This window comes from Aythya marila, assembly GCF_965140915.1.
Source record: "Aythya marila genome assembly, chromosome: 1".
NCBI lineage: Eukaryota > Metazoa > Chordata > Aves > Anseriformes > Anatidae > Aythya > Aythya marila.
In genome coordinates this window covers 199982711-200054442 of record NC_139042.1, presented here as the reverse complement: position 1 = coordinate 200054442, position 71732 = coordinate 199982711, and the positions used below count along the sequence as shown (strand labels likewise).

At 45.8% G+C, this 71732-nt stretch overlaps 1 protein-coding gene across 3 annotated transcripts; it reads right to left on the bottom strand.

Moving 5' to 3' along the window:
- Positions 1-14197: 14197 nt before the first annotated feature.
- Positions 14198-68747, bottom strand: FAM107B (family with sequence similarity 107 member B). Of its 3 annotated transcripts, none has more exons than XM_082751538.1 (4): positions 68627-68747; positions 23662-23845; positions 19345-19498; positions 14198-17349 (listed from the first exon to the last, which is right to left on the bottom strand). In XM_082751538.1, exons 2-4 carry the CDS (start codon positions 23787-23789, stop codon positions 17233-17235), a joined length of 399 nt encoding a protein of 132 aa, XP_082607664.1. In that variant the 5' UTR covers positions 23790-23845; positions 68627-68747; the 3' UTR covers positions 14198-17232. The 3 variants fall into 3 exon arrangements, with proteins under 3 accessions (XP_082607664.1, XP_082607665.1, XP_082607666.1); XM_082751539.1 differs by lacking the exon at positions 68627-68747 and adding an exon at positions 50712-50731; XM_082751540.1 differs by lacking the exon at positions 68627-68747 and adding an exon at positions 45538-45557.
- Between the last annotated feature and the right edge of the window lie 2985 nt (positions 68748-71732).

Here is a 71732-nt window from a genome sequence, read left to right as displayed (position 1 = left end):
TGTGAAGCAGTAAGTGCGACACACCAGCAGAGGAGCACCGTTTCCTTCCCAGATATTTCCAGGGACGTGCAGCTTTCCCAGCAGTTCATCCCACATCCCACCACGCTGCTGGATTTAATGGCACCGAGAAGAGAAAGAACAATTCTTGGGAGACGAGAAAGGGGCTTCCCGGAACGGAGCAATTAACATTTCTGAAGAATAAACTCAGAGGAGACTGTGGCTGGGAACAGAGATGTGCTGATGTGTCTATTTAATCTTAGCAGAGAATTAAACATATCGACGGATCAAATTCTACTTAGACGCTGCGATTGAAATTGCACTGGACTCAGTTGAATCCTGATGAATTATTCCAATATTTTAAGAAAAAATACCTTATATGCAGGGACTGATGCCTCTCCAAATCTCAGGGGAGCAGGAAAAAATGAGAGAAAAAAGCTGAATATCACGGCCGAGATCCTCTGCTGATGCATGGCAATCTAGTTAAGCTAAAACCTTTGAAGCTATCTCACAGTAAACCAGCTGCTGCTCATGTTGACCACACTACCCAGCCACCAGAAACCCAAAGCAAGAGCCACAAAATCAGGTTTTAACCTGGACCTCTAAAGATATCACAAAACATCTCGAACAATAAGCTCAACCTTAAAGCTTCAGCTGGTGTCACACTGCCAATCCGTTCTTCACAAAGTGATGATAATTAGCTTAGACGTTTTGGCAACAAAATAGACTATATCAATGGAAAATCTAGCTCTGAATTTTCTTTGAGAGTAATTTAGGGCATGTTATTACCTGGATTTATATTATCGGGCCTGTAGATCATTTGCACCTTTTAAAATACATGTAATATTTTGATAATGTCTTTCATTTGTAGCCCCTCCCAAGAATTCTCATCTATTTTCTCTTTTCTTCCATCTCAGTTATTATAGAAAGTGGATAAACATCAGCAAGAGCAGACCCAGCTTGTGACATCTCTACATGCTCCAGAGCTAGGTGGGTCCCAGAGGAGGAAGGAGCCTCGAGGTCATTGCAAATTTCCAACAATGTAGAGGAGGGACAAACATCTGCCTCAGAGTCAGCTTCCCGTGTTTTATAAGTCTGTGATGCCTTTCTGAGAGCCCTCATAGACAACCAGCATAAACCTCCTTCGCTTCTCACCAGCTCCCTTGTTCTCACTTGTCCAAGTGCTGACCCTAATCAAATTCTGACCCCTAGGAACCAACTTCAGCCAGATGGGTGATATATGAAATACACAGAACATACATCTTTGGTAGAAATCAGGGATTCTCCTTTCTCCTTCATCCGTTGCCTACTGTTGCTGAATGCGATTCAATGTATGGTAGCTATAAAAACAGTAGAGGTTGATTCCCACCATCCCTCGATGTTTATCTTCTGTCCAGCTTGCCTGAAATCCAGTGGTCAGCCTCACTACGTCTTGACACCTGCTGGAGCAGGGGTTGGACCAGGAGGACTCCTCCCTCCCAACCTGGGCCATTCTGGGATTCTGTGACAGCTCCAACATCTCCGTGGCAAGAGAAGGGGCCGACTGGGAGAGGACTTTAAAAAAAATATATATATAATATATATATATATATTTAAATATATATATTTATGTATATATTTATTTATTTACTTTAAATGATTGTGTAAATAAAAAAAAAAAAAAGGGAAGAATCAAACCTTAAGATTATGTTGCATGGCTGCTTCCCTCAGAGCAGTCATTAATAATAACGAGCTCGAGGGGTGCTCTTTGGATGGTCACACCTACGTGGTGCACCCAGCCGTATCCTGTTCTACTTACTAATTGCAGCTCCTAATTCTCCTAATTGAAATCTTCCTCATGTTCAAAGGCCACGGGGAGGGAGCTTCACAGAAGGAAAACTCTCCTACTTGCTACTGATCCAAAATTCAGGGAAGCCACCTAACCCTTTTCTAGTCTTTCTGACTAGCTGTAGGGCAAAAGATAAAGAGCTCCTCCAACAAGTTCCCGAGAACCCGGACTCGTGGCAGTTAATGGATATTCTACAATTATTTGGGACAGAAGAAAAAGAAGCAAGAAAAACAAAAATAAAAGCAGTAGGAGGAAAGAGATTCTTGCTCTATTCCATAAGACTGTATTTATTTCCTTACAGAGATTTGAAATTCGAAGTAAAATATATTATTGAAATGAGAAATATATTCTTGAAATGAGAATAAATTTAAACCTGCCTTTCCAGATGTTGGGGCATTTAAAAAATAAATTTATAAAAGGAAAAGGAAGGTACTAAGTTCCTTAAATGAAGCCATGTGTAGCTGAGATCATTCTGTGTTGCAATAAACACAATGGCTTTCTTTCATATCTTCTCCTTTCAGCCTCAAGACCAGGAAAGAAAAAAATCCCCATTAGGTGATGAATGGTGAATCACAGCTGTTCTGGTGCTGGAGCCCAATGTGTTGTGTGAGATTTTAAGGTCATCTCACTACACAGAAAAAAAGAAATGATTACAGGAAATATTACGCTTCATGCTTCTGCAGCTGGATTAAGTGTTTTATTACTTACCACTGAGGACACTTCTGCTTGACACAAATATATTTGTTAGAGTATTTTATTAAATTACACCAAACATCTGAATTCAGAGTGGAGCTATTCAGAAGCTAAATGTAAAAAGAATTGACATTACAGTGTCTTAGCAGCAGTAAAGCCGTAATCAATTTTGACAGATATTGCTCATGTGCTTGAGGCTCAACGAGAAGTTGTTCAGATACCACCAAGGTGAGGCAGACAGGAATGAAATATCAGGAGCTCTGTGGAAATGCAGCACTGTGGAGAAAGACTCTCCAGAGTTGCTTCTCCCTACTTTTCACCAACAGAAAAAAAAAATAATAATAATAAGAGGGCTGTAGGTAAATAAGAGGTATACTAAATACTTTGGTATATCTAAATACTTTGGTATTTAGAAAGATTTGGCATATTTATCAATAATCCGGTCTCCTGACCTTTCATGGCTGCATGGAGAGCACATGTATCACTTTAAAACATAAACTTTTGGCCCCAAATCTGCAGAAAAATCGTAAGTGGAAAATAAAGTTTTCTCACTGGGTGTTTTTAAAGCTATACTTTTAAGACTTATTTCATAAGTTTCCTAATTCTCATTTGCTTTTTGAGTGTTTGGGATCAATAACTTTGGGTCCTTGATTTAAGCTCTCTCTGGGAGGAAAATTAGGAAGAGATGGCCTCTGGTGCCTGCTGTACCCCAAGAACACCTGCAATGACCTCCCAAGAGAAACCTCAGGTAAGGACAGCGGAAGGGCACTGGCCGGCTCTGCCTTTCTCCTTTTGACAAAAGATGCAGAAAGAGAAGTATAAAAAATCACTGGCATCTCCCCACCAACACTGGGGGATCAGATGTAAGTCATTTTTAATGCCAGGCAGGAAGGAAATTACATTCAGCAACAATTACAGCAGTCGTTCATAACGATGTGGGGTGCAATATGGTCCCATTTTATTACTAGCTCCCACACAAGAACTACTGTGCAGGGAATATTTTTCACAGCCGCAATCTGCATTTACTGGGGTTAAAATCTTCTTGCTTAGCACAAGACAATGAATTTCCCAGAGGAATGGCCTCGGGCTCAAGCTTTATCCCCCTCACTCTGCTTTATAATCCTGGGAGTCATTAGAGCACAGGTACATCCCGAGTCATTTTGATATACCAAAGGAGTTGCACAGCAGAGATTACTTCCTCCCTTTAGCATGCAAATCATCCTGAAGAGTTTTCCTATAAAATAATTCCATAGATTTTTTCCAGGGGTATGTGCTCCTTAATTTGTCCGGGATCAAAATGCTTACATGAAGATGCAGGAGGAGCTATTTAAACCTAAAGCACTTTGAGGTAGAAGCAGCTTTTTATTTTCTGCCCTTCTTTTTTTTTCTTCTTCTTCTTCTTTTTTTTTTTTTTTTTCATTCTTTTTGCCCATTTGTCAAACCTTCACTGTGCCAGAAGATGGGAAAAATCTTTAACTGGTTGTTCGATGTCTTATTGTGCTGAAAGAAGTTAGTTTTCTGCAAATTTCACCTAGGCTCCAGCTGATTGACTGTGACTTCTTGTTGTGGATGAGTTTTTCCTTCATCGGCACCTTGGACTTCTCCCTGCTCATAGCTTGCATGTAGCCTCTTGCAGTGAGCTCCATCCCACCCATACTCTGCAGGGCAGGATTATTCTGAAATGTATGCTACATTTCTGTTGAAGTTCCTCAACCTTTATCACATCCTTAAATTCTCCATCCAGAAATGCTGAGCAGGCATCAGACTTTGGAAACTGGATACTCCACATGAAAAATCCCCTTAAAATATCCAGGTTTTTTTATAATCAATAGAAAGAGGAAGATGTTTTCAAAGATTTTCAGGTATTAAACCCAACTGAGGAGATATACTTGATTGGATCTCTCTGAAGGCAAGTGATCTCACCCATGGTGGTCTCACCCATGGTTAGGTGTCCTTCTAGATGGTGATGTTAAATGTATACTCGCGTTTCAGTGATTTCAACAAGAATTTAAGGCCCATGCCATGGTCACAAAAAAATCGCACGCACCAGAACTGAGATTTACATAACGAAGCAAGAGCGTTGGTGTCCAAATGTACAACACATTTCCAATGTTCTAATTGCTTCTGAATTCCAGCAGCCTGTCAACTCTTTGCGTTGGGTCTCCCGGCCCGTGCCAAACGCGCAGGCTGTGCTCGCATGGAACGAGCTGTTCCATTGACTGACTCCATGGGGAGTCCTTCCTCCAGACTTTGTTTTGTTTCTTCACGAAAATAAAACCCTTACAGTTCAGCTTCTAGAAGCCTCCCTCCAACTAAAGCTGGCTGATGAATCTGTGCGTTGTTTCTCTTGGTTTCAGCCATCCCAGGCCAAAGACACTGGAAGTGACATCTGGTAGGTGAGCTCAGGGGCCTAACGCAACAAAGGACCTGTGTGTGCAGCTCTTTTTCCCCCTCACAGGAGCAAAGCCTTATTTTTTTTTCATTTTTCTCTCTGGAGAGACCTTTATTTAAAATTCTGTTTTTACATCTTTCTTTCTTCAGTGCCTCTGGGCCTTGAAAAATCTGAAAGCTTAAGGATTCAAACTTCAAGGAGGCTGTTTAGAAAAACTTCAGCATGCTACAGCCTTCCATAAGCCTCAGATGCAGGCTGGTGCCTTTGATTATTGATACACACCAATCGGATTGTGCCTCCACCAGACATTTTTATTTTTCATGTTATTGGGTGAAAAATTCCCCATCCTGCAATATGCCTTATGAAGCAGAAAATGGTAATGTTTGCGTCTATGGCAATCCACCTGCAGCAGGGACAGAGGCTCTGTGCAGGGAAATCTTCATGTTGTCAACCCCTCCTTTTCAGGTGGAGGATGCACCTATATCACTGTATAAGTGTATAATCACTGCAGGTTGGATTTAGCGGAGAATAAAGAGCTGAAATTTATGACTTGCCTGCCTGTGGTTGTACCCTGCAGCTCATTTGACTATTCATCATGCTGCACACCCTCACTCCTCCATACAGCTGAGGATGTCATCTATCAGAGGATAAACCCTCGGTCATGTCATAAATTTAACATTAAACATTACATGTATATATATTATTTTATTACTGACATAAGAAATTTTTATCTGCAGCGTATATTAAATCTCTAGAACACCTCGCAAAGAGATTTTGTCATGTCCTGCTCAGTTTGCAGCTCCAGGAATTACGTGATACTCCTGCCATAATGAACCATATTTTTAACTAATTAAAAAAGACAATGTCAATTGTCTCATAGCCAGTGCAAGGATGCTCAATCCTTGCTGGGCATGGGGAGACTGGAAAGCTGTGAGGCCACAGACATTTTGACCTGGCTGCAGACAGAGAAGATGCAATATCAGTTTGACTTCATGGCTGACCACAAGATTTTGTGTCCATGCTCTCCCATTGAGTGCCTTAAACATCTCTGAAGCCGTTTCCAGAACCTATTTCTCAAAGTCATGACCACAGATGACTTTGCCAAGCGTGGTGTTATCAGGGATGCTCTGTCACTGTCCTGAAACAGGACTGAATACCAATGTTTAGTCAATTTTAAATCCCCAGGTTCTTTACCTAAACAAGCCCAAAAGGGGAATACAGAAAACCAAAGAGAGATACCGAACAAAGACCAGGATGAGGCCCTGGAGCAGACTGCCCTGAGAGGCTGCAAAATCTCCTCCTTGGAGATATCCAAAACTCAACTGGATTAGGCCATGAGCAACCTGTCCTGAGGTAAAGAAAGGCCACAGCATCCACATCGCCAGGTAGGAACTGAAAACAAAACACCAGAAAGGGCAGAGGAGGTGGCCAGGAGCAAGGAGCAGTGACCAGCGACCAAAATGTAAATGTGAGAAGCTGAGCAGCCAAAAGCAAGTGGTTAAGATTGCCTGAGGCATCCCCAGCTGGGAAAAGTTGGGATGAGGCCTACAGGCCTACTGTGAGACTGCTCTGGCCCCACCAACACTTGGGAAGGGATTTATGTGCATCCCACCCACTGGCATGTTATGGGTTGATTTTACGGAGAGGAACCACAGCCGAAGAACAAGTGTATTTATGTGATTTTTTGTTAGCTAGGCATAGAAATAATTAATGTCACTTGAACTCTCCTTTCGCTTTCCAATTTTACATATTTTTCACAGAAGGCTACTGCAATTTAGAAATATTTCCAGGCAACCTTCCAAAAATCAGAAAGTAGAGACTATCAAATACCATTTTCCCTCTTCTGGACTACCTAATCAATTTAATCACTGGGGGATACATCTTCAAAGTGGCACTTAGAGGCAGACAAGCCATGTTAAAAAGCACCAGGATTTGCATCCCTACATCACCACGACCAATTTAAAACTGTGACTTGAAGGCAGCTCATTTTTCTGTCCAGGCAGAAGACAAAAAGCTCTGGCTGCAGGAACGAGTCTGAAGCTCTTGCCTAAGGAACCCACTTTCTTTGTACGTGTCTAGGAAAGATCCCAGAAGTGGCTGGAACCCGTGTCCCCAGTCCCACATCCTCTTCTGGGCCTGTTTTTGTCACCAGAGTCTCTTTGGCTTTTTAACTTCGGGTGAAGTAGTGCAGCAGGATTCTCCATAAATAAACAATACGTCAGCCAAAACAACATTTATGTTTTTCATTGCTGCAGATGAGACATCAGCTTCGCTGATGTTCTGGATGTGTGTTCTCATGCTGTGCTTTTGTTTTAATTACAAAATAACAACAAGAAACCCAGATACAAGTATATTCGTCTTCATTTCTCATTCTTATTCATGTTTTTTTGGTCCAGGTACGTGATATATATGACATCCTAACACCAGAACTCCTGGCACCAGAAGATGAAGGCCCAAAGATAGAAGCACTCAGACTCCGGGCGTCCCACTGACATGAGCAGTCTGCTGAGAGCCTACACAGGAGTCAGGAGCTGCAATGGCTGGCTGAATCGGAGCAGAAAGGAGGAGGCCAAGACCACACAACAAGCTAGAAAAAGTGCCAAGAACACAACCCAGGAGCTTTTCGGCTCTTTTTTCCCCATTCAGACGACAGAATCAGGCTTCCTCTCTCTGTTAATTTCATGTAAAAGTAAATGGGAAAGCAAGAGATGACAGCTGCAGGCTGCTCCCCAACTATTTGTGTGTTATCTGGAGGTGGTCAGAGCATCTCTGCATTCACACTGAATGATGCTGCAGGTAAGCTACAAAGAAAATATTCGAGGAGAGGGAGGTAACCAAATCTGAACACAGTTAATAGTGAGAAATAATGAAATGGAGCTGCACAAAGAACAGGGTTGAAAACTATGATCTAAAAATAAAGAAATACATAGGTCATGATATTATTTTGTACAGCAATATGTGATCAAAACAGTGGACTCCTGAGAGTGTGATATTTGTAGGATTTGCAGGAACATAAACAACTTTGTAAGAGGCTTAATTTCCTTCAATGCTACTGAAACCCCCTTCCAAAATAGATATTTTTAAATACTTGAAAAAGAACATCATATTTTGTACTGAAGGAACTGTTACAGTGGCCATTCACGATACGAAGACACTCACTGAAGCATTTTTATTTTTTGTTAACAGAAAGGAAAAGAAGAAACTACAAATGTAAAAAGAACCAAACATGCCTCTCCACTTTTGTTTTTCTTTAGGCGCTTTTCCCCTGGCACACACACAAAATCCAGCCTGAGCCGTGGTTGTACTGCAGTGGATTCAGGCCACATTTAAATACAATGGAAGGAGCTGGAGCTGCATGTGCTCATAGTGCTGGCCACAAACATCTCCAGCCCTGCTGCTGGCACCTTCTGAAAAACACAGACGTTTGTTCTGCTTGTCTTGAACAGGGGTATTGCTGACCTGGCTGCAGGGATCTCTCCATCAGCTAACCACTGCCTCACAAGAGATGAAACACCACGACCAGTCATGGCTGGAGGAAGAATCACGCATGTCATCTAGTCCCATTCTTGCTACGTTTGGGATAATCATGACATTTGCAAGAGAATGAGTGACTTTTGGAGCTTGCTTGGCTGAATCCTGGCCTTTATAAAGACAGCTTTCAAGGAGTGCTTCATTAAAAATGTCTTCACTGAAAATCATCACTTAACTATGTAGGCATACTCTTAGATGCTTTCCTCTTATTTGGAAGCTTAGACATCCCAAATATCCTCAGTTTTAAATTAGTCTAAGTACAGGGATGCCACCATTGGTACACTCAGCAGTAACAAAACCCAACTACAAATTCAGAATTCAGAATAAAATGCAGTAGATTGTTAAGATCCTAAAGAATTTGAATAACTTGATAAATAGCCTTCTCTTTTTGTGAACGCTTGATTGCATAGATTCATCTTCAGGTGAGAAAAAGCAGATTTGGGAGGTCTTCTTTGACACATCTTAGTTGATAAGGGCCTATAAGGCAGCTTTTCTGAAGCATTGCTCAGATCTGAAAGCTTGCAGTGAAAGGACTAAACAGGCACGTGAGCTACTGAGGCTTAACACCCTTTTATTTTCCTAGCACTGGCCCTACACATCATGGTGAGTAAAATGCTGTGAATGGAAGAAATACACAGCCTCACAGCTTAATGTAGCCTGGTTTTATTGGAAGTGTCCTTGTTTTGTGATTTAGGGTATTAAATAGCTGAAACTCATGTGGATAGTCTCTGGCTGGAGGCAGATTCTGGCTGATTCTTCCTGAAAAGCGAGGCAAATGTGGAGGTCCCTCCTAATGCCCAGACTGAAATAATGCACCATCCACTGCCGGTATGTTCAGCTTCGTCTGACTGGGGCTGGAATTAAAGCTTTGGAAGAAATCAGGGACTGACAGAGGAATAAATCACGGACAGACGGAACAATAGGTCGTGTGTTGGTAGAAGAGGAAGCCCAAGATTGCTGTAATCAAGAAGTGTAGCATGGGTATATGTGGGATTAAATCCTTACAGGAGACAGTGTATGGGAATAGAAACACTTCATCTACAGGAAGAAGTGACACTCAGACACTTTGTTCTGAGATCAGACAGGCACTCTTAAAGCTAGTGAGGAGCAAAGAGCCTCAGGTTATGGGGAAATAATGATGTTTTTAGGAAGTGTCATTTTCCTGCAAAGGCCCTTGAAATGACGTGGAAAGCCAGGAACTATCATACAAACCTATTTGGATGGGCTTAAAGAAGGAGTGATACTTTCTTCAGAGGAAATGTGTGATGCAGGATCACTGGTGCCAGGTGACCTGCTGCTGGGATTTCCTCCATTTCACTGGGTAAAGGAACTTGGGTTGAGGGCTATCTTCTTTGTGGCACACCGTATCTCTCATTGGTACTCTTGGGACTGAAATCCCAAACCCAAATCCAGGCTGGGTGAGGAGTGGATGGAGAGCAGCCCTGAGGAGAAGGACCTGGGGGTGCTGGTGGATGAGGAGCTCAACACAAGCCAGCAATGTGCGCCTGCAGCCCAGAAAGCCAACCGTGTGCTGGGCTGCACCAACACAGCGTGGGCAGCGGGGCAGGGAGGGGATTGTCCCCCTCTGCTCTGCTCTCCTCAGCCCCCAGCTGGAGCCTGCATTCAGCTCTGGGCCCAGCACAAGGACAGGGATGGATCAGAGTGAGTCCAGAGGAGGCCACGAGGATGCTCAGAGGATGGAGCCCCTCGGGGAAGACCTCCCAGTGGCCTGCCAGGGCCTGAAGGGGCTGCAGGAGAGCTGGGGAGGGACTGTGTGTCAGGGGGTGTGGTGGTAGGACAAGGGGGGATGGCTTTAAACTAAGAGAGGGGAGATCTCTGTCTGGCAAGAGAACCCACAGTGAGTGCTGGCTTCGTTAAAGACACCCTCACTTGTTCCTTTACAGATGACAAACTCAGCACACAGGGGCACCAACCCCGCTGTCACACGAAGAGCATACGCTGCCTCCCGATGTAGGAGTGGTAGCAGCATCTCAAATTTGTCTTGAGCCTTTTCCCAATTATCAAAACCAGGCTGTGTGAAAAGCCCATCTGTACACTCAGCCAAAAGCATCCTGCACCTAAAAGGTGCTTTAAAAAAATAAGTAAGATCAGTAGCTTTGGAGTAAGAGAGCTTTTGAATCCAGCAATCGAAGCTGAACTGAAAGAACCTTTTTTTTTTTTTGCTTTTCTTTTCTTTTTAATCCATAGTAACATATATATATATAAAAATAATGTTGTATTGAGGTCGACGGCACAAAAGCACCAAAAATACCAGTCGCCGATACTCGGTTCCAGCTGCAGGCAAGACTGTTCATTGCTACAAGCGACAGGAATTGCCCTAAGTATTCCAAGCTTGCTTTTTAATTATTTGGTTTTGAAGTGATTTCACGTCGGTTTAGTCAGTGAGCACCAGACAGAAATGCCAAGGGGCTGGAGAAGTTAAAAACGTTGCTTTGGAGGCTGATTTTTTTGGGTTTTGTTCCTGTTTTGGATTGTTTGGTGTTTGTTGTTTTTTTTTTTTTTTTTTTTTTTTTTTTTTTTTTTTTGCTTATGTTTTAGGCATGACCTTCTTTGAATGCCAGCTTTCAGACCAGGACACAGCTCAGGCCATACATTTTTTTTTTCACCATATTTCAGGCAATTCTCCCATTCATCGTGGATTTTATGGGCTTCCCTCGAGCATCACCAGACCTGAGCCCTGCACCCTGCTTGTCCAAACTGAGCATTTACCAGATCTGCAGTGTGTGTACTTGTAAATAGCTATGTACAGATCTGTAAATATATATATATATATATATATATATATTTGTAAAGCCAGCCCCTGGATTACCGAAATCTTGAAATGCATTCAAGGCCTTTTAGCGTGATGTCTTCTTAGTGAAAAGGGACTGCAACGGCATTGGCCTACCAAAATCGCTAAATAACCCCGCCTTTCCCCAGAAAAGCGCCAGTTTATGGTACAGCAAGCCCCCAGAGCTCGGCAGGGGGTGATTTTAGTAGGAAAACTTCGGAGGAAGGAGGGAAAGCCTCCCCTGTGCCCAGGAGATGGCAGCAGCGTGTGCGAGCTCTGCGGCCCCTGGGAAGGGCACATCTCTCACCTGGGCGCTGAAGGCATCATTTAGGGCGGTGTTTGGGTGCTTTCGACGGGATGTTTTGGCCTTGCCCTGAGATGGTGCCATATATTTGAGGCTTTTATCACGCGGTGTGCTTCATACAGCCACCTGCTCGCCTCTGTCGGGTTTTTACCATCACAGTGTTTGGGTTTTAGTGGGGCTCTGAGACCCAAAATGTAGTTACACGCATCCTGATTGCTCTGTCAGACATCAAATCTGAATTTTCTCCACCTTTCCCTCTTTTTTTTTTTAATCAGTTCTGTCTGCTCTGTGCCCCTGCCTACCCAACAGGTCCCATTTTCCCTCCCCACGCTCACACCTGCCCAGGGTTGGGGCTGGGTTCCCCTCGCTCCGATCCATCCGCTCCGGATCCAGCCCCCAAAAATTCCTCACTAATTAAACGCCTTTCGTTACAAACCTTGGGAAATTATCCAAGGGCAGGGAGGCCTGAATGGGCAGCAAGAGCTTGGGTGAAAGGGAACAATGGGGAGGGAATGAAAAGCACAGTGAGGCTGCAGGGGGAGGAGAAGGAAAAAAGAAAAAAAAAAAGAAAAAAAAACATATGGTACATTAGGTTTTGCACGGGGCTGTGTTCTGTCCTCAGCTTTTGAGACAGGCTTGGTGTCTAACCTTGGGTACAGGGTGAAAATCTTCATCACCTTGCCCGTGCCCGGTCCTGGGGCTGCTCTCCTGTGCCAGCAGGGGCCCTGGGGTGCTGCAGGTAGCTTGCGCTTCACCTCTAGACCGGGCAGGAGCCTGATTGCCTGGCATCAGCTGGGAGTTCGCGGTGGAAATCAGAAGGCAATCCCTTGGAACAAGAAAATTACCCGCAAAAAAAATTAATAATTGTGTTTTGAAGAGGTTTTGCTCCTTTGTATTTAGGGAGTTAATTCATCGCAGTCGCCGATTTCTCTGATGAAGCAGAGCTCTTGAAGCGCAGGTACTGCCCGGATGAGCACATTTCCAAAAGCCTCTTTTTTTCAGCAGAGCCTTAGCTCAGCTTTGTGAGTCCTAAAACGCACAGAGGACGATTCACCTGAAGCACGAGCCCAGAAATCAGCTGACTGTAGGCAAGTGCCGAAACTCTACATCAGGGGAAATTATTACGGTCCGCGGCTCCCGTGATGAAGGCTTGACAGCCGAAGTGCAAGGAGCCTTTCTCTTTCCCTGCTGATGAAAGCAAATTCCTCATCAGCCTTTCATCAGAGAATCCTTGAGGCTCCACCTGCCCGAGAGGAGCTCGAAGGCAGACGTCCTGCTGGATGGAACACCAAAAGCCCCCCCACGACCCCAGACAGAGCAATCCCCGTCTGCAGGGACAGTTTGGGGTGCACTGGGCTGCCGAGCTCCCAGTCCAGAGCGAGTGGGGCTCAGCTGAGCACCCTCTGCCCTTTCATACCTGTGGTCCCTGCTATGAACGAGCCCTCAGTGAGGGGTTTAGGCTTGCTGGCTGCCCTTTAATTTTCAGGCACGACGAAGCAGAGCTAGCGTTTTAATTCCATTATGGAAGCGGTCTCACAGCAGCTGAAGAGGGGGCAGGAAGGACGTTTCTTCCTCCCCCCTAATCAGACTGAAGCTTCCCGGTGCCAACCTCAATCTGTGTTCAATTGCTCGTGCCATCCAGCAGAGAGAGTGGAGTTGGGTACGTGGTAGAAGTTAATTCGGAACGTGATTACTCAGGTAATTAAGTGCTGGAGATGTAGTGAGGGAGCAAGCAGCAGCGTGATGGCTGAAGGCAGCCTTTAGCAGTATCTACAGTGTTGGCAGATGGTGGACCATGGAAGACAAGCAAGGAGTGGAAGTCAGAATCTCTGTGCTCTTACCACCATGAAATGCTTCCTCTGGTCATGGTTTCCACCACGGAGAGCCATCGCTGATGTCTACAGGGGCACCACAAACCTTTCTCTGCCAGATCAAAGTCAGTTTAAAGAGGTGGGGTGGGGCAAGAAGACGTCTTGTAGCTCCGCTCCTCCGGATCTCATTACCCGTGGGCGTTCTTCCCATCACTGTGCTGAGCATCCAGCTCCCCACACACACCCTGGAGATGTCAGTTCTGACCCTACAGATACGGCCCCACCGAAGCTGTCCCATCCCCAGCCACCTTGCTCGGTTCTTTATCACTGCTCTCCCAAGTGCCACCTGCCCTTCTGAGCTATGAGAGGCATCCGTGGCTCCTGCAACAGCAACCAAGACCCCCGGGCAGCAGGCCTGTGCTCACAAAGCCCCTTGACAAAACATTTTGGCTCCATGCGATCCGAAAAAGCACACAGAAGGAAGACCATCTTTTCCCCTGGATCTGCAGCTACAGCAGATCAAATGTCCTCTGCTCCGTTTTCTTTCTTTGAGCTGGGGTGAAATATCAAAGGATAATTCCAAACAGGTTTGGCTGTGCCTGAGCAGCCTCAGCAGAGCAGAGGGCAGTCTCTCCACCAAGCCCCAGAAACCCAGAGGCAAACCTCCTCTGCCACCTAATTTTAGCAACAATTTTGCATATACAAACACAGTTGTAAGGACCCAGAAGCCACCACGCTCTTGATACTCCTGCCTGTATGCCATGGTTTAACAAAGCTGGGTTATTTCAGGGTGGTCCCCGAGGTTTTGGGTCCAGCAGGACGTGACAGACAGCACCGCACTCTCCGAGCATGTAGTAGATTTTATTAAGCATAGCTTTGGTTCTAAGTGTTCCTCGTTTCTGTAATACTTTTAGTTAAAAACAATTATACAAGAGCAAATACAAAAAATATTAAATTATGAAAACAAATCCATTAAGGCTCCCTTTTTATATTTATATATATTTATATATGTACACTCAAACAAGTGCAGATATTAACAGAAGGTTAAAGCCACAAAAAGTTCTAAAAATTTACTACTGTACTATCAAAAGCGAGAATTTTTAAAAAGTTCTGCCTTATTAGAGGCAAAAGTGGTAAAAGTGAGCCATTTCCAAATCGCTGAAGTATTTGCAGGATTGCTACAAATCCCACAGAGCTAAAGGGCAGGCTGGGAATCACTTACTGGCAAGGGGTTTCTTGAGGAGCTGCACAGGACACTCGTGGTGTGACTGTTGGGTTGCCCCTTCTAGCCCGATCCTGACTTTAAAGACAAGCTTTTGCTTGTCAAAATGATGTGGGTGGCTTGATTCCTACACTACAAGGTCAGCAGGGTTCAGAGATGCCGTAACAGACACGCTGATGTTGTGGCTGTACGCAGAATTAACTCCAAGTGAAAACAAAAAACAAAAAATCTGCTTCACACTGGATGTACAAGGGAGTTCCCTGGCCTCCTGTGTTTCAGAAAGAGAAACTCCGCCTGAATCACGAGGTGATGAGGACAGAAAGCAGCAGACTTTCAGCCTCGAGCCCAGCACTCACCAGAGTTAAGGAGCAGCCGGTGTCCCCCCTGACTCTGGTGGCATGGGGATTGCACCCACCTTCTGCTGTGCCTGCACAGGAGGACAAGGGGCTGAGAAGAAATGGTTTTCTCAAGCCAGGGGAGGGTTTCCTCACCGATTTGAGACGCTTCCATGCTGAGCAGGAGGTTAACTGCAGAGTGGAAGCTGACAGACGTGAAGTGTTTTAGGCTGGGGATGGCTAAAGGTGAGCGTGGCATGGAAATCCATCACGTAGCACTGCCTCAGCCATCAGCAGTACGAAACGAACTCCATCAGTGCAAGTGTTTGAATAACGTGCTGCCCAGAAAGGAAGATCCTCTCCTAACAGAGGAAGGAAGGGAAGGAGGGAGGGAGGGAAGCATCTGCAGCGCTCCAGGTGTTCCTCTGTTGAGAAAAGACGTGGAAAAGTCTTAAATTTGGCCTTTGTCTGCTGCATGCCCCTGATCAGAACGGCCTGGGAGAGCATCTTCACGTTTAATCTCCCAGACGTGAGTCACGCTGCAAATCTGAATCAATGGCAATACACTTACTGCAATTCAATTTGCTCGTGATCTGATTATGCCCTCATAACAAATGCCTGGATCTTGACAAATTGAAGCCTGTAACTAGGAAACATTGCTAATTATGAGCATTTCGTCCCAAGTGCTGCACTGAAATTGTATTTTAAACATCCAATACTTACAGGAAAGGCAAAAGAAAGCAAAAAACAAACCAACAAACCCTCCCCCCCCACCTTTACAACACAAACACGCCACTGTTGATATCAGGGAAAAGTGTTCTCCGACAGTTATGCCCAATGTAATTACAGAGTAGAAATTATTTCGTTTAGCATCCTAAGGCAAAGCCCATGATTAGATCCCCAGCTGATAAGGATGAGCACAGCCTCAGCGAGAGCCAGGAATACGCCAGTCGAAGAAGAGGAGGGTTTTTCCCCAGACTCTCAAGATAGAATATCTACACCCAGCCACACCAGGTGAGAACCCAGCCCTATAACCCTACGTGAGTCACCTGTTCCCCCCTCCTCCCCCCAGGCTTCCCTGGGTGTCTAGTAGTCATAAGCATGAAGGATCAGATTCTGCCATTCCTCTGCAAGCTGAGGAGCATTTATTTAACAGCAAGTCACAGGGGCAACTCGCAGAAAGGCAGAAGGTGACAGAACTGGACCTGAAGACGCAGTGGTAACACATTTCCCCTCTTCTTTTAGGACGGGATAAAGTGAGGTTCACTTTATGCCTCGCTTTAGGGATTTTGTTTCCATTTTGGTAGATTGCAATGATCAGTTTGGTCTGGGTTCAACGCTGCTCTGTTGCAGCGATTGCAACGAGTTCCTGCAACAACTGAGCAGGGACTGAGGGCAGACCAGACTCCTCATTTCAGCTGAAGACGTCTCGGCGAGTAATGTGCTAACACCGCGTTCAGGCCAGCGTGTTCTTGGAGGAGAAAGGCCACGACAGCAAAGTAGGGAGGATTGCAAAACACAAGGACAGAAGACAGGTCGTTTTGCATTGAGAGATGAGAGAGGTAAATACACAGGTAGCACTGCACAGACCTTCACACAACATTTCAAGGAAGAAGTTTGAAGACACTGAGAAATCAGCTTCTGGATTCTCTCTGGTGAGAGGATCATCAGATTTCTGCTCTTTCATAGCCCAAATTCTGCACGTTCAACAGGGAGAACTGGGCTTTAAGGCTGCTCAACAGTTCACTGCTGGTGAATTTTAAGCATTCCCATCTGGCCTACACCTGCCTATCCCGGTGGGGATGGGCAGCAGCGATCGTCATACCTCATCTCCTCCAAAACTTGCTAAAAATTCCGACCGAACACAAATTATTGTGATACGCACGCAGGGTGTAGGTCTGGATGGAGGAAATTTACCTGCACAGAAAAGTTTCATTAAGATACCACAGGAGGACTTTTGTTTTGTTTTAAAGCAAAATATAATCTGTGTATCTCCACTAAACTAGGATCACAAGAGATAAAGCAGTGCAACGCTGAAGAAACTTCCCTAGTATCCCTGGTTAAAATCTCAGAGTGAGCACTTCAGAGCGGTCCGTGACACTGAACTGACAAGCAGACTCCTCATCCGCCAATCTCAGGACTGCATTTGGCAAGTCGATCCATTTCTGTTAAGTCTTTTTAATCCACGCTTCCCAAGAATTGAAAATCTCATCTTCAGTGTCAGCTGGATGCTTTTCTTCTCCCTCTTGACAAGGAAATCTGAGACAACTTGCAAAAGCCTCTCTGCAGCCACCACAGGAAAGCTGGAAGTCTTAGCAGGTGCTGGCTCTAGGAGTCTGGTGCTTCTGTTGCTTCCTGGACCGTCCTCCTCAAGTTGCCCTTGACTTTGACAAATTCAGGTGCATTTTCCTGCTCTTCCTGTATCTTCTGTTGCTCCAGTTCAAGCTGAAAAGGAATCCACATGTTAAAAAGCGTATAAAGTAGATCATTGACATAAAAGGCTAAAAGCTAACAGCTTCAATAACTGGCCATGCATAACAATTTAAACTGCTTCCTTTCTTTCTTTCATGGAAAAGGTAAAGTTGTATTTCTTTGGGAGTATCTGTTCTCATAAACCATCAGTCTTTTCAAATCCTTGTCTCCAGCTCATTCCAGCAGGCCTGCAAATGCCTTTGCCAGATGGACAAAAACTCTGCTCGTCCAGTAAGAGCATAAGATGAAGCATTTCTGAGGAAGTTCTTGGACATCTTCATTTAAAAAAAAAATAAAAAATTAATTCCCTTCTCTGGCTTTCAGAACAGGACGAAACCAAATGTGCCTTGTGGGAGAACACGTGTGAACAGCTACTACTGAGCATACTTGCTGAATTTATTTCTGAGTGCCTAGGTATGGATTTCTGTATCTAACTTGACCATCTTTTGGTAGATCTGCCTTCTCTATCACAGAGATCAATACAGCTCCTCCTTGGCCCTTAGCTTTTCATTTTTTGAAGTCCATTCACTGACATTTTTGACCCAGTTGAAGCTCGTGCTCTCAAAGTTACCCTGTGCGGTCAGACTCTCTGCACTGCAGGGCAAAGCTATGTAGTGCCAGTACAGAGCATTACCCACTGCACAGAGTAAGGATTGCTTGGCAATCCTCAGTGAAGGCAGACAGGTCAGGTCACCAGAAAGGAAGAAATAACCCTTCAGAAAACTAACAAAAGCTTCTGAAAGGAGCTTTTTCTTAGAACAAACCAAGGTCTCCCTGATTAATGGGGACGATGTTGTTGGTTCTGTTTAGCTCTCTGAAAGAATCTCTCCTTTGTCTCTGGTTTGCGGACAAAGAACATGCTCTGTTACATGACATGCTCATGACATGCTCATGACAACATTCCTCCATGTGTCATGTTAATTAATGACATTCCCATAGCGCTTACAAAGTCACAACATTGTTTGCAGGGGACAGGCTTTTCCTCTTCTAAGAGAATTCTCTTTTCTACATACGTCCTTGGGTGGCTCAATTCCAAATCAGGCATCTTTTGAAGCTGGCCTTATCTTTCTAAGAGCAGAAAGGACCAGTGACAGGACGATATACTTCAAATTACAATAGCTTTCTCCCCCCAAAAATATTTCTATGCCTCGTTAAAAACTATAATAAAAAACACTAAACCTAAACATTGATTTGACTACACCTCATTCTCAATAGAGTTACTCAACTTAATTGATTTTTGTCAAGAAAAACTGGAGATCCTGTTCTAAAGCGTTCATTTATTTAAAGGTAAATGCAATGTTTTATGCACGCTGACTTGTTTGATGGGGTGTTTCACTGACAAAAATTTGCCTCTCAAGTATGCAAAGTGCCTTAAGAGGCACAGAGACCTTTGGCTGGCCCTGTGCTTAGCAGTAAGCTTCCCAGCAAAAGGTTGCAACTCCATATAATCTCTCTACTTGGGGTCTGAGAATGTTTTCCTTCATTTGGAAAAGCCAACAGACTCATTCATTCAAAAGAGCTTTTGCAGCCTTAAAAAGTCACGTAGTTTTTGTACGCAACCCAGGAGAAAGAAACAATCGATGTTTTATTCATCAGGCATCTAGTTTTGATGCACTAGAGTCTCACATCCAATCTTAGTGATCAACTCTTGATATAAAGGCTACAGAAGTTGGCTAATTCACCACAGTTTCAATGGTTACATGTGGCCAGTGCTCCACAGACACTGCTGTTGCTCCAAACAGGATTCATTTGACCAAAGGCAGAGATCTACATGGAGTTCCTAAATAATATGTGAAAACAAAGAGGTAATTCTAGAGTGTGATTTGAGTCACTGTAAAAGAGGTGCCTGTATTCAGTCAGAGGAACCGCGCCAAAAATCTGCTGCTGCTTCTCTCCTGTCTACCAAGGGAGCATGGGGTGCTGAGCTCAGAGGGAGATGTGTAAAGTTGGTGCTGTTTCCCATCTTACCTGCTCCAGCTTCTGCTGCCGTTTCAGTAGCTCTATTTCCAGGTCGGACTTCTTCTTCTGCGCCTCCTCTTCTTTTTGCTGTTTAATAACTTGATCTCGTTTTCTTTTCTCCATCACCTTTTGTAGCTCTGGTTTGTTCTGAGGTGCAAGACCCCTTAAAATTAAATAGGAGGAGTAGGGGGGCAGGGGAAACAAGGGAGAAAGAGATCACTTTTAATACACGTAAATTCACACAGAACTGTATGCAGGTTTTCTCCAGTCAACTGGCTGCCTATTTAGGCACTTTGAAATACAAATAATTAATTAAAAGGAAAAAATGGGCAGAAATTTTATTGGTTTCTAATCTAAATCCTAAACTGAAATTTAAGCCATGTTATTACTGAGAATATTTCCCTGCAACATGCATGCTAGTATTTCTCCGGGATAATTCACTGCCATGGCTTTCATAGTCAGTCTTCGTTCTGCTCTCCCCATTCCAGAAAAACAGATTAAAAAAACATCAAAAATCAAGACACTAGCAGGGCTGGAAACAGATTTTGGAGGGAACAACAGCAAGGATTAAAAAAAACACTTCCCTTGACAGCTGATAATTCAGATTGTGTTCAGACAGTCCTACACAGGGTACTATGTGCAGAGAAGACCACATGGGCAGAACTAAAACACGGTGTCCCTCTGGATTTTGTCACATTTTTCCTGGAAATCATGAATTCTGTCTTTCCTTGGAAATACGAGAGCTTTAGGCATGCCTGGCTGCCAAGTTATTTCCGTTGAGAACAGTGAGAGCTCCCAGGCTACACTGAAAATCACACAGAAAGAGGCTAAGACAACAAAAACCCCAAATAAAAAAAACAAGTTGCGGTCACCTTGGAGACCAGACAAAGGACGGAGGATCCTTCCTCTCACAAGATTTCAGCTAGTACAGCAACTGAACGCTTCGAGTCCCTTCAGCACAAAATATTTTCCAAGCCAACTACTACAAAAAGACCCAACCCATGCCTGTTCTTGTCATCTTCCCTGTGACGATTATTATCTGAATACATCTGGCATTAAGTTTAATCAAGAAATTCAATAATCTGCATAAGCTTTCAAAAAACAGTATTTATACCCCTTCCCTACTTAATATGTGGGTGCCTAATTCTTCCGTAACACGTGTATCTGACTGCGTGTTTAATAATGTATTCAAATACCATTTTATGGTGCCATCTCTGACCAACTCCATATATTATGTGCCACTCTATCACTGTACATCTCCTGGCAGCAAAATCAAATATTTAGCAACACCAAATGCTGCTCCATATTTCTCCTAATATCTCATTCCCCAAACGCAACAGAAGCTACAGGATTGTGTTAATATTTTATGTTCCGTGCTAATTTGTAATGGCTAAAATATAATTAAAATAAGTCAGGTAGAGAAAAGTTGGAGCAATTTGATTTTTGCCGTTATTATTACTGCTGGGTAAGTGAGAGCTGGATCAATGGGAACTTCCAGGCTGCTGACTGGCAATAAAGATAGCCACGAAGCAGATGCAAGCTGCTAAGTAAGATGACTTTTTCCTGATTTAGATGTGCTCTAGCTATGATAAACACCAGCAGAAGAACCCTCAGCCTGATCAAATGGGATCGGCAGTCAGATCTGTAAAAAATATCTGAACTTGCTTTCACTCCCATATTTAGAAGGGACAAGCAACAAATAGGCTGCTACTGGATTAACTGGGAGTCTTGAATCACCTCTTTATGATTTTTCTGTCAAAAAAAATCCTAAAAGTTTAGTCTAGAGTAAGCAAACTGTGCTATACCACGCGTTAGAGCTGATGGGGTTAATGTCCCTGCAAGAGACCAGTCTGCAGAGCTAAGGCCGTGTCTTAATAAGTAAAAATAATTAACATGAGTGACCTATGCCTTGAGTTACCACTACCTTGATCTTCGCATCTCCAAAACATCTACCACTTCTGGTAAATAATGATTAGTAAAGAACTACATCAGCTCAAGGTCCAACAGACACTGCTTATAGTAGGCATGAAGAAGGTATGTTGGCATGGGGAAATGCCTTCTACCATTAAAAAATGCATGGCATAAAGCACAGAAGCCTAACCCTCTTTTCAAGAATATCATTTTTTTTCTGCTGGCGAAACCCTCAAAAAAGTATTGCATTTCTGCACCAATAAATACAAGTCTCAAATTAACAGCTGCAGCTCACCACCATCACAATAAAAGAAGAGCAGATACTGAGGGCAGCACAACTGTTCGGTGTAATAGGATATTCTTCTAGAAGAAAACAAACTCCACAGTTTTCAAGTGCTTTATACTTTCCTACACTTTAAAAGGAAAAAAAAAGACAACAGCACAGACTTAATTTAGTGAAGCCTCCACATCATTCAGAGCAAGGTTGTAATTTGGGGAACTTTACACCTTTCTTTCTTTCCATGCCTATAAACTTCGTGGTGCTAGGAACTGACTTTGAAGTTTAATCCCGTTAACAAAAAAAATAGGACTAACACCTATTTAGGCCACTTTCTTCCAATTCAGTTGATACTCTGTAAAACATTTCTACTTCAACACTAAAGAAATGCTGTTCATTTAGAATTAAGTATCAAAGCTTAGCATTTGTGAGGATTTTGCTATTAGAAAAAAATAGAAAAAAATACCTTTTTTCCTCTCAAAATACCACCATAGCAGATGGGAAAAAAAGAGATGTTTTCAGAATGAGACTTTTCTGACAAACACAAAAATCCAGCTGTCCTGGAGTAGCCAAAGCAACAGCCGTAATCCCCTGGACCATTGGAATTATCGGAAGAGACGTGAAAATGGTCATTAAATGATCTACTCTTCCACTGGATGTAACTGCCCAAGGAACATGAGTTCCAAGGTCTAGATTAGGACTCAAATTATGTATGCTATTAATGGATTCATAAATCAGATTCCTGAATTGTAAATTCTAATTCATCTGCCAGAATAGGCAGGAAGACACCAAATCTTCCCTTATTCCTGCTAGGATGGCCATGCAGGATTATGCTTTTGACACCAAGATAACAATTAGTATCTTGGCCATATCACTCATTTACATAGATGTTTGTTTCTGTTTGTTTTTGTTTGTTTAAATGGAGGAGTCTCACAGGCCTGGAGGTTTTTTTTCTCTCCTTTGTGTAGTCAGGTGCTTGTTCTCGTAGTATCTTTTTCAAATGAGTCCTCCATTGTTGGAGAGATTTAATAACAAACCCTCAGCTACCTCGAGGCCGAGTCCCTGTGTCTCAGAAGTTGATGAAATCAAGTTCCAGCTCTTTACTTCTTCAAAAGCAATATATAATGCAACAGCTGTGCATCCCACCCCGGAAAGGAGGAAGCACAATTTGCATAATATACAAAGAGACACTTGTGCGGCAGCAGAGCAGACCCCCGACTACCACGCTGCATTGTAAGAAAGATCAAGTAACCAGAGAACAACTTCATATGAAACAAAATTTAGGATTTCTTTGACTAAAAAGTGGCCCCATCAATTCAGGGTGTACTGGGAATGGTGAAAACACGCAGATTTGATGATCAACATCAAATGTTCAACAACTGAATTTTGTCAAATACCTGATAAAGTTTAGAGTTCAGGACAAATTACAGTGCCTGAAATAAAAAATACGATAGGGGAGAACTGAACTGCTTCCTCATGAAACCAACCCTTAGGGAGTATTCATAAAAACAAAGTGAAAAGTATTTTACAAGAAGCTTTTACAGGGCTTCACCTATCAACAGCTGATCTTGTGTTCAATATCCTCTACGCAGTCTGGTGGTGGACCAAACATGGAAGGCCTACAGTTGGATCAACACCTAGATAAAACAGTGGGGCAGCCTACAGCTTTCTTACACAGCTGTGTAAGAAATTCTACCATTTTTTGGATTTTTTTGGTCTACACAGGTTTGGCTGTGAGTTTGCAAATACCCCACCTGGAGCTGGTGTAGGCACCACTGATTGTACAACAGGAAACAATCAGGGGGCAACATGGGCAAAGCTTTTACACTGAAAATAATGATCCTACATTACAGTGATAGCAAAGGTGTTTGAAAATAAAATTAACACTTCAATTGTTAATTTAAATTAACAATTAAAAAAAGAAAAGAAGGTAAAATTATCACAGAAAGAAGGACCAGACCTATTTATTAAAATTCAAGCAAATACCATGGCTGAGAATCAGTCTTTTCTTCTACAAGATTTCAATCAACAAAATGCACCTGCTAGGTTTTGGGTAAAATGTGTCATTTTGATGAAACTAAACCTCAAGCTGTGCTTTTGGGGTCAAGGGATGGCACACATGCGTTTTAGGCTTTTACCTTTTCTGGTTCATAAGCAGCTCTCTATGGAGATCTTGATGATTCCGGGATGACTTCACAGGATTAATTAATTTCTGAGGTCTAATTAATTCAGGATTGTCATCATCTATGTAGTCTGGTTCAGCCATAATCTTTCTTGGAGTGGGATACGGATCTTTGGGTTCGGTGTCCTTACTCACAGTATCTGCAAAACAGAGGGAAGAGAAGAACTATGGTAAATCTCCACTGAAAGGCCTTTAAAAGATGTCTTAAAACACATCAAGGCAGCATTCTCCACTGATAACATTTATGCTTTTCTACATAGATTTTGTCTGTAGTAAGTGAAGGTGCTCAGAGCAAACATCCTTTAAAACAGATGGCAATTCCGTAAGGTTATCTTTGAAAACCTTCATCCCTTGATTGGATGCACAGATTCCTTCCATCCTGAGAACCAGAAATACTTGAGGTTAAGCATGCAGAGAGCCCTACTGATTTTATTAAGTCCACCAGATGAAACATTTTTGTATCAGCAATGCTAAGATCCAAAAGATGTTTTAAATAGTGACTATATCAAATACCACGAATGCTCATCAAAGCCATATAAACACTCATTTTCTGCCATCAGTCTCACGCCAGCTATGAGAAAATACCTCGTGTCGGTTAGCCCTGAGCAGTACCAAACTAAGCAAAAGTGTCCAGGTGAAAATTGCCAAATTTGCCAGTGCTGGGATGGGGGCTGGGAGTTTCTGAGCAGAGTGGTCGGGGAGAAAAAGTTGGATGTGTCTTACGGCCATGTTTCACCCAGCGAAAGTCTACAGAAGTCCACTGATCTGAAGCCAATAAAACCCTGATGACTTACATCATTTCCCAATCTGGCATTTTCCTGTCCTAGCACGGAAAACGTAAACACCAAGTCACAGCACTTTTAAGCAACAGATGACAAGCAAGCACCTACCTGCACAAAGGCCAAATATCCAGAATCATTGGAAAATTCATGCCTGAAGAAACTTGGAAGATTTCTATCAAAACTAATTTAGGTCTAAATGTTAGGTCCCCAAGGCTGCCCCCTGAGCAAGCCCAGCACCCTCAGCTGCTCCAGCCCAATGCGGTGGCCCTCAATGAACTGTCTCCAATCCTAATTGCATGTCATATGAAAAAAGCCAAAAAAAACACCCAAAACACAGCCTACGTCTCAATGTACATCACCTAGCTCCATGCCATGAACAAGCATGTACAAGTGTATCCATCACCAATGCTGTATACACTTTATTTCATTTTTTTTTTTTTATAAGGATGCAGCAGTTCATATTTCCTTGGTGTTCACATCAGGTTTTTCCCAAGTAAAACAGCTTGGGGATTCAGAGTGCAGGCTTGTTTTGGATATAACCTTTGGTTTCCCTGTGTTCCCCTCTCACTTCTCTTGCACTGAAGGACCTGTGACTCTTCCAGCAGGCATTCATCATCCACGATTCTCCATAAAAGCACACCAGATGACCTGCTGCTTCTTTCAGACGAGCCTTCCCTTTCCTTAGATGGAAAACAGAATCACCCACAACTGTCCTGGACAACGTACTGCTCTTCCAACACGAGCCCCCAAAAAACAATTGGATTCAATCATTTCTCAGAAAGCCTGATGTCATATTTTGCAGCATGTAGATCTGGTTTTGGCAGTGGCTTAAAATGAAGCCTATTTCTTCTCCTTTCTTCTGTCCCATCCCTATTTTTAAAAGCATGTACTCAGCTCTGAGGTCAGGAACCGCAGTTTCCCAACATAACGTGAACTCTCCTAGCAGCAAACGTGAATGAATAAAGCTCCCTGGAGGACTGGGGATGCTTTCCACGTGTGATTGGGCTGGAACTGATTTCAGCTAGGATTTCCAAATGAAGCCAGCAAAATAGGGCACCTGGCTCCCACTGGGTGAATCCCCTCACACCTTCTGCAAGCCTTAGCTTGAGGCTCCTTCCACTCATCTACACATCGACTGCGAAGGCACAACCCATTTCGGTGACTCACTGCTTACTCCAGCGCACGAGGACGGAGATGTGGATCCGGGTCTGTTTTAGCTGAGCTTGTTTCCAGTTTCATACACCCGCTGATTTGGCAGGCGCTTCCTCGGTGCGTGTTCTGAATCAGCTGTGGCTGCACAAGCAGCACAAAAGCATCCACCTGCAGCGTCTCGTCCTGCCTGAGTAACTCACTCAGGCTTTGTCCCTGCCTTCTTGGAGATGAGGATTTTTTTTATTTTTTTTTTTAATCCAGAAAGAATTAACTGGGGATCCTGGATTCTGAATTTTGATTTTTTTTTGGATTTTGGAATTTTGAATCCTCAAACAGAACCACAAAACTACTTCAATATCCCACCAGGCAAAGAAAATGCCCCCATATAAAAATCACCTGAAGGATCTTCCAGATAGAAATGTAATGTTTTCAGATGCCAAGATGCTTTCAGAGCAATGAAGAAGAACCATAGTGACACCTTCACCATGGAAAGCCAGGAATAAGCCACCAAATACTTGCTTTCCAAAGAAAATACATGAAATAATTGCAAGTAAGCTCGGTGAGAGCAGCAGAGACCCTTCAAATTGGTAATACTGAAAGAATGCAAAGAGCCACGGTGTGCCAGAAGAATGCAAATTCCACATGGAGGAACATCTCCAACAAGCACATCAGCTTCTGATGTTCTTCATTTTTTATTCTACCTAAAGAGTTTTTTGTGTTTTTTTTTTTCAGCAAAAATCCCAAAGTGACAGCAACGCTGCAAGACGCATGCAGAGCCGCAGACAGCCCCCAGAATTTTTAGCAGATCCAGAGCAGCCCTGAACAACAGCGGGTTAAGGTTCCTGCAGCTGCCAGAGCTTTTGCTACAGCAGAGCTCGTATGGCTTCACGACGAGATGCGAGCCCATACCAAGAAAACCCCAGTGTTTATGTGGCATTCAGGGAATCGCATTTATTTGCTCTCTGGTATTCCTCATCCCAGAAATCGCCCTCCACATCTGGAATCTGAATATAAAAATCCCTGGGAGACACCATGTATTTCTATTATTATACTTATATGTGGCATTTTCACCCTTCCAACGGTTCCCACAATTATTTCCAGCTGTGCAAGCAGAGGTAGGCTTGAGGCCCCTCAAAAAGCAGATAAATAAATGCCTAAGCATACAGGCGAACATCAAAATAACAGGATCCAAAAATTACATTAAAGCTAAATTCATGTCATTTCCTTTTTGTCTTAATAAAGCCTGGAATTAATATCTTCCACAGAAGCGTTAGCTCACACACAGAATACCTCCCGAAGAAAGATTTTAGTCCTGAAGAAGCCTGAACATCTGCTCCGCGCTGTACGGCCAGCCATCAAACACCATTTTTTAAGGCTTACATTTTTAGATCTTTAAGCTCCTGCGTAGCCTTGCGGTTTGTTACAAGCAACCCAAAGGCATTCATTGGGAAGAAACAGGGTTTTTACTCTCCCCCCCTTCTGATTTTGAGAGGAATTGAAATAAAATGTTTTGGGCATTTCTCTGCTCCAGCACAGCGAGCTCTGCCCTGGGTGGAAAGGAAAAGGGCTGCTGCGATCCACGCTGCGCTTCCCGGTCACCTCCTCAGCACTGTTTGGACATGAAAGCTCACCGCCACTATCATCTTCATCTCCACGCTCTCGGTGCAGCGAGAGGCACTTGACTGGAGAGATTTACTTGATTAATCCGTGATTACCGACATCATTAATAACTTCCCACGGCTCAGCCTTTAATTCAAAGTGAGAGCTGCTGAAAACAGAATGCAAAACATTCTTTCCTGGCAGGATGCTGAAGCCAGCCGCTGTCCCAACAGGTTGTTTTTTGGCGGGTGAAAGGGCTGGAGAGGTTTGGGTTGAGGCAGGGCACGAGCACAGCCTGCCCCTGGGGGAGAGAGAAGGACAGGCAGGGTGGGCTGGAGGTTTCAATTCCTCCCAGCCCTTCATGGTTTGCTCAAACAGGCTGCTGCCTTCCAGTAGCAAAAAATTTGCTTCTGGATCCAGAGAGTGCATGAACCTGCTGCAAAACTGCACACATAAAGGGCTGCGGGCACCCACTGCGCCACAGGGATCACTCATTTCACATCCTCCTGCTGCCCGTCACTTGCTGCGTTACCATCCTGCCGACAAATGAAGGCTGGCAGACTTTTTAATCCTCTGGCTGCTCTTGTTTCTGGCTCTGGCCTTGCCTTCCTGATCCTGGGCACGTTATTTCACCCTCACACCCCAGCTCTCTCCTCTACAAGAGAAGAATTGTAGTAACCACCGTGAGCTCCTTGCAAGACCAACCTCGCTGCTCTTTACCATGCACTTTAAAATCTCCAGACTCCAGCAGACCAAATGAAGCAGCAAGCCTGAATTTCTTTCGTCCATACGATGCCAGAACACTTTAACTAGGAGCACCTTCCTCACACTGAGAGGTTCATGGACTCTCTGAACTCACCCAACTTCTCTCTTCTGCTGTTAAACACAGAGAGAAATGGTTAATTTGTTAAAAGTACTTTTTACCCTCCTCCTTTAATTCACTGCAGTCTGATGGCAGGTCTTACAGCAGCGTTCCTCATAAAAAAAAAAAGTTGGAGCCTAATGGATGACATTGCAATTAGGCCCACATAAACACAATCACATTATCTCCGAGCATTTGCTTGATTAGAATGGCAGTGAGCAGGGTCAGCCGGGCTCCAGCCTCAAACCTAGGGAGCAAGGTGATGGTATCAGCACTGAACAGTTTATTTATTTACTTACACGGCTGCCAAAAGACTGAGAGACCACAAAGACTTCTGCTGCTGCTCCTGCTCACTCGACCAGGGCGGCCCAAAGCAATCTCAGCGATGGCAAGAACACGGAGAAAAGCAGGGCTCACCGGCCACTGAAACGATTCCTATCGTCGCTTTAGAGGATATGAAAATGAACTGCGGCACTCCAGACCTCGAGGACATCCAGTTAACATTCATTTGCTTCCCTTGTGATCTACTGAGAATGCAATGTCAACAGCTCACAGCGAAAACATCCACTGGATGACAAACGTGGAGGCCAATTAAAGATGTTTGTGGTGTCACCGAGACAGGAAAGGAAAGAGCACAAGATCTGGGGCAGTGCCCCATGCTGTCACAGCTCTCTCAACGCAAAGCCCTGCCTGTGGCTCTCACTAGGTTTGACCCCACCAGCAGTCTCTGGTCCCGTGCTCCGAAGTTCAGCCAAGTTTGGGTGCTGAGGGGACAGCCACAGCCCCACCGAGGCTGAGGGACAAAGAGCGCTGCTGTTAATGCAGAGTCGCCCGTCTCTCTCGGTCTCCAGTCCACCAAAAGAGATGCAGAAAGAGAGACAAACAACGTTAAGGCTAATTTCACCTTCTGCTGAACTCACACAAACCAACGGATGGGAATTTACGGTGATCCAGGAGAATTCTCCCTACAGCTGCAAGCTCTGCGATGAAGCTCTCTGTCAGCAGCTTTGAAAGCAGCTGAATGAACGCACCAGCAGCCCTGCATGGGTGTGTTTCTTCTCCTGCTCAGTTAAAAGGCTGGAGAGGTACCAAGGAAGCTGCGCAATTAGAGGCCGGAGAAGGAAGTGGCTCTCACAGATCTGCAGACACAGGTGGCTGGGAGAGCACAGGGAGGGAAGAAGGAAACTTTGACTTGTTCGCCCTCCCCTTTTTGCCAGATAGACAACACTCAGACAGGGACTTCCCCTGTGAAACCACTTAGCATCTGATTTTTAACAGCGTGCAGGAGGGGCAGAAAGACACAGGATAAAGCCTAGCAGGCTATGAGGGGCACCCATTTCCCCTAAATGCCAGTCCACGCCCAACCCACCAGCACACCGTGGATTAACAGCAAATAAAGCACACTGTGCACCATGTATCCCTTCCAGTCCCCCAAAGCCCTGCCTGTTTATCAAGGATTTCTATTCTCCATACCGATTTATAACCAAGGTCCCTGTGATGACTGAAATCCCTGGATTCCGTGGGGATGTGGAGAGCTGTTCTGATGGCCAGGAAAAGGTGCTGCATGTCCTGCACCTCCCGCCTTGCTGCATGGCCTCATTCCACAGCACGCCACGCACACGCCTCCCTTCCAGCTCTGTCATCCACCTGGCAGGGATAAATCATCACCAGTAGAGGCATGCAGCTGAACACACACACACCCAGCACGCTGCACAGGTAGTGGCTGCACACCGCAGTAAACACGATGTCCAGAAGTAGGTCACTGAAATTACGCCTCCTAGGAAACAAACTCCACTGCATAGTTGGCAGCTCGATTCACCCCAAAAGGCAGCCAGCAATTTACCCACACGCAGGTCAACAGTAACACAGATGCAATTCTGAAATGACCCATTTTTTTTTCCAAGAAAATACAAGTTTCAAAAGGCAAGTAAGATCAGTTCACACTCCCTGCAGCCACAGCGCATCAGTCAGTCTGGAGCACCACATTTAAGACCGGGTCAGATTTGGTTGAATGAAGTTTAGCTAAATTAAAACACAGGATTTCATATGAAAACGAAGTATTGATTCAAAATCAGAAGTCCAAAGAGCCAGAGGACAGTTTCTTCAGGACTTTGCTGTTGCAAATGTTAAGAACTATCAAACAGTGTCACCCAGTGGTAAAGGACTTCCTACAGACAGGAACAGAAGCCATTGCCACAGAGAAGGCAGGGGGGGAGAGAGGGCCTAAAATCCATGTTTTTGTACAAAGCTGTTGAACTTCTGGGCAAATACACAAAAATCTCACAGCTTTTTGCAGAAGGTCTATCTTACTTTTAAGATATTCCGTTTGCGAGTACAGCAGCTTTACAGGCCAGTCATTCCCCTGTTATAGAACGGTTTAACACTAAGGAGAGGTATTTCTGGTCTGGAAGAAAAAAAAAAAAAAGAAAAAAAAATAAAATAAAACAGAGCAGCCAGCAGCAGCTTATTAATACAGAGGGCGGAAACACTTCAAACACCTGACATGGGGTGCCAAAAGGAGACCGGTGAATCCTGAATGCTCTTCAGATCTAGGTCACAAGATTTCAGCAAGATTCTTCCACACAGGAGAGCAACGTGCTGGCGGTGGTTGTTTCTGCATTTTTTTTGTGCTATGTGCTCCACGATCTGGTGTGCGAGGTGAGGGAGCAATGCACGTCTCAGGGAGGCCAAGCAAGGGCCAGGAGCACAGGAACGTGGGTCATGCTGCCGAGAGGGAAATCCTCTTCTGGATGCCATGAGGATGAGAACAGTGAGGATGACCAAGAGACCTGGTAAATATTTACCCAAACCAAAGCACAGGACAGCTGAAAGGCAAAATACTATTTGATATATATATAAAAATAGGTATATAAAAGAGAAGGCAGGTTGCTTGGCACCCCTGTACACATGACCGGCACAGCAAGCACAGCTTTGCTATGTGCAAAACAAATAGGATGTGAAAAAGGATGCGGAAGAGCAACAACATCTAAGAACTGGAGAACACGCTGTGTATTGACACAGCCAAACGAGCTCAGTCCGCTCGGTTTAAAAAATGGGAAGATTAAGATCAGCTGTGATTATCCTACAAGCAACACGCCCGATGATGGTTTGATGCATTTCAGTGACAGGAGATGGGGACTAGACAACTCAGCCCGAAAAGAAGGCACACGTGGAGGGAAATCAAATGCTCAAGTTACTGAAAGACTTGTGCTAAGAAGTCAGAAGCAGTTCGATTGCATGGAGAGAGCAAATTACAAGATCATAATTATCTCTTCTAGTCTTACAAATTGTAAATCTATGGATGCAATTAATAAGCATATGAAATGGAAGCTGAAAATGAAAATCTCCGCATTAATCAGGTAGTTATGCATGAAGTGGGAACAGCAGCGAGGACGAGACCGTGTGAGCTAAGCCTTTCACATGCTGCTTCAGTTAAAGCTGTAAAGCTCCAGGTCTTGCCTGTTGAAGTGTCATGGGGTTGGTGCACCTCCAGACCTCGCTGCGTGCCACGTGCTGGTCCTGGGGGCACAGCAGCATCCTGCCCGGCACGATGTGCTGGGCTGTCACGCCTCCCCTCGTTAATAACAGCCCCACGCCACTTCCGAATGACAGCTGAGAAGAAATTCTACTGCCCAGAAAATTGGGCTGTTTTCACCAAATTTTTTAAAAACTGACATAATGAAAAACACACAGCCCACCGCAGCGTGCCAGTTCCCCAAGCGTATCCACAGGTACTTATGCAAAGCCTAAGTACTTCTTCAGATCAGGCAGATATGAATTGATTGCCTGCCAGCTCAACCACTCCAGTTCCCTTCATTTTCTAGGAAGAAACCCCTTCCCTAGCTAAAAGAAATAAATTAATAAAGAGGATGTGCACTAGTGAAATTGCTTTTTCCAAGTTCTTCTCCGTGTGCTGGCAAGCAGCTCCAAATGGCATACAGCTTCGCTTGCTTAATGCAAGGAATATCCTTTCTTAGAAACAGAGAAAAGGAAACAAAAAGGAACACTTTCTTTACACATCTCGTTTCCCCAAGCTCATACACTCCCAGCTTACTCACAGGAAAGAACTAAAGCCTTCACCTCTGCAAGGGAGTCTTGGCTCTGGCAACTACATCCACATTCCAGTCTGCAGTGTGTCCACAACGAGACACCCTTCCTTGCCCAGACCTGTTTCTGTCTGCTCTCAGCTCTCAGAGATGTTTTTTGGGTATGAGGCTCTTCGCTGTGACTCGGTCAGAAAGGGCACCACTACAAAGGCAAGGAAGAAAAGACCTGAAAAGAAAAGGCCAAAAGGAGAGCAGTAAAACTCATGACCTGATCTCCCTACAGGGAAGCAGAGCGAGAAATTAAAGAGTAGGCTGCTTCACACCCTGCGCGTGACCTTAACCCAAGGTACCATCATTCCCTAATGGATTTACAGGGAAACAGTGGGTGGAAGAATGTATGTCAGTCAGAACAAGCCCTTGGAAAATGTCTGATGCGGGAGCCAAGGCACACATCATACGGCTTTAGGACAGCCAAGTTAGATACACGTGAAGTTATTAAACTGCAGGGGTGATTAACAGGAGACCCGCAGAGAACATGACATGCCACGGGGCGTTTATTGGAGCATCACCTTTTCACCCTTTGACGGCAGGAGTGAGAGGCCTGGAAAACAAGAACTTGGGAGAAAACAAGGATTGTAAACGAAATAAAGATAAATGTTGACACTTGGTCACGTCTATCAAAGCCGGTGCCTTTTTACACGGTCTTTATGAGCAGCTACAATCAGCAGCTTCCAATGCAAGCCCATAAATCAGGAAGCTCTGACAGCGGGGCAGGGCTGAGCATCAGCTGGGATGCAGCCAGGGCAAGGACAGAGGCAGGGCGTTGCTTTCCAACGCAGCATGCCCCCATCCGAGCAGCACACGGACGTGCTCCGCACCGAACTGAGAGGCTTTGGCCTTTAGCCTCGCTCGAATGAAGAACCCAAAATGTCAACATCTAAACCCAAAGCAGTCGCACCAGCTCAGCAATATGCAGGTGAGATTTCAGCTCATACTCTGGTATGGTGATGCAGGACTGTTTCTAGGACGGTTTCTCGAACATTAATGCCTTTTTCAGTTCCTTAGAAAGGCCTGAGGAGGTTCGGGAAGGGAGAAAGAAACCATCGCTCCCTAATCCCTCCCGAAAGGAACTGCTCCACCAATTCCAAAGGGTTAATGGAGGAAAATAAGCAACCAGAGGGATGACCCCAGTCTCTCCGTGAAGGGATTGTTTGTTGAGCTTGAGAGCTCTGGGCAGGAGAGGAATTTCCTACAATTGTTGTTACCTTGCTGCTTGACAGACCACCTGAGGGGAGTCCCGGGCTGCCGTCCCCCAGCACCATGAAGGAAGGGGCCAGGCGTGCCACCAGCCTCAGGACATCCTTCAGCTCTGCCCCTCACATCCTTCCCGGGGGGTTTCAAGAGGATGCTCGCTTGCTTCACGTGCTAGTGGAATGGAACTGGGCTGAAACCTGAACTGGGAGAGCTCCCAGGTACGTAAACGGAGCAAAATGCAACCAAAAAACCTCAGTAGCCCTAAGAGGCACTGCGAGGATCTCCAGTGAACTGTCAAAACAACCCCCCTGCATTCCCAAGTCACACGCTAGCTCACAACTGTCTGATAAAGGAACAGAAAATGGGCGTCTTCCTGCCTCTTCTTGCTCGTGTGAGAAAATAAAATAAAAATAAAAAATGCAAAAGCCAGTCTTTGTTCCCCTGTTGAACGCAGGACTTGGGCTCGCAGCACACGCTGGGCCTACAACCAAGAGGGAAACTTTCAGGCCAGCAAACTACATGCTGGCAATAGGATTCCTTAGGAATGCCCTCCTGCATGGTAGGATTCCTTAAAAATGTCACCAGACGGTGTCCCCAGCAGGATGTCACCTTACTGTCTGAGATATTTGGAGAACAAAGGAAGAAGAGTCAAGGAGTGTTTCTGCAGTCCTCTTCCTGCTCTCCCTCAATAGCTAAAAGGGCTTTTATAAAACACAAACAGAAAAAAGCTGCAATTAAGATTCCACCAAGCCTATATGACTATGTTTTTTTAAACACATGCCTCTGTTTTGGAAGCAGAAGAGACTGCAACAGTCACTGGTAAATACTCAGAGCACTTCAGTGAACACATCGTGCTTGGTCACATCGGGGGGAGGCACCTGGAGGGTTCTTGGTCTCTGGAGTTCACAGAATCACAGAATTGAAGGGGTTGGAAGGGACCTCCAGAGACCATCGGGTCCAACCCCCCTGCCAAAGCAGGTTCCCTACAGCAGGCTGCCCAGGTAGGCGTCCAGACGGGCCTTGAATATCTCCAGAGAAGGAGACCCCACAACCTCCCTGGGCAGCCTGTCCCAGTGCTCCGTCACCCTCACCGTGAAGAAGTTCTTTCACGTGTTGGTGCCGAACTGCCTGGGCTCCATTTTGTGGCCATTGCCCCTTGTCCTGTCCCCACAGAGCACTGAAAAGAGGTTGGCCAAATCCCTCTGTCTCCCACACCTCAGGTATTTGTACACATTGATAAGATCCCTCCTCAGTCTTCTCTTCTCAAGGCTGAGTTGTGCTTCTCTACAAGAATGGAGGTCTAAAAATGCAGCATTATTTTATCAGTAAAGGGAGGTGGAAGCTTTTTTACTTTACTGTAAATCCTTGACCTGTTACTAGTCCCGTAAATGGGGGTAAAATGGGGGTGAACACTTTAACCCAGGTTGCTCAAGCTCCTACACCTACCTTAGCTTGCCCATTTCCTTACAACATCATCCCTTTCTCAACCTGCTTGCTTAACAAATATTGCTAAAGCGGAAATTTAACATTTCCTTTTTTTTTAAGATTATTTTTTGTTAGATTAGGCAATCATTATTTTTACCAAGTTTCACTGAGGAAACGCGTTTTAAAAGCGCAAAAGAATCGCTGAGCAAGGGGAAAATAAAGTGGGACCTGTTCATTACAATGGGCTTGGTCGCAGCAGCAGCTCCGTCGCTCCGAAGGAAAGCTGCCCCGTAATTACAGCGAGGGACCGAGCTACGACAGAGGAGAGAGGCTCTATTCTCAGCTCCACCAAGAATTGGATTCGTGATGCCGAGCGAGCCGCTTGGGCCCAAATTCAGCTGGAACAGGCTGAGGCTGTCAGCACAAGACATGTCGGATACCAAATGCTGAGAGCACAAAACAGGCTTTTTTGGGTGAGCGGAGCAGGAAGAAACATCATAAATTAGGACAATGCTATGCTTTGTTCTATTATAGGCAGCATTTTGTCAAAAGTTTTGGAGCCGTTTCATGCTAAGCAGTCTTTTTTCTTTTTTTATGCTGGAACAAATGCTTGTTTTAGAATCGAAAGGCATAATCCAAGTAGGTAACGCGCTGAATGGCGTTTAGAAAACGAAACTGATGATGTTTAAAATAAGCTGAGAAGTTAAAGAAAGAGATTAGAGTTAGCAACACACGGGCTGTGAAGGTTTTCTCGGTGCTGCAAAAGAAATGCCAGGGATTTATGGCTCCTGTGCCCAAAGGACCAGTGTTGACATTTTCACTCCGTGTCTATTTTTACGAATTTCTTCCTTCCCGAGTTATTAGCAGTCTCTGGCTTTTTCTTTTTAATTTTCTTTGTTGCTGTTGTCGTTATGTGTCTATTGATTTACCATTTAAGCAACAACCACAGTCACATAAAAGACATGTTTTTTTCTACGCTGCACTAGTAAATACGCTCTCAGAAACATCTCCAGGATGAAGGGCCACAGGGAAAGGCAAGAATCAGAGCTAGGAGCCCGAGGGCTTTCCTACCCCACTGGTGAATACAGCACTTTCTTCTCAAGCATGTCAGTAATAAGACAGAGACTCATTTATCAAAATCTGTCCTCTTCAGAACAGCATGCACTCTTCAGCAATCTCAGGGCTCAGCAGGGTGCAAATTTTGCATCTTCAGACACTACATCAATACAAGTTTACTTTCTACGGTAGCGTCTAAGATTCCTGTTAACGTTTGCCACAGTTAAGTCCCATTTCATCACAGGAATGTTAATAACCATCCTGGGAGCGAATGCTATGAAGTCAGCCTTAATTTATTGTATTTCTCATTCCTTATCTCCTAGATATGCGATGCTGCATGCACAGAACTCCTACCCCCTCTATTTAACCCAGCAGCCTGTTTGCACAGGGGATGCTGTCCCACCCGTTTTAATATCAATCCAAACAAAGGTATCAGAAAAAAAGTGAAGAAACACACAAAAAAAACAGCATGTTTACTGCCAGACAGCAAAGGATCCCCCAACAGTTTTGCAATGCATTAGCTATGAAAGCAAACAGGCTACCTGAAGTCACCCAGGAGCCTTCCCCTGCACGCGTCTGTCTTTAATTCTTCTTCTTCTTGTCTCACCTGGGCTGCCAAGGGCGACGTGACAGGCACTGCCTGCACTAAACCCAACTGGGAAATGTTTGAACACAGCAGACGTGGTTTGAACTGGGTGTAGCTCAACCCGACATGTCTTAAAGATCTCTTACCGCAGATGACAGCTTGCTCCAGTCCCAGATCTGAGAAACCTTATCACGGCCAGCAGCTGGTGCTGCGCCCAGGCCCTGCAAGGAAGCAAAACCCCTGGAACAAAGAGCTGGGATTGTGCAACACGGGAACCAAAATCAGCACACGGGTCTACTTGTAGCACTATCAAAGTTATTCCACACCGGGAACAGCTGTGCCAGCATAAACACGACCAGCTACCACGGGGAATGGTGCTATTTCAACACGGCAGACAAAGCAGTACGAGTTGTAGGAAAAGAGCAGGATTCCTGTAATGGCAGAGATCAGATTAGGAAGTGTAGGTGGGAAAACAAAATTTCTCTACCAACAATATCATCGGGAAAGAAATGTAATATTCCAGCTCCTTCATCTTTGGTGATTTATTCAGGGACAAGGAAGGGGTTACAAAAGGCTGATTGGAATGATTATTATTGTATATTAGATTATATATTCCCACTCATGTTTTAATTAACTGTTCAGTTCAGATTTCCCAGTGAAAAAAAAATGTCAGTTGACACCTTCACCCCCAAACCTCCCCCTGCCAGCACAGCCCACGCACACGGCATCACTTGGTGATAACCCCCCTGTTCCAGGCTCAGCACCGATCTTTCAAGAGCCATTTCCCCCTCACCTGACCCCACCTGCACCTCAGGGCCTGCAGAACAAACAAAAAACCTCTGTGGCTCTCCAGCAGTCCGCATTTTGAGACGGAAGTGTGGGACTGCAAATTAATTTTCATTCACGTCCTACTGCGCTCGGGGCTTTCCTACAGCTTCTACTCAACATGAACACTACCTCTGAAAAAAAAGGAGAACAGTGTTCGTAGATAAATTCACGGAGTGATAAAAATGACAGTAGGACTGTTAGAAGTCTGGAGGAAATGGATGAATTTTGAAAGTCAGCAGCAGCGGGTTTACTAGAGCATGTGTCCACCACCAGAAGTCCCAGCCCCACTGCCAGGGAGCTGAGCACATTTGCTAGCTGTGTCCCACACGGCCAAAAATGAGAAGTTTGTAGAGGCTGGAGCACAGGCTCTTATCAGGGAAAAGAGATTCATGCGACCTTTCAGAATCCCTTAATCTCAGCTGAGGGTTATTTCCGTGGCCAGAGGGTGCTGTCGTCCATTTTAAAGGAAATAAAATCCCTTCCCCAAAAAATCTGCCGTGGGACAGCTGCGTTACTCCACCACATGTTTTGCCTGCCAGGAGGGGACAGCATGCTAAATGAATAAGGCCGACACGTGCAAGACCAAGGCAACGGGAATTTCCTGCAAATCCTCACGTCTCACTCTCCCCTGCTTTCCATCAGGGCAAGAAATACTTCCGATGGCTCGGTGTGGTGCAGCCACCTTCCATTAATCTCACTCCCGACCTCAGCTAAAAATTGAAGGCATCAATCACTTGTCACCGTCTTGCCCAGCACCTTTTATGCACCCCACTCTCTCTCGTTTACACCGTTATGATATTACCCGACCATAAACAAAGGCTTGATTAAAACTATCCATATTTATAGGAGCATTCATGTCACCTACCTTTAGGCCTTCAACTGCTGTAGCTAAAATAGGAAAGCAAGCTCCTTAGGGCATTAGCATGGTTATCCAGAGGGCAAACCAAAGCAGCTATGCTGAGTGCTAATATCAAATATCAGCGCTGTCATTCAGCTCCCTGAGACGCTCACCTTCCCCCAGGGGGGTTTCGGGGAGTTTAGGGAGCCTGGGCAGACTCCCAGACCTGATATTTAGTAGTAGTGGGGAAAGTGCCTTTAACAGATATCCCAATAGTGAGAAATTCCACCCCAAATTTCATAAATTACAACAACACCGAATAAATCCGGCTTGTCACTGCTTCCCATCGTACCTCCAGCATGCCAGCAATTCCCAGCTTCTCGCACTCTCTACCAGAAAACCGTGGAAATTATTCAGTTTAATCATTTCCTGTATTATTCAGCGCATTGTCCCCAATGCCTTGTGGATTAATTACCTAGATAACAACACGGCTGCAGCTAGCAGTTGCTTGTCAGGCTGAAGGAGTCACCTGAAGCCCCAGAGCGATGTGCTCCTGCGATCTGCTGCATTAAGGAGGAAGCCGAAGCGAGGAAGAACCCTTCCCACCTGCCACACATGGGTGACAAAATCCCCTTCATCCCCGTGCAGGAAGGTAATTAAACCTTTATGCAACCGTGGAAAGTCCCCATGATTGGGAAAAGAGGAGAGAGGAAAGGGCTTTCATGCCTGGAAAACAAACTGTTCGAATAGAGGGGAAGGAGAGGTCACCGAGTGGAACACATCTAGTTTTTCTTCATCTGAAATCCAGCAAGGAGCCCGAGCACCTCATCAATCACTACGTTAAATTACCAGGCAGTAAGAATGGTGAAAACCATTTTTTCAGTCCTTTACGCAGAATCCCAAAGAGCTGTGCCATGGCTTCAGTGGTGCTGAGCTCCCCAGTACCACCAGTAACAGGACGTGCTCGCTGCTCCTTCCTAGACCCACACCTGGCCAGAAGCGGGGACATTGTAGGGTCAGGCTGGGGATTAGGGAAAGGTTCTGCATCCAGAGGTGGTCGGGCACTGGGACAGGCTCCCCAGGGCAGTGGGCACAGCCCCAAGCCTGCTGGAGTTCAAGGAGTGCTTGGGCAACGCTCACAGACACATGGGGTGGTTTTTGGGTGCTCCTGTGTGGAGCCAGGAGTTGGACTTGGTGATCCTTGTGGTCCCATCCAGCTCGGGATATTCTGTGATCCTACAAAACGCTCAGCTCCTAGCACAGAGGGGGTCAGTCAAACACTGGGTGCAGGGCATAGAAGGTGGGGGTAAAAACACCCCGGAAAAGTCATCGCCTGTGACTCACTTCATCCCCCACCGACGAAAGGACAGAATACCCGGGCTAAGCTGGTGCTTCTGTGCTGCTCTGTGCCAATCTACACTCCTGTAGAAGCAAAGAGAAAAGACAGCACCTCCAGGAAGTGACTCGCCCCACTTATCTCAAGATCGCAGAACCGTGGTTTCCAGAGCATTTGTACTGATTGCCAAAAGCTGCTCCACGCTGAGAGGTGCTGAAAGCAACAAGAAGGGGCCCTCCTGGACCCTCGCGCCTCTGCCAGCCCCTGAGGGCAGCCTTCCCTTAAAAAAAAACGTGGGCACCTACTGCCAGCAGCTGAAAATGTCCCATTGCCCCATCCCGATGAGCCAGCAGGCAGAGATGTCTGTCTGCAGGCAGCAGGAACTGCACGGCTGGAAATACCGATGGAAATATTTCTGTTCTGTCCAGCCCGCTGAACACGAGGAGCACTTTATACTCGTTTTACTGTGCTGGTTTTCAGCTGGAGGACCGCCTCGGAGAGAAGGGCCTTCCTGAACGCATACCGAATGCCACTGAGCACAGAAGTGCCAAAACTGTGGCGCAGCGAGCTCCGTTTTGGGATTAACTTCAGTGTTTTCTAGCTTAAAAGGAGGGAAAAAAAATGAAAACAGAGGAAAGGAGGAAGAAGGTTTCTTCTGTGGCATTTTTCTTTCTGTGAATAAAGGAGGAAATAGGTGTTGGCACGAGCAGAAAGGAAGCCAGATTTACATCACCTGGTTTCAAAACAAAGTGCTATCAGCTAAAATACTCGATTATTGATGTGGGGAGAGAGAGAGAGAGAGAGAGAGAGTGGGAGGAAGTTGCAAAGCTGCTTAACATTTCAAGAAGCTGTGAGGCTTATTGCCGAGTGCTGGAGCTGGGGAAAATAAAAATATTCTTCGAGTAGGATTCGGTAACTCAATAGCAAAGTCAAACAGATTAAATGCTGCATCTGTTGTTATAATTAAATTAACAAAGTACTGATAGACTCCAGCTTGTTTTCCCCTCGTGTACCATACCCTGGGCAAAGACGGGCTGCAGCTATACATATTTCCTGTGCTAGAAATTAAAGCACGAGCCAAAATCACCCTTCCTGCAACGCTATTAAAATCAAGGCAAATCACTCCGGGGATAAATCTGGCCCCGAGATGTTTTTCAACAAAGATGAGTTGCAGCATAAATGCGACCAAAACGGGGCTGCGTGGAAATACTTGAGACGTTTTCACTGCCATTCCCTCAGCACTTGTTTAAGAATATATTGGCACAGAGAGTTCCCAGGATGAAATAGGTGGAAAGTCTGAAGGCAGCGTTTTACGCTGCTCTGTTTCCAGAGTTGATATTCTTAAAGTCTAGGTGTGGGGTTTATTTAGGAGGCTTTTTTTCTTGCTTTTGTATGGGCAGGATGGTTTTGTGTTTGTTTTTTAATACAGCAAAGCACCTGCTCTCTTAAATGGAGGCCACTTTACCTGAAGCTTAGCTTGGGTACCAAGGATTGAGGAGCACAGGGCTGCTTGGAGGAGAGCCACGCGTTGCAGAAACTCCAAGTTTTCACACCGAGATTACACAACTAGATGAAGATCTACTGTAAATAACGTAAGGTTAGACCCTCCGCTGGCACGAGCTGGAGCCAGTCTCCCAAACTCAATTAATCTTCCTCGGCTTATCTGCCTCGCCGATGGAGCGAGCACAATTATTAATATCACGGGTCCCTGGGGACTTACATCTGCAGGAGTGCTGGCAGGAAGGGCAGCGGCCTCGGCTGACCTTCAGGTGCAGCAGCGTGATGCTGGAGACCTGCAGGAGCGCAGCCGGCACGCTGCTCCCACCCGAGTGCGTTGACTGAAGGCAGGAAAACAGCCGTAAAGCACATGGGGGCTGCTGGAAGCAGCTTCTCTGCAGCAATTTGCACAGCTAACAAGCGTTGTAACCTCATTTTTTTTTAAGAATCGTAGAAAATCGGGCTGGAGGGAACTCCAAGAGGTCATCCGGCCCTTCCCTGCCCTGCAGAGAGCTGTGGCAGCACCTAAGTGCTCCTGACACCTCCGTCCTCACAAGTTCCTCAGCCAAAATGTTTCGTTCTTGATCTCGGTCCAAAAAGCTGGGTTTTAAGCTTGTTTTAAGCTTCAGGTGCTTGGCCTTTAATGCTAATATAATGCCTATCTTCCATCCCCTGGCCCTTAAAAGCTCCTCTCGAAGTCCCCGTGTGATGGCACAGAGCTCACCAGCCCTCCACTGGCCCACACCTCCCTGGCACAGCACCGCGAGGGCCCATCTCCTGCATGTACCCAGCCTCTCTGTGATTTCGAGCCACAATACGCATTAATCCTTCTTTTTTCCCCCTCCATATATTTATTTGCAAGCAATTACTCAAGCAAGTCATACTCTTCAATCTCCTGGCACTCAATTTTTCCCCAATAATGAAGATTTTTTCCCCTCTGCTGCTCTGTTTTTCAGGGGTTTTTGGTGGAGTTTTTTCTTTTGTGCGCGTTCCTTTTCCAGTTACACGGAACCCAAGGCGAAAGTGTAATAAAAAATGCAACAACTCTCTTGCTTATTTTTGCAGGCTGACATTTTCCTTTCATGTCATAATGAGTCTAATCAATCTCTCCTGCCTTACGCATGTATCATATTCCTAAGCACTAGCAATTAGAAATAGATATCCGATTTCTTTCTTCCAGAATTGCAAGAAAATTAATGTCGCTTGTCACAAAAAGGGCTCCGACTACAAAAGGCAACACACAAAACACCGAGTATTTTAATTTGACATCGCTCTTTATGCAGTTCTCAGATGAAAAGCAGCCGTGTTAAGTTCTATTATTGTTCCTCCTGCTTGGATCATCGCTCTGAATAGACGCACTAAGGAGACGGAGCCCTGCGAAGCACTTTCTTAGAAGCAGTAACACACAAAATCAAAACTAAAATGGAGCCATTTGGTTCTCCGGGTTAAAAATCTCCAGAAGGACAAAGCAAGGAGTATTTCCAGTGGCTCCACTCCTTCTGTACAGCTGGCATGCGAGGCGTCCCCAGGGAGAAGTACGAGAGCCCCTGGTGCCTGCAGAGATGCTGCACTCATCACTGGGGTGCAGGAGTCGCGCTGGCCCCTTTCCAGCCCAGGGCTCGAATTCCCCACGAGCAAATTGTCCCAGCTGCCTGCTCGTGGCACCTTCCTGCTCTCCTCCAGCAGGCCCGTCCTGTCTGCGAGAGGCAGCAGAGGCTGTCCCAGTGAGGCAGGAGGTGCCTGCCCCAGCGCTCCATCCCCAGCAGCTGCAGCGAGGACAACTGCTGGGCTGCCCCGAGGAGTGGCAGCTGCTGCCCCGGCCCATGCAAGTGGCAAACGGTGATGTTTCTTCATCCTGGTCACAGAAATCTTCTTCATTACAGATGTCGTCTTAGCTACAGAAAGTCGCCTTGCATCTCCCCTGGGAGCACATCCCCATGCGCTGAGTTTGCTCACTCCGCGTGCCTGGAGCTTGCTTAAAAAATAAAACAGGTGGGAAAAGAAAAAGCAAAACAAAAAGATCCAGAAGGTGGAGTGACACTGAGCTCTTCCTAGCTGCTCCTCAGTGTGGTACCAACCTGGAGGGCTCCTCCTCAAGATCCTGACCCGTCCGATGGTGACTCGGAAGCAGAGACCGCAACTAGAGCAAAGATGCGCAGGGAAAACCAACAGCCCGGCCATTCAGCCCAGCTCTCCGCCTTGTATCGGATGTTAAATTAGTTCCATAAAACCCCTGCCAGTTCTGCATCTGTGTTAATGGGGTCTTGGAGAGGTGCAGAGCTCGGACAGGCACAGAACTGATGGGAGAGATTCTCACTGCTGCAAAAGACGGGGGATTTTCAGGGTAGCCTTCGGGCAGCCTCATAGCTCGTCAGCTGTAAGTAAAACCCCATGAACAAGAGGCCAAAACAACACCAGGGGATCTCTTCTTAGGTCCTGACTTGCCGTTGAACAAAGTAACAGGGCAGGCAGGACCCAGGGGCTCTCCTGTATTTGAGTGGTTCCCTTGAGGCCAGTTCCTCCAAACCAGAAAGCAATTTTAAGCGTTCAGTTGCGCACCACCAACCTCGCAGTGCCAAAACCCAGAATTCCCACAGTTCCTTTTCGCACATGAAACGTTTTCCTACCCTTCTCAGTCCACGAATATGGATGGAGATCGCCTTCATTTCCATATTACCAAACTAAACACAACCCTGGCAGTTTGAAGTGAAATACAGGACCCAGTGCAGACTCAGAGTCCCGGTGGTAACATCACTTCCCCACAGACATTTGCAGGGATCTTCCTGAGTCAATCAAAACCCACCGACACAGACAAATGGGGGCAGACCTCTCAGCAGGTACAAGTCAGCGTGGTCTGAACAACTCACCCCATGTTGTTATGTTGCCAAAACCTTGATGAAAAGAACAGAGTAGATGCCAGCATGTGCTTCGTGTAAACCAGACAGGAGGAGCTTTGTCGGATGAGAATTCAATTAAACCTCGTAACAGGAACTGCATCGTACGGTTTAAAAGAAAACCAGGCTACAAACTGTGGGACTGTGTTATGTACTGCATGCAGGGCATGTCAAGAGGACACAGAAACCTGCATGTTCATGGGAGCAGCAGGTGGGTGTGCGTGCACAGCTCGCCACCGCCAGCCAGAGCTGGGCATCACAGACCAGCACTCAAGCAGTCTGCGGTACACAAAGACGCCTGCAGCCTCCACGTCTGCCAGTTTTCTTGCTGGATACCGAAAACCCACCTACAGCCAGTCGCCCACCAGCAGCCATTCCTTTTCCGGCTTCAATCTTCTGCTGCACAGCTTCAACAGATCCACGGGGCTTGAAAAATAAGAGAGCGACGTGTGCTTTTTGCTGGGAGAGTGGGAGAAGATAGCTGATAAACTGCGACTTTAAAAAAGAAAAAAGAGCATTGACTAAAACCAAAAAACGGTGCCAAAGCAGTGACTCAGTAGGACTTCACATGCACACACACGGTTTTTGCGCATATTAAGCTAATCCTACCTAGAAAAAAAAAGCACTTAACTTTCCCCTGAAAAGTCCATCAAGCAAGCAGGTATCTAATAAATACAAGAGGACAATTGTAGCCTGGTACAATTCTGCAATTTCAACCCCAAATCTTGCTGGCATTGCGGCTGCAGCCACACATTTTGCAGGAAAGCCACCAGCCCCCCCTCTGGTGTGAATCTTTAATGTTGAGAGCGAAGTGCGAGAAATTCAGCGTTGAGCAGCTCTTCCCTCGGCAGCACACGCTGTGCTCTTGAATGCCGCCTGTTTCAAATTAGGGTTAACCAACTCGCAAGCCTGCTCGCAAGACCTCCAGCCTCTCCGACAGAGCCAGAGGAGCTCAGTCAGAAAAGCTGCGGACACCCGGGATTCCCAGCCTGACGGGGAAGTGAGAAGTCTGTCAAAAAGGGCAGGAGCACATCGCCATCTGGAAATTTTTTTGATTTGGTACGACTGAATATAACATCCCGGTGGTTTGCGTTTTCCCCCTTTCTTTCACAATAATCCAAACACACACACACCTCTGCTCGTCCTGTTTGATACCAGCAGGCAGAGCAAAGTCGCCTCTTGCTCAAAGTTTTTAACACCTCAGTGCACGGCTGATGGCCCCCACGGGTGGCTCTGAGCACTTTGTTCCCAGGAATAAAGGAAGCAGCAGCACTGCAGCCACGGGGAAGGTGCCAGCACGTGCAGGGGAGGTAGAGAAAATACCTACATGTGTCTCTCAGCCCCGTGGTTTTCATCGGTCTTGTCAAAAGAGCTGTGAGGCAGCCAAGATTCCCATGCAAATACAAACTGGAGGGGAAAAGACTCACATTTGGGGATGTTCATAAAGAAAGTGGCATTGAGAGCTGGAATTCTGAGCTGAAATCAAGCAGAGGATCTGCGTGATGTTGAACCTAGGTGGCAAGGGAGAGAAGCATCCATTCCACCCCAGGGAGATGCTTTATATTCACAGCCATCACCGCAGAGGGGAATAAAGCACAGGGAAGTGTCGCTGCTTCTGCCTCCTCGCATCCTCTGCTGCTGCACCCTCTGCCAGCCCAATTCCCCCTCCTCTCGCACCTTCACAAGATGTCAGTGCGGCGACTTTCGAGGAATTTGATCCCCGTTCAAGAATCCCCATCTGCTCCCGCCGGAGCGGAATGAGCTCAGCCTGTCAATGCGTGACAGACTCCTCGCGAGGAGACACGCGAGCACGATTTGGACGCGTATGAAAGTCGGCCCCGGCTTCCTTCATTTAAATTAAAAACTTCAGGCTCGCCTCTGCCTCCGTAACGAAGCATTCACACGTTGAGTTCATCACGGGTTTAGGTTAAACGCGTGTGCAGGCAAGCACTCTCAAGACACTTCATTAATCTACATTTCTCTTAGAGATGTTTCGAGCTGCAGACGTGCACGCACACGATGCGTTTTTGGAGGCTTAAAAGCAATTAGGTCTCGAGAAAAGCGGCTCTGCTGGTACGTGTTCTCACAGTTCTTTAAATCAATTCAAATCATATGCACGCTGAAATCAGCATAAGACTTCTCATTAGACACCAGCTTCCCCCCCGCCCTCGTTTGAAGAGCCTTTTTGAATTGCTCCCCACTCCACGCTGTGGAGCACGTACTTGTGTGAGTAGCAGCGGGACAGCTCCCCTCGACAAACCCACACGTGCACGCACATCGAGGACATGGGCTCAGAAAAGGGTTTAGTTTGTTGCTGTAGTAGGTAGCACGACAGGAACCTACTAAAGTCAGCCTCCAGCTCACAAAGTGCTCCGAGAGATGCCCTTCACGCGAGCTCACCCATCCTCACCGGGGTGTTCAAGGAGAGGTTGGACGTGGTGCTCGGGGACATGGCTTAGCGGGTGACACTGGTGGAAGGGGGGTGGTTGGACCTGATGATTTTGGAGGGCTTTTCCAACCTTAACGATTCTGTGACTTGCAGGAACAAAGTGCAGGAGCAGAGCCGACAGGAGCGCAGAGGAGCCCACGATGAGAAATGCAATGTGGTGCTGCACCCAGTGCAACCCCGGGTCCCTCCCTGCACACCTAGGCACCCAGTGTAGAGCAGCGACCCCATTAAACAAGAATAAAGAAAGAAATCCAAACTCTGTAAGAAGTTAGGAAAATAAAGGCAGATCCTGCAAGCCCCAGCTGAGCTCCATGAGGTTGGCCCTTCTGCGTTTGGCCATCTCGTACACCTCAGGACGTGCAGCAATTTAAATCCTGCCTGTTACATTTTCAGTCCTGCCTATTTATCCCTTTCTCACAGAAGAGAGCTTGGATTTTCCATCATGGGAAAGAGACGCCCCTACCTCCGGGAGGGCAGACCAGACTTCTTCACAATCCCAAGCCTCCCCTTTGCGTACATCTATTTATTCTTCTTTTAAGTCCAAGATGTTTGTGGCCAAGCAAAAACAATGTGAGCCCATTCTACATGCGGTTAAAGCCTGCAGCCTGCTGCTTTAAACCACAGACATACACATATATACATGTGCATTTGTATCTGTATGCATGCATAGCTTGTGTGAGTAATTGGAACAGTTTTTAATAAATCCCCGCTATTTGATTTCTTTTTACAGTAAGTCTTGTTTAGAAGCAACTTCCCAAATGTGCAAATCATTAAAAAATACATGGGGGAAAAAAGTCTGAATGGCAGGCTAAAGTTGTTGGCTAAATCAGACTTAAGCCTGCTTAGCATCAACACCAAAAGATCCTCTCTCCCTCTAAAATGCAACCTACTATTTGCTTTATTAGCCCTAACTCAACTGCTCATTTAATTTGCACTAAAACCAGGAAACTGGGGATGAACACAGACAATTTACATGTAGAAGTCATGCAAACAGAGTGCTTCTTTGGCACTGTCCCCCACGATACCCTTGTCTCTAACTTGGAGGGACGTGGATTTGATGGATGGATCACTCGGTGGGTAAGGAACTGGCTGCACGGTTGCACTCAAAGGGTTATGGTGAGAGACTCAATGTCCAGGTGGAGATCAGTGATGGGTGGTGTTCCTCAGGGGCACTACTGGGATCGGCGCTGTCTAACATCTCTGTCGGTGGCATGGGCAGTGGGATCAGGTGCACCCTCAGGAGGTTGGCCAACAACACCGAGCTGTGTGGTGCGGTACCCAGGCTGGGTAGGGAATGGATGGAGAGCAGCCCTGAGGAGAAGGACCTGGAGGTGGTGGTGGATGAGAAGCCCAACACGAGCCAGCAATGTGCGCCTGCAGCCCAGAAAGCCAACCGTGTGCTGGGCTGCACCAACACAGCGTGGGCAGCAGGGCAGGGAGGGGATTGTCCCCCTCTGCTCTGCTCTCCTCAGCCCCCACCTGGAGCCTGCGTTCAGCTCTGGGCCCAGCACAAGGACAGGGATGGATCAGAGCGAGTCCCTAAGAAAGTGCGTTTAAAACTCCACAGGCTCTGTCAGCATCACAAAACACACACTCTGCTGCTGCATACCCCCAAAACAAACAAACAAACAAAATAATTAAGTAGGGTTCAGCACACTGGCAATTAACCACTGTCTCACCTGCCTTGTACAGCCCGTGGGCTCATTGCTATCAGGGCTGTGTCCATCTCCACGCTGACAAAGAAGTAGAAGGGGAAGAAAAAAAGTCTATGCTAAGTTAAAATCTGGTTTTGTGATCACAAAAAGAACGAGGGAACAACACCAGAGTGAGCAGAAGGAAGCGCAGGAAGGTTACTACCTTCCCATTGCATGCTCGTTATTCCTTGCACTCACACTTGAACACTTCCCCAGTTCTCCAAACCAGTGAGGACATCCCCGTCCTCATTTCTGTGTCATTACCAAATGAACCCTCGACTGGAGAAGGCTTAGAGCTTCAGTGAACGTGAGCTAATGAACTTAACATTTGGGAATTCAGACAGTCAGTGAGTCACCATTACTCCAGGCGCACAAGAGACAAACCCAGATGTGGTGAAGACACAACTGGGTTATTTTGCTAAATCTGTAGAACACTGGGGAGGAAAATCATCCTCAGTGAGCTTCTCAAAGTTATAACCCCCCGTTAACAGCCCTGATGAGGACTGCTGTTACGAGGACAGAGATCTCCAGGAAATAATCACAGGGTTAAGTCTCATTATTAACGCTGGGCTTCCATCTAAAGCACTCTGTGCTATTTAAGATTTTTATGAGCAAGGGCCAGGAGACCTCACCCGATTACAAATGTGCTGTAATAGCCCCTGACTTACCCTGTGTTTGCACAGTGTGTACAACAAACCATAAAACAAAATAATAAAAGAAGGAAATGGGAAAGAGCTAATATGGTGAAAAATAAGAGCCTGAGAAAACCAAGCAAGACAAGAAGAGAAAAAAAGGGATGTTTTAAAGAAGCTCTTTGCACGCCCAGTTCTGAAATTGTATCTCCCAACTTCCCTATCACACTGCTGCATGCACTGTGGATGGAAAAAAGCAAGGCAGAAAAACAGGGCCACACTGCCTCTTTTCAAGGGAAAACTCCACCATCATGAAAAGCTAATAAAAAGACTAAAATATAAAAGCAACAGGCAAGACTAGGAAGGCAGGGAATGAAAAGAAATAATATCGATTCGAGTGCTTCATTTTTTATTCATGGATATTCTTTGCAGTGGATACCCTAGAAGCATATTGTGCTTAATAGGTGCCATCGCTGTGCAAATGTTTTCTGAAATAATGGCTGATTTATTCTGAAGTACACCAAAAACAACCACAATTCTCTATCAAGTCATAAACAGCCTCAGTCCCCCAAGGGAGCCTGCACAGAAGGACACGTGTGAGAAACTGCAGAAATATCTGCAAGTCCTATAGAAAAAGGTGATCACAAGAGCCAGGCGTATGCAGAATTCAAGAACCCAAGTGGCATGTGGGCCATGTAAAACAAAAAGAAACCTTATCCCCAGGGAGAGCCCTTTGAAGGGGAAGCAATTCAATAGGAGCTGGATGCTACGGCGGCTGAAGCGTTCGGCTGCTTTCAATCGCAAAGCAAATTAAAATGTTTTCGTTTGATAAGCTTGGTTAATTGGTCTATCAGCGGTCCCTGGCTTCTCAGAGAAGTCATATTTATTATTAACCACCCTTCAAAGAAGAAGAAGAAAAGGAAAAGCACATTCTGTGTCCTCCAAGGGCAACGGAGAGCTTTATCCTAAGCTGTTGGAGGACTTGCACTGAACAGCAGGAGTTCCTCCCACCTGGCCCAGCCACCTGAAGTTGTAGGGAACCCTACAACAGCTTTAACTTCAGAAGCACTACATAGAATCAGACTGTACTGAGGAAATCATTTGATTCATTTGAAGCTGAAAACAAATCCAAAGCAAGTCTTGAACTATTGTTTTAACGACAGAGCTTTTTATTTTACTCTCTTATGCAAAATGGTTGTTAAAAATGTGACCTTTCTCCCTTGGGATCTAAAAATGTGAAGTTAAAAAATAGGAAAGGCTTCTCTTCAGATAAAGTGTTGTGTTTTGTTTGATTAAAACAATGATTAAAAGAGAACCAATGTTCGGTAATCCAGATGACTGAGGGAAAGAAATAAATGAAGTCAGTCAGATGCACGAGCAGCACCTTATGAAGAGAGCCCCGAGCTGCCTCCTACCTCTCCCCCTTCCTCCTCCTGCATCTGGCTTAAATGCTTTCAGTATTTGTGTTTTGAACGTTTCTTCCCAACTCAGAGTGTTTCCCATTCGCTAGCCATAATCTGCTGGCTGAATCGCGGCTTTAAGGCCCATTGCTGAAACTATAAATTTTAATCCTTAATTAATATGCAAACCCGGGCCCCTTCGCATTCCTCTTGCCTCATTTGCTCTCCTCCTTTGGCGGAGGATTTCATTTGGGGATGTTGCACGCCGTAATCCCATTAGCAGCCTGTCTCCCGCGCCCCCTGCCATTGGGTGGCTTTTTTTTGGGGAGATAAAAACTGCTTCAAATGCTGCCTGGCAACAATTACAGCAATCACATCCAGATGGGGCTGAAAATGCTATTTAATCTACTGCGGTTTTGTTAATATCAAGCGTTCAGATGAATATTAAGGAGGGGGGGAAAATGCTAGAGCCCTGGGAAGGACATAAGGCACTCGATACCCGTTTCCTTTATTTACTGAGCAAACGTGCGAGGAAGCACGTGCTCTCCTCCAGCGAGCCAAAGAGGCAAGTGAGAGGGTCACACGGACTGGGAAACTGTGCAGGAATTGCTCCCTTCCTGCTCCTTGGTCTCATGTGCAGTACGGGATGCTGGTAATGGCACGGGAAGGCACAGACCTGAAGAAGGGTCCCTTCTGCTCCTCGCTGTTGTGTTGTCTTCTGTGGTAGCAGTCCTCAGAGCCGAAGGGAACGAGGAATGGGTTCGTCCAGGAGTCTTCCAAGTGGTGCTGTGAAAGCTCAAAGGGTACCAGAGAGAGGCGCTGGGATGGGATCGGCAACCAGAGCCTCACTGGGGCAGCTGAGGGACATTCTCCAGCTCAGCCTCGAAGGCCTAGCCACACAAATAACAGTCCCGTTAGAGCCAACCCTACAACAAACCAGACGCACGGTGGATGGCTGTGCAATGGGCTTCAGCTGCTCCCAGACCACATCTGGTTCAGCTCGCGTGCAGGCCTTTGCAGAATGGCCAGTGTCTTGCCAGCAGCTGACGGCAGGTGACCATTTACTGGCTTTGGTGGCAGTGCGAAAACCCAACTTTTACATCACCAACGTCACCCTCACCTTTGAAAGCCAACTCAGACCAGCTTTAAGACTTCCTTCTTATGACTAATGCCCTTTACCTAGGCATCCATTAGGTCTAAGAAAGAAAGCACAGCAAGCTTCAGTTTTCAAACCTGCTTTTACCCAAGGAAGACCCTTGAAAGACCACAAAGTTTTTCACGATCTGCACACCTAAATACATTCAAGAATGGCCGGGGTGACTTCTGCATATTCAAAGTTTGTAGCCCGTTGGTTTCAATGGTTTACAACAAGAGCAAGGTGCACACGGGCTCAAAACAATCCAATTTTCCACTTCACTTAAAAGGATTCAAGAAGACATACCAGGAGAGAAAACACCGGTGTTGGTTTGTGTCCTAACGCTGGACAGACACTAAAATCAAAATGATTTCAGCCAAAATCTTGACTGTCAAATATTCCTCACTCTTTCCACATTTCAGCCGTACTCTGCAGAAAGGGTGCTGTAAAATGAGCCTTGTATTTGCTCAGCAGGCAGGTAAAACACATACTAATTGGTCACACATAAGTCCTGCTCAAACTCATTATCACAGCAGAGAAAACGATTCGGTTCTAATGTCCAAAGCAAACACGTTTTCAGCTGCTACTCATACCAAGGTTGCACTAAGGGAAGCAAAGGCAGGGCAAGTTCCCAACATCTCTATCACCAAACATTTTAATTACTTACACAAAGTCGCCTGACGCAGACCGGGCATGAAATGCAGCAGACATTTTGTTTCCAGATCAAATTTATAAAACGAATGAAGTTATCTAAAGCTAACAACTTGATTATTTTTGTCACTGTTCCAGATTTGGAAATTAGTAGAGCTATCCTAACCACGTTCCTGGCTTTCTAAGCTGAGAAAGTGAGCAGTTTGGAAATACTTACTGAATTGGAAGAACTACTTACTGAATTCATGAAATGAAAATCAAGACAATGTTTTCCCTGAATTCGACAGAAAGATTCCTGACAAGTTTTGCTTGGTTCTCACAAAAGTTGGTTCAAATCTTCTAACCAGCAAATTCCAACAGGTCACAGATGCTTGTGGTGGGAGGGAAGCCCCATGCTGCTAGGATCAGGGGTAGGGAATTTAGACTGAATGTTTCATTGAAATAAATCCAAAATTTAGCCACAAACATATTTGTAAAAAAGATTTTTTGCCCTTCATTACACTTACGTATTTCTAATCCAGTTGAACTTCAGTGTTTCGATCTATGTGATTCCAGAGAGCTTCCCCCACACGTACATTCATCCTAGAATGACTCTGTGCCAGGCCTGAATTTACAGTTAGTGGTTACGCCTCGTATCCCCAGCAAAGGATCTAAAGTCTGCTCCTGACCTGATCCTGGACAAGACTGGCTCCTGCATCACCACACCAGCAGGACGCTAGGTCTCTGTTTGCAAAAAATACAAACCAAACACAAGGTTGTGTGCTTTCTGTGTGACCATCAGGATGAAAGGAGGCAGAGATGGTCAGAAAGGGCTGTAAGTGGCTGCAGCAGCTTTCAGCACACGTGTAGAAGCGAGGGGGAACATGCCAGAGGCTTGCAGACAGCCACGGCAGGTTTAGTTCGAGGAGGCAGGCTAAGAGGCAGGAACAGCGAAACCTGAACTGGTTTAATTGGGTCCTTCTCCTTATAAAATAGTTATAAAAAGAAACATGAGATTACAGGACCAGCTGAAACTGGAGTGCTAATAAAACACAGGAAACCATTGATCTCCATATGAGTCATTTACAGAACGTGGACACAGCACCGAGCCCGGAGGGCTAAAATGCCTTTAAAAAAAAGAAGTACAGTACCTTGAGAAATTCGAGCACAACTGGAGAGAACCCACAGATTGCAATGACCACGGGTTTGCTGGAAACGTGAAGGTAGAAGATACCAAAGCTTTTTCCTGCCAAAACGCCAGGCTGATTATTTCAAACTGTTTTTCACAACCTGCTGAAATAACTTGGGCAACACCGTGCCATTTCAAAACACTCAGGAAATGTAAGGAGTTCAGAGAAAAGCTCAGAAGCATATATATATTTTCTTTTTCCAGGTGAATGACTGTGCAACTGATGTCTCCTTAAACTTAAGCATCACCAGCAGATCAACCAGCAGCACAGAAAGCCAAAAAGCAAAACAAGAACACAGGAGAACGTGGAATTTACTTAAGGTGTATGATAGATCCTGGCAGATCTCAGCCTCAGGAAAAAAAAAAAAAAAGCAAAGAAAACAAGAGAGAGAAGATACTTTCTGGAGGGTTTTGTAAATATGGGACAATATTTACTCTCGGTGTTGCATGTGGTTGCAAAAATCTGCTCTGTCTCATGAGCTCCTGCGTATGCACCCCACGTTACAAGCGTATGCAAGCTTTTGCCAGATACAGTCAGACGTTTTCCTTCAGTTCCCCAGCTGCTAGAAAGTATTATCACATCCATACTTTCTTATGTCCAAACTTTCCTGGCTTTTGCAATGATCCATGCTTCCTATTTAAAGCTGGAGCTGGAGTGGATGGTTAAGTCATTTCACAAAGGGTTTGGTTATGCATCTCCCTCTATGCAAAATTTAAATCATTTAGCTACGAAGCTGCGTCTTTTCAGCCCAAGAAGCTGCTTCAGCAGCAGTTAAGTAAATAACATGAAGCAAAAACAGGGGAAGGAACCAAAGCGCCCCGTAACTAACACAGACGAGGGTTTGGGTTTGTTTTCATAACAGTTCAAACAGAAAAAGTTTTATGACTTAAGTAAAACGAGCGCAGAATGGTTGAAAGGAGGAAGGTTTCCATTAAAGAGACCTGAATGGGTTCGGCAGTAATTGGAGCCCTGTCTGAGCTCGCTTCTTGCCCTGCCACCATCAGCAGCGGACTTCAGCAGGGAAGGCAAAATTTCAGAAAATCCTGAGAGTGAGCTGATGACAGCTGAGAGGGCAAGAGGCCAGCTCCGAAATAACGACGAGCACTACGCTGCAGCCGGCCATGGGAGAGCATTTCCCACTTGTTTAAAGCTGAGAACATAAACAGGACTTAAAAGGAAACGGTACTTGAATGGTGGACCAGGAAATGAAGAAGTGGGCTGGAAAAAAATAATGGGTTTTCCTGTGCCCCAAGGAGCAGCACCGGGATGTCCCTGCCCTCAGGAGAGAATCCCACATAAGGGTCTCAAGGCTGTCTGTCTGCAGGGAGTGGGATTTCAAGATGATGTTTCCTTTCCCTCCCTTTGCTGGCCATCACTGGAGGCTGCTCTCAGCTGCTACGAATGCCTCTTTGGGACCTGGAGAGAGCTGTAGGGCAGCTCAGGACAGCTCACACGCAGTAGACTTCAGCTCCTTTGAAGCAAGGAGAGTCACTCTGGTTTAGGGAGCCATCCTGCATCTGCACTTTTTAAAAGTCACATCTGATTCATAGCAAAGTAATAATTCTGACAGAGAAAAGAAGTGCTTAAAATGCTTTCTTGCTGCAGTGATGCCAACAGGAAAGCAGGGCTGGGAAACTCTGACAGCATCTGCAACTTACTGGAACAGAGGAGCAGGCTCAAGGCAGCCAGAGAAGCTCAGCTGCCTGGAGTTCAGCCGTGGCCATCAGCATCCACCCTGCCAGAAGACAACCTGAGCACGAAGCCACCCATCTGGGCAGCAGGGCCCTTAGAAAAAGGCCACCACAACCACAGGCCAGCATCATCCCACCCAAGGATGGCTCCAGGAGAGGCAGCGTGCACTGGCTCACGCAGAGCAGGTGTTTCGAGTGCCACGAAGTTGGGCAAAGGCTGGATTTAGCCTTCAGCAGCCAGGTCTCAACTCATGCTTCAACAGGGAGAGGATGCTGCCATCGTGCCCTTCCCTTGTGCGCTGTGGGGATCTCAGGAATCTCCCTGAAGGTGACACAGCTTGCCCTGTAAACACTTGGTCTTCATAGCTCTGGCTGCAGCACACAGTGCTGTGGAAGGACGAGGTGCTCTGGGACCAAAGCTGCTCTCACAACGTGTCGCTTCCTGACGGGGAGTTAACAGAATGCTGTTTCATCACAGGCAACGCAACCTAAACGCCAGGCTCCCCTCTGACAGCCTCACATTTCGTCTGCAGTCCCCACCTAATGAGCCCACTGGTAGGATGTGCAGTTAAACCCCGTCTGCTGAGGCTGAAGATTAGAGATAAGAAGCAAGAGATTCAGGAACAAAAAAGTAAACAAAGGCAGCAGCAGCTCTTATTTCCTTCCTCGTTAATTCCTCACTGCAACTACGCTCAGAGGAAACCACCTGACAGACAGACAGACAGTCCTTACACCAATTCAGCCACTCCTAGAGAGGGGGGCAGGCCAGCATCATTTTTTTTTTTTTTTATATAAAAAAATAAAATAAACATGATCAGAACTAGGAAAACCTCATACAAGGTGGGAGCAGGGGGCTTGGTACCTCCTGGGTGAACACAAGCTGCTGTCGCTGCAGGCAGCCCAGCTCCAGCTCGGTGGTGTAAATCCTGACTTACCGGGCTTGACCAGGAATTTGCCTCTCCACGAAGTTCTGCAGAGGGCTGCCACATCTTGCAGTGACTCGGGACAACCCCGGGCAGACCTTACAAGTGAAGTCAACAGGAGTCCTAGCACAGATTTCATACGTTGCATGCACAGAGGCAGTTTAAACACGGGACAGCTTGGTAACAGCGACCCTTTAGCACAGCAGTGCAAACACACGCGTGTAGGGAACCACACAACCCGAGTCATCAAGATTTTTTGGCATAGAGATACTTGCTGGGCAATTTTCTTTCAGCTCCACAGTGGGATGAAAATGGAAACTTAAGTATTTTTGCTAACAGATAATAATGACTTAGGCGAGCGTCTCTAGTCCTTCTTTATTACATGGGCAGGGGGCCAGACAGAACATTTAGTTAATTAAAGTTTTATTGAAGGTAGCAAGTAGCATGTTTCTGACATCTTTCTTTTTTTTTTCCCCAGTAGAATATAGCCCTTAGCCTTCCTTTCATGCACTAATAAAAAAAGAAAATTGAGAAAAATAAAAGCCTATGCAACTCCCTGCAAGGTCCAAATAAAAAAGCTGCTGCTAAAATTAAAAATAAAAAAATAATAATGCAGGAAAAATGGGCAGGAACCTTCCTTGTCTAGGTTGCTAAGGGGAAAAGGTGAAATTTGGTGTAAAAGGCAGGAAATAGGATAAAATAACAAGATGCTCATACTCCGGGCGTTGGACAAATGTATCAATTCTGATTGTATTTGTTTGTCATGCTTTACTCACCGGGCTTGTTCACGCCCTGGGAAGAATCCCAGACAAAACAGATGGTTAGTGGCCAGCAGAGAGCACACAGCTACGAGACCCGCTCCTTAACGAGCGCTTCCCATTTAGCAAAGATTGATCCTGCACGATGTGACAGGCCAACGACCCAAAGAAATTGCTTTACAACACGATCCCTGACTGCAGAACGCACGGCCGATGTATTTTCTGTGGGCTCACCGCGTTTCCTACCGGTGTGTTTGAGTTTCCATTTCATGCAGAAGCAAGTTCTGTTTTTTTCGGTGACACAACCCAGCTGCACGTCGAACCCGACTGTTGGGCTTTCAACCCAAAGGCCTGGAGCTGGTTTACAAACACGTACCAGTTCAGAATAACAAGTTTCCTCCCCGCTCAGCTTCTCAGGGTGTCGCCAAATCACAGGAACCGCTCGCTCTGCTGCAAAGGCTTGAAGAAGACACCAAAAAAGGAGCCTTAAATCTTTACAGCGGTAACAGGACGAGGGGACAGAAGTGCCTGGGGTTTCCCCACCCCTCTTCAGCTTTACTAAGTTTTCGTACGGTTCATTGGGCAGAAAGTTAACGAGAATTAAAGCCTAGCCAGCATCTCCCAGCACAGCTGCCCGCAAGATGACAGTTTAGATTGTGCTGGAGGAAATCAGTGTGGTTTTCTTTAAGAAGGTAGCAGCCACGTCGTACAGCAGCTAGACACGCCGTAGGAAGAACCTAGAGTGCTGCTCTGGTAACGTTTTAGTTAAATCAGCAAAACCAGGCTGCAAAAGGCAGGCTGCAACAGCCACCGCGGGGAATCCTAATGGAAAGGTAAGCAGCAGAAATACGAACAGAAAGAGGAACTGATTCATAACCGAGAAGCAAATAAAGGATCGGGTCAGGTAGTTAAGGTAAATGCCTTTCTTAGACCTCTCCTCTGAAATTTTAGCTGGTTTCAGCCTAATTTGTCAAGGTTTTGAAGCTTTGGAAGCTCCCCCAGATTTCCTGTAAGCTGGTGGCTGAGTCAAGAAAGGCTCCACCCAGGAGGGAAACCTGCCAGGGCTGGTTCCGGCGCTGCGGGACGGGACGTGCATGCGGCAGCCTTGCGAAGCAGGTTAACACTAAAAAGAAAAACACAATTCTGATGGAAGAATTTGGATTGAGAGGAAGCGAAGCAGCAGGGAACCAAAACGAAGGTTTCTGGAAGGCCTGCCTGGAGGATCCGCACGCTGAGTGCAGGTGAACGGGATGACAGGAGGGATTTGGATACACAGCACGGGAGGCTTCAAGCCTGTGATGCTGGTGTGAAGGCCTCCTGCAAGCTTATCTCCTGCAGATCACCCTGAAAGTTCACAGCTTCAGCTTGTAGCGAAAATGCGTTTGGTACAAACAGAACCACCTCAAAGAACAATTATTATTTTTAATTTCTCTCACCTCCTTTTCTTTCTGGGCTTATGTAATAAGCTAGTCCCATAACCTGACTTGCCTTCTTACCCTGCCTGTGCTCCAGCTGGAGGAAGGAGCTTTGCTAGATACCTCTGGCTTCTGTGGCAGATTTGAAACACACAAGAAGCCCAAATGATTTGAGCTTTATGTACAAATATCTTTCCTACAAGGAAAAGCACACCAGCCTGCTGGATGTGATTGAAGTACCACCCTCTCTCTGCTCTCACTAACTGCTCTGGTTACTCTCATCCATGTTCTTGAAAGAAGCACTTTTGGTCCTTTTGCAAACTTTGGTGTCTGCCCATAACTGACCCCTGTGCCCCAAGGCATCTTTCACTTAAAAAACTGTAATAAATTGTCTTATGCTGGATAATGCAAAGGTTTGACCCTCCTGCAGCAAGAATAAGCCGAGATCAGTAACCGAAGGATGAGTCCCGGCACTGAAAGCCTTTCCTCCAGCTGCTGTCTGCTTCGCCTTTACTTCTCTCGCTTCTTCTGTTCATGCCTGGAGCAGAAGCAGGCAGGGCCCCAGCTGCAGCCCAGTGACACGCTGTCTGGCTCTGGAAACCACAGCAGCATGCAGCTTTGCCCTCTGCTTTATGCCCTGCCTGTGAAAATCAACATGTGGAGTCCGGAGCAGGGCTGGGAGGAGAGAAAGCGTGCTGCCGCCACCAGCACCAGCTGCAGGGCAGATTTTTCCACGCTGGTATTTAGGGTGCCCGTATGTGCACACCTTCACTGGATGTCCGCCAGCTCTGAAGCTGGGATTTAAGCTGTGAACAGCTGGCTCCACATTAAAAGTTTTATACTCTGAACAAAAAGCACACAGGTGAAAGGGGAGAATTGCACAGTTAAATTAAAGGCTCCCGTTAAGAGACTCAGCAGGCTTAAACCCAGCCTAGGCTTTAAAGGCCCTGAATTGTCTCAAGCTTTTAAACTTCTTTCACTCTTCTTTCAGCAATTAGGTTACAGAAATATTTTAAAATCATTTTTAAGAGCACCACGGTTCACTGCAGGACCTCCTGATTCCCTAGCACTGCCCTATCACTTATTTACCTTAGATTTTCAAATTAGCCAAGTGCTGATGAGTTCAGATTCAAATGAGCCACGAGCACCAGAGCAAACCAGGCAGTTAAGGCAAAGGGAGCTGACTCAAACAGCATCGAGCACAGAAAACATTTAACTGTCCAGAAAACTACAGAAAGTTTTCTTTGCTTCTTAACAACTACGTTTAGAAACAAGAAATGCTCATTAAGAAAGTCCCAAATTACTGCACAGAAACACCACGAAAAACTCCCCACCTCTTCGTTTCCATCGGTGATGCAAACTCGAGGTACTGGAACGAACCACGGGCCTTCCAAATGCTTCTTTAGAAAAGGGGGAAAAAAATCCCAAACCCCGTTACAGGACCACACTGCTCTCACAACACAGATCCTGCCACACGCAGTGACTGCAGGAGTGCTACCACCCCTCCAGCATCTAAGGTAGGGAAAGAAGCAAGTGAGCATCATGCTGAGATGAATCTTCTTCTGCATTAAAAACAAACAAAAAACCCAACACATTAAGGGTCATGGCCCCTGTGATCCAAAGAACTTATCAAAACCCAAAAAAAACCCACAATGTTTATCCTATGCTCAGTCCAAATCCTAATGAAATGTAACATTTGGCTGGGACAGAGAGAAATTCACTGCAATTTAATGCATCTGTAGCTGGTGCCATCCCATAAAACAATGCCAATCACTCGCCTTTGACTCAGCTACGCTTCCACATTTAGCACAACTGCTTCGGGTGACTGACTCACACAAATTACCTATCTGGGAGATGAGCAAAGAAAATCTCCGGCATGATTCTGCTGCAGCTTTTCAAAATGAAGCATAATTTTCCTGCTGCTCCTTATTTGAACTTCAATTATTTGGAAATTTGATTTGAATTCCCATTTGTCTTAAGGAATCTTCTCAGAAGCACCAAGCTTATTCAGGGTAACGTAAGGGGCACAGAGCTGGCACGTACAGAAGCGACCATGACCTAAGCAGATCCTGTTTTCGCGAGGCAGAAGCTTTTTAGGCTGCCTACTTGCCTGAAGGCCTTCATGGGAAGAGGCTTTCTGTCTCGGGGTAGTGAGCTGCTGCCTGAAATACAAAGTTGAACGTGTTTATATTATCCATCCGTTCTGTTCCTGTTTGCAGCATCTCCTCCTGTTTGTTTTTCTCTTGCTTCAAAGTCCTGAGTTAAAATTCTAGCCTTGCACTAATTAGTTATCGCTGGAGGCAAGACGATTCAGTCTTTGTTTCCTCATCAGTAAAAAAAAATAAAATAGGACAACAATAAATATTTATCTATTCAAATACATACTGGAACAATTTGTTTACCCTGACACAGTTGGTTTTTCAAGTACACAACGGCTCTGTAAAATTCTAAGCAGAGATTCCCTGGTTGTGCTACACTACATAAAATCAGGATCATTTTCTGCAAGTGGCTTGTTGAGCTCTCACTTCCTGTTTTTGGAAGGAAACCGTGTCTTGCACCACACCTCTAAGCCTCCTGTTTTGCAAACCATGGTCCTCCAAGGTGAGTTTGAGGCATCTTAACTCCGAGAAACTTTTAAGAAGAGAAATGATACCTTGATTACAGAGACTGTAAATCTTTAGAATCTGAATGGCTGTATTAAGAAAAAAAAAGAAAAAGGCATTTTTTCAGTCCCCTTCCTGAAGGAAAACATCCAGTAAGAATGGGAGTAGGCGCTCCTTCTTTCCTTGTTTTTACAGTACTGAGTTCTCTCTGATATCCAGTATTTTGTTGGCCGGTACGTGTAACGTGGTGCTTTCTAAATCCAGCTCAGCTTCGTGGCACTCTAAATATCTTAGGGAGTAAGTTAACTTTATCTGTAGTTGTTTTAGCAGTCAATTAATCAACTTCCCATTAGAAAGAAAAAATACCTTCAAATGAAGTGTGATTCTGTAGATAAAAGAAAAGATGAATCTTAGTTCTGATGGACTGTCAGATCTAAGCAGGGAATCACTCGAGGCTTCCGCACCATTAAAGGTTAAAAAAATAAATAAATGAACTCATCACTGAAACTTTAATATTTAATTCTACCAGTCTTCTGCTGCTAATAATAAAGATATTAAAATCCACTGTTACAAATGGGAGGAAGGCATTGGAATGACCCCTCAGAGCAGTTATTTAGCAGAGCAATCTGTATCCTGTTCAATGGGACTCGCTGTTACCTGGTTTCCAGTCGATCCTGGCTCTTCAGAAGCACACGTCCCTCTAGCCCAAAGTTCATTACTAAACCCCTGCCTCTCAGCGCACAGAACAGCTCCTTACAAACGCAGCCCTCCCCCTCACGCTACCAGATGATGGAAGTCAGAGGAATTAAGCACATAACCAAAGTCTTACACTGATATAGAGAAACACAGAAAAGTAAAACAGCTTCAGCAGCTAGACTCTTTTTTCTTGCATAATTCCAAGAGGGGTAAAAGCAGTTTAATTGAAATCTGATCCTGGGATGCTTTGGTGATGAAGGATTTCACATGGCACCCACTAAGAGCTTAATTAGCATGGTATTCTAAAACTTGGGCATCCCAGGTGGAGAGCTAGGGACATCCCAAAGAGCTGCCCACAGGCTCAGCACCACAGAAATGGGAAGAAGCAGAAGTTCCTGTGGCTGATGCTGCCTGCAGGCATGCCGTGCCACACCATGCCAGCAGCAGCACGATGGTTTTGAAGAAAGGAAGTAAAGAACTAGTTTGCTGTAGGAAACCAGGGCAGAGGATTGGGAAGAGACCAGGCTGGCACCTGAATTACATTTTGGACAGGAAAAGTTAGCTCCATATACCGCTGTTAGAGCATCCAAGAAGTCTCCCAGGATTTAAATACTTTCCTCTCTTTTAAAGTTCTTCCCCTAGGTCCTTTAAAAAGCTGTCCCAGCCTCACTGATCATGCTAAACTCTGACTTTGCCCCTAGAACTGACCCTTCTTCTTTGAGGGGTCTGCTGGAAAATATCACAGTAAAAGTGACATCTACTGCAGAGATTTTCCAGTGAAAAGTACTGCTCTGGGGTTCTTTAAGTCCTATTTTCTTAGAAAAGTGGATGTCTTTTAACTACCTGTGCTCCTATACAGGTGTATATGCACGTATATGTCCTTGCAACAGCTTTTGGCTGATGCTGGCAAATGGATTACCTTTAACTAAAGGAGCATGTTGGGTCGTGGATCTGTCAATCCTATGAGTTCCCTGGATGCAGACAGCAGGTTGGGGAGATGCCTTTTTAGTACTTCTACAGAGAAAAGTAGATCTGAAGTGTCTAGAAGGTATATGGATTCCTGTAAGACAGCTCACAGAGTAAGAATTATTCTTGTAATGCAATGAGCATGAGTGAAAAAGCACTTTTAGGGAGATACATAAAGATACATCTAAAATTTGAAGTCTCTGTAACAACCTGGCTGTCCAGCAAAGCAGCCGTATTCAGTGCAAAACTGATCGCAAAAGCAAGAAATGTATTTACTCCAAGTTTGCAAAAACACAATGTTAGCATCACAAAAAATACCATAGATCACCTTTTTGCATTTCTGATCACCATTCTCGTCCCTATTTAAAAATTTCCAGGGCAGAGAATGTCTCTAGAAGTGGCAGGACAGTACTAGGCAGGAAGGACCCTCGGGCCCCTGCAAAACAAAACAATAGGTGGCACACTTATTTGCTAACTTGAGGTAGTAATTTTTCCTCGCATCCTTGAGCAAGGAGATTTATTTTGCTTACTAGATTAAAAAAATATATATCAAAGTCCTTGAACATGCAGTAAATGCGTGGATTTAAAGGGAACTTTGAAGGTATGGCACTTCAGCGTGATTAGGAAAAGAATGCAGCACATAAAACAGCCACATAAAACTCTCTCTTTTCACTCAGTCACTAACCAAAGAGGAAACAAACCAGGCTCACGAGCTTGGATTTGATTTTTCTCAGAAGAGAGAACGCTTTGATAGAAGGACATCTGTAACGTGTTTCAGCCCTTTAAACTAAAAGGAAGTGACTAGCATGGACATCCACAACTACGGTCTTCATAACAAGCTTCAAGGCTGGATCCTCGTTGCTGGAACTTCAGGGACGTTTTTGTGCCTCTTTTCGGTGCAATACGGCACCAGCCCAAGAGATGAATACTTTCTGCTTTTCAGGGACGTAACATTTCTTAAATCCTAAAGCTAGCTTTTAAAGCTATTTCCTGAAGAAAAAAAAAAAAAAGAATATGTTTGTGTTTTACAGAAGTTTATGATTTGTTTGGTCTCCTTGAACTTGAAGATGTCGTGGGTAAATGAAGAGCCATGGGCATGCCTGGACTGTCTTTGGAGGGTTCCACAGCTGCGGTAACAGAACTGTAAGGACAACACCAGGCACTGCCAGGGCTTCTCTCCAGAACACACAAAACTCCCTGTGCCTGGGTGTTTCCGCTCAGCACGTCCTCGTGCAGCTTACTTGGACAAAGGCACACCTGGAGGCTACCACAGGAAATCTGAAGGATGCGCCAGCAGCACTCAGGGATGCCCAGCAGGTCATCTTTTTCCCTGGTGACACCTCCAAGGGGACTGAGGTAGCGGAGATGCTTTTCATCTGAAAGAGCAGAGCGCTGCATGTATAGAACAGGCTGCTCAGCAACTCGTCCTGCCCGTACAAAGAAAGTTTCCTTTGGCTCCAGCTAAACCCCTTGCTCTCCAGAGGTACCAAACAGCAAAGCTTCTCCTTTACATCACATTAATACGCAAAGTGACTCAAGGCCATCCATTCTGATCCCCGTCCCCAAGCATATGCACTTCACCCACCTGACAGCGCAAACTCCAGCTCCTCTGAAACCTTTGCAGGCTGTTTAGCAGCACCCAGCACAGCCCCTGGCCTACACCAGGAGAGCATTTATGCACACACGAATGGTCTTGACCCACTTCTTGTCACTTCGTCTGAAATGCTCAGAGCTGTGAACTCCATTTCATCGTTAGCTCTAGAACAAAGGCCTGTGCACAGCCGTGAGCTCTTATGAATGCCCATTCACTGCACAGGCAGGGAACAAAAAGAATCACTCTGTTGTTTCCCCGTCCTCCTGCTCCTCTGGCCAGCCCACCAGGAGACCCACTAAATGCCAGCCCTGTGGGAATACCTTCGACTGGCAGTGCTGGGCTCCCTGTCCGAGCAGATGACTTTAATTTCTGCATGGAGGATAAAACCAAGACCTATCATGGAATATCCTGACTTAGAAGGGACCCACAAGGACCACCGAGTCCAACTCCTGGCTCCACGTAAGATCATTGTCCAGCACATTCCACACCTGATCATCCTAAGCTCTCCAGAGGATGCTTAGTGCAGCTCTAAACGTGTCAGGCTGAGATCTCCTAGAGGACAGACCAGGGGTTTAACAGTTGATCCTGCAGGAACACTGCCTGAAGTTTCAGTATTAATGTAAAATAAAGAAACCAAGCTGAAAGAAAGGCTGTTCCTAACTTACTGCATAATTTCTCTTTTTGTAGAGCGCGTATCTGCGCAACAGGCAATCTTCTGGTTCCGTGCTGCCAGAGAAATTTAAAAAATGCAAGCAAATCCAAGAGGTTTGTTGGTAGGGTAAATAACCTTTGCTTTATTTAGCCCTATCGCATTGGTACTCCCAGCTCACACCATGAAGCTAGCAGCCCTGTCCCATCCAAGCAAGCTGATGACCTGCTAAAGGCTCAATTAAGTCCAAGCTGGATTAGATCCATACTGGAATGCAAACTGCACCAAGACCTGCTTTAGACCCAGGTTAGAAGAGTAACAACAGAGCTGAGATGTGATTTGACAATATTAGGCAGACCAGAGGCCACAAATGCCCCCACATCACTGGGGCTTGTTCTTTTATACTCAGAACTTGGAAAAGCTGCTGTCTCACCTGGGATTTTCCTAGCCTTCATTGCACAAAACATTACAGTGTTGGCATAAACATAGGAAGTAGACCCAAAACATGTTTTGAAATTAAACCGAAGGCCACGAGGGACTTGGCAGCTGGCACAGTCACCAAACAGCGCCGCAGCCAAGCACCAGTTCAAACTTCAGCACTCCCAGCGCCACCACACAGAGGCAGCAGGCACCCTCCTGTGTTTTCTTCTGCCAACGCTCGCTCACCTGCAGCTGAAGGACCTCCCCAAAGGTCCAGCCAGAGACACATCTGTGAGAGCAGCACCCACTACATGGAGGCAGGTGTAGAAAGGGGAAGAAAAGTGTTTTTATCATTCTGCCTCCCCTGTGGGTGCTGAATGTCTTAGTTTAGGGACTTACAACTACAAAACCCTCCCGTTTTCCATCGCCTAACAAAGACAGCAGGCATGCTGATGCTTGAAGAAGCAGCTGCCCACTAACTGCGCCTCAGACAGGTTACCAGGTCATTTTTCATAACCCTCTGCTCAGCCACTTCGGACCGTGCCTCTTCTCTTTTCTTCTCTTCTCTCCATGTGCTCTGTGCAGGCGGAAGGAAGCTCTTTCGTTTCAGCACTAGCCAGCAGTTCAAAAGACCCAAGTTCAAGCTTGTGCACCACCGCACATTTCCTGTGCAATCACAGAAAAGCCAGTTACTTTTTTTTGCACTTTTATGCTCCATTTGCAAAGGGAAGGAGTCTTCCCCGCTGCGCAAAGACACAACACCTTTCCCCTCCAGCATGGTTTTGAGAGGATTAATACAACCAGAGAATGCACTCACAGAGATAAGTCCGACAAGAGTATTAAAGATGTGGAAAAGGGAAGATAAATCACCTGAGTAGGACTTCATTTCACTCTTTCTTAGCAAATTTGCACCTCTATGTTCAGGTTGTTATGTGACCAATTCCCTTTCCACAGTCTAATCTTTTTCTGGCTTGTGTTAGAATTAAACATCAAAACCTTGACTTACACGCTCTTTGGGTAAGTTTAAATAATAATAAATAAATAAATAAGTAAATAGAGTTAAAGAGTTTCAGGCTCTTTGCAGCATGTTAAGCTTCAAACTATACTTAAGAACTTGTCAGGTGTGGCCAAACCAGAATAAACTTCTGACTAGTCTCTGAACTGAAGAAGCATTAAGCATAGTGGTGTGTTCTTTTTTGCCCTCCAAAGTTAAGACTGTGTGTGGAACTTGTACATTTTTGGAAAAAGCAAGCACCAAAAGAACATCAGAACAGTATCAGCTGGGAACTGTGTCTGACGTGCTCTTTTTGGGTACTTAGGAGATGCAAACAGACAGATCCAAAGTTGTACCGTGCAAAAACGCCAGATATAAAAACGGTCCATCAAAGATTCTGTAAATCTGAGTATTGACTCGCTCTCTCTAAAGCTACCACAGTGCCAGAACAGCCTCACCGTTGGCCAAATGTATTTAATATTGTCAACTGCATACAAAGGTAACAATTCCGGTCAATAAAATCATTTTTTGAAACTGAAATGAAGCCAAAATTCTGTTAAGGCCAATTATTGGTTAAACATTTCCACTCTTCCCACAGCTAATAAGCAAGAATGTTGCTTCTACCTTTACCAAGTTTCTTCTGCTCCCACTTTAGATGATTTTTCTTTCTTTAATGCTGTTACACGGCTCATGTTTTGATGTTACTCTAAAACAGGTCTGTTTCTCAGCACCACAAGCATGGCACTACATAAAAGCTCAGTGAATTCCCCCCCACACCCCCTGATCTGCTCTCTCAGTCCATCCCAAGCCTGGCTGTTACACTAAAGCGACTCTGTCAAACAATCTGCCGCTTCAGCAAGTGCACTGACCATAACCATGCACAAATCAGTTTGCAAAGAAGAGGCCTGTGCATGTGTGAGAAACGAAAGGTCTCCGAACTACAGCTGCGTGCAGTTCTTCACTGACCTAGCTGTGCGGTGTTATTATAGGACAGTTCAACGCAGCTAATCCCAAACCCTTTAAACGCTCAACTTGAGCTACAGAAACTTCTGCCTTTCGAAGAGAAGTCCTGGAAGATCTCGAGACTGAAAAGAGAAGGAAGATCACAAAGTGATACGGAGCAAAAAGGAGAAAGCAAGTTGGAGAGTGTTTAGGAGATTTGAGACTGTCTCACTTCTACCCCTTACCTTCAGGGAGCATCAGCGTAACATTTTAATTAGCAACAATTCACTGCTGGAGATAAAATAGCAACATTACTCTGGGGCATTTTGGACCCTGAAAACACAAATGACACTTCACCTGCCAAAACCATCCCTGGCAAAACTCCACTGACATCAGTGGAACTAGCCCAACCATGAAATTGGCCCACAGTTGCTTTAAGACAATAATGGCTTTGTTTTAGGAGAAATAGGGTATCTGTGGTTGTTTTTAATAAAGCCTAGCAAACAATTGCTTATTGTTACTAAGCAAATCTCACTGACAATAAGCAAGCAGCTATCACATTTGCAGTGCACACTAGCTGTCCATTTATTGCTTAGGAAAACAACCATCAATAAAGGAAGAAGATTCTCAGTGTCCTGTTCAAATCACGAGGAGATTAAAGACTGACTGCTTCTCCAATTGCCCACAACGTCCACAAGTAATTATTTCCATTGTAACAGTGTTCTTCCACGCTCCTAATTCACTGCCAAGTCACCGAAAGTTAAACATCCCAGTTTAAAAGAAGTTAAATATCCCAGATTTAGCGCACATACCCACGTACCACAGCGCTGCCAGGGAGTTATTCAACAATACCCCCACCGCAATCCCCATCCAGCAACCACATTATGCTCATTCAAACGAGTTGTTTTTTTTTCCTCATTTTGTTGCGTTTTTGTCTGACTGTGCAGATTCTCAGTGAAAACCAAAAGTTCTCGTGCTCCTGGCTCCTTCTCGAGCGTGCCCTGAACTTGCAGAACCGGCCTCTGCTCCGACACCAAGGCACTGCCATACGCCAGCACTCCTCAAACTATTAAAGAACATTAAACAGAAGGAGGAAACACTTGGTTAAGTCACACTGACCTTCTGTGTTGCACCCCTCGCTCGTTTGAACGCTGAAATTCTCCGAAAACACTGCTCTGTGCGGTCACGCTAACCAGTCGTGAAGCCTTTCAATCTAGCACGTAGGGAAATGGAGGCATTGGGACCGTCCAGGGAAACTTTTGACAGAGCCGCAGTTCGAGGGGTGGAAGCACAGGGAGAGTTCGCCAGCCTCTGAGGCTTGCAGTTTGACCAAAAAGCGGGGGTTTGTAGGGAGAAAACCACTCCGCACACCCAAAGCTCAGCTGCGGCCGCTGCTCCGAGCTCACCTTCATCGGGACAGGAGATAAAAGCAGTCATCCCGCCATCGCAAGGCGAGGGGATTGTTTCTCCTTCTCTTCACAGAAGAGACTGTCTTTCCTTCTCAGCCACCACAACCACCCCAAGAGAGAATAAAAGTTACTCTGCGGAGCAAACCCCCTCTGCCAGCCCCAAAAGCGAGGGGAAAAGCACCCGACACGGGCAAAAGCCATGCTCCAGAGCAGCCCGGACAGAGGGGCGCCCTATAATTTCACCCCCTCAAGCTTCCCATCCTAAAATAAGAGAAATTAGGCTGAGGGAGGTGTCCCCCCGGGGTCCCTCAGCCCCCTCAGGCAGCCGGGGAGCTTCGGGGTGCGCCCTGAGGGGATGCGGGGTGTGCCCTGAGGAGAAATGGGGTGAGCCCTGAGGAAAATTGGGGTGAATCCTGAGAGAAATGAGGGTGAACCCTGAGGGAAACGGGGGTGCACCCTGAGGGGGCTCTCCCCCGATCCCCGCCGCCCGGGCTGTCCCGCCCCGCCATCGCCGCGCCTTTGTGTGCGGGAGATCCCCGGCCACAAAAAAATACAAAAATAAAAAAAAAAACCTACCTCGGCGGGGACTGCTATCCCCGAGCCGCCGGGAAGAGGCACCGGCAGGAGGAGAGAGGGACACCCGGAGGGCAGGAGGAGGGACAGGGAGCCGAAGGGAAGGCGGCAGCTGCCCGCTCCGAGCCGGCCCGGCCTCGCCTGAGGGGAGCGGCGGGGCCGGGGGCGGGCCGGGGGCGGACCCGGCGCTGAGTCAGCGCCCAGGCGGCTCCTCCGGCCCCGAGCACGGAGCCGCCTTTGTTGTCGGGCTCCCTCAGGGCGAGGGGGAGACGAGGGGGAAAGCCCGAAAGAGTGAGGGGGTCAAAAGGGGTGGCCCCCCAAGCCGGCAGGAGGCTGCCCCTGGCCCCCCGCGCTGAGGGGGGGAGAGGGGACGGGCCGCTATGGGCAGCGGTCGCGGTGGTTTTGGGGCACATGCTGAGGTGGTGAGGTCCCTCAGTGGCCTCCTTCACCTGCAGGAGTGACTCTTCTTCCCTCAGGAGTCTCCAACTGCTTTTTTTCAGTTCCCCGTCTTCATTTCTTCTTCCTCTCCCTTGTCCCAAACCCCTAAAACTCAACCTTGTCCCCTATGGATAATCCACTAAATCAGAATTAAGAACCCCAGTCTGTGCATGAACCCATGCAAACACAATTCACTGGCAGAAGAAAGGCCAGGCAATCACAGCAGTTAGTCCGAAATGGTGAGACGTGCCTCGAAATCTGTTTCATAGCAAGTAATAAACGATGCAGGCATGACAGAATCTGGACCGTAACATAGCGTGCGGAGGCTTTGGGTATGGACCAGAAAATGACCCTTGGGGATGAAATGTATGTTTATATATTGGTGTGCATGCTTGGATTGAATCAATTTCTTTTGTATATTTATCACCAGGATTATTCTGAGTTTCTTTGGAGCAGATGACTCGCATCACGGCGAAGTGACAGAAGCGTCTTGAATCGCCCCAGGGATGGAAAGCTTCTGGGACCATCAGACTGGAGCTCAAGGAGCATTCAGCATAGTTTGGGCTCTGGAGACTCCTCCAAAACCCCCAGCCCCAAAAAGTCCCTGTAGGAAGGATGTTGGTGCTCAGCAGGTGGTGCTATTTCCACTGACTGCGTCCTAAATAATCCACTGCCCCAGTTTGTCTTGGGGGCTCAGTGGGTACAGAGAAATATGTTTTCTGTGAGGGAAAGCTGAAATCATGAGTGGTGGTATGTATTAAAAGTCTGCTCAGGTCTTTGTGTGTGGCTGTTCTTTCACTAGGAAAAAAAAAAAAAAAAAAAGGCAGCTGCAAAGTGCCTGTGTGAAACGTAGCAAATGGATGACAACCAGAGTGTGGGTGGCCACTATCAGTTCTGGTTCAATCTAAGTCTGCTGCCAAGTGCCAACGTAGGCAATCAGAGCTATGCTGTGGACAAATGAGATGTTATGAAATCCACCACACTCCTCAAAAAGTCACTAGCAGCTCCACAAGTTGGGACACCCATTGGTGGTGTCCATGTTCACCTTTTCAGCCAGGATTATGACTTGCCTCATGCCCCAGGTGACTGGAGATAGCTGTGAGATACATTTGTTCCTGTATGTAGAGCCCATCGATACTACACAGAGAAAAACCTTGTAAAAATTGATTATTTTTTATTAAATGCAGTAAAATAATGTGCCTAGAAGGGTGAGGGAGCATAAATATTGAATAGTTCCCTGTTCTGTGAACAACCCTCTGTTTGAAGCAAACAGGGAAGGAAATGGTGTATGAGCAGAGACGTGCAACCAGCAAAGGAAGAAAATGAACTGCAAAGCTAGCTGGAATGCTGGATTTCCCTATCTTTTACATTCTTGACCTTACAGACCTCTCCGTATCATTCTGCATGTAAGCATTAACCATTCATATCGTAAAGGCGCTTTGTAGTCCTGATCCAGTTTTATCGCCGCTGCTTTAGACACTGCACAGGCAGTTGTCCCTGCTCTGAAATCTGACACTTTACATCAGTGTTTCCCAACCCTTTCTGGGCTCAGACAGCTATTTTGCCGCGATATGTACCATCTCCACAGCAGATACCTTATATCCACACCTTTAAATGGAATTTAACACTTTGCTGAGGTTACTGAAAACACAACGGTGGTCAAACGATAACTCCGAGTCAAACATCTCACAAGCAAGTTAAGGGGTCGGCCTGTGTCACCTCCTTGCCTGGCTTTGCACAAGAGCTGCTCGGTATCCCAAAGCCTTAGATGGGGAGAAAGCAAGTCAGCCCAGCACAGCTCCAGCCCATAGCTGAGGATGGGGTCTCGTGAGCAGTCGGTATTCTTTCCCAGCCATGAGCCACTCAAGTTCAAGAGTTCCCCTTGCTTCTTTGGCTTTTGACCACATGAAAATTGCAGTGCATCATAGATATGATAAGGAAATTTGGCCACAACTGCATTTTCCTCATGACAAGCCTTCTTCCTCCAACACTGTGGATACTGAAACTCCAAAAGGTGCTTGAGAAAGCCTCAGGGATCTTTCTAGATGAAAAGCACTATATAAATGTAAGCCATTACCATTTTATTTTAGATGAAAAGTGGTATACTGGAATCCAAACCGTGAATGAATATGCTGCACTTTAGAACAACTCTCAGACAGAATGATGCACTGGAAATACTTAAGATAAATCCCTTTTTCATTAACTTTATAGCCAAAAGTGTATAGCCATTCTATTGTATAAGTGTCACAGGATGTGACTGGTTTGGCCTTTTGGCATCTCATGAATCAAATCTCTATAGTATGTATTTTATTTGCCTGTTGCTCTTTATATTTCTTTTCAGCCAAAGTGCAGAATGAAAAGCAAAATCATTGTTTAACTACTTGAGTTGATCTCTTTGTGGTGTAGAGATGTAGAGATTGAGATTTACTCCGTGCCTGAACCATACCTGGCCTTTGAGTGTTACTGTAATATAACCAGAAATAATAATAGTAGTTTTTTCTTCTTTTTGTGGCAGAAACAAAGTGGATTAAAGAGTCAGCTGCTGTGGGATTCCCCTTCTTAATTTCAGCTATCTGAAAGCAGACGTCTAGTCTAAGCAGGTCAGGCAGGGTGGGGGAGAGATAGGCACCTCCAGAGGGAGACTTGTGGCTCCTTAGGTGTCTGTATTAGA

What these genes read in the sequence shown, in the direction of transcription:
- FAM107B (XM_082751538.1), bottom strand. Translation starts at nt 23,789, where the DNA reads ATGGCTGAACCAGACTACATAGATGATGACAATCCTGAATTAATTAGA. An exon ending in CTGCTTATGAACCAGAAAAG is followed by an intron (nt 19,499 to 23,661) that starts GTAAAAGCCTAA and finishes TTTAATTTTAAG; the next exon opens with GGGTCTTGCACCTCAGAACA. An exon ending in GGCAGCAGAAGCTGGAGCAG is followed by an intron (nt 17,350 to 19,344) that starts GTAAGATGGGAA and finishes ATTCCTTTTCAG; the next exon opens with CTTGAACTGGAGCAACAGAA.